Source organism: Euphorbia lathyris, chromosome 1 (assembly GCF_963576675.1).
Source record: "Euphorbia lathyris chromosome 1, ddEupLath1.1, whole genome shotgun sequence".
Classification (NCBI taxonomy): domain Eukaryota; kingdom Viridiplantae; phylum Streptophyta; class Magnoliopsida; order Malpighiales; family Euphorbiaceae; genus Euphorbia; species Euphorbia lathyris.
In genome coordinates, this window is record NC_088910.1 from 17,226,759 (window position 1) to 17,296,378 (window position 69,620).

The window sequence follows — 69,620 nt, forward strand, 5'->3', positions numbered from 1 at the left end:
AAAAAATAAAAGACTTACGTAAAGTTCAAAGGTTTTACGTAAAACTCTATTTTTCAAAAGGTTTGTGGATTTTTCTAATAAAGTAAAAGGTTACGTAAATTTAGTCAAACTTTACGTAAATTATATATAAAATCAAGTTTGCTTGTGTATATGAAATCAAGTTTCTTCTCACTAGAAAAGCAAGCAGACGACAAATTACTAATTCTTAAAAATTAATTTAAGACTGTTGAACTAGGACTAATCACAAGATTTTATGAAAAGAAAGAGAAGAATTTATCTTTGTGATTAGAGCTCGGTTGAGTCGTACCTTTATTATGAATTACAGGCTTAAACATATTTGGTCATCAATTTATCAAAAATCTTGTCATTTGGTGCTCGATATTCAAAATATTATTATTTCGCTATTGAACTATGTAATTGGTGAAATTTCACCCGATTTGAATTGAAACTTAATAGAACTATTGACATTTGACGATATTTTGACAATTAGACTTGATAAATTTTATTTTATGGGGGTTGTTTTTCTTGTTTTAATCTAATTGATTATTTTTCTGCATAAAAAAATGTGGCAAATAAACTTTAAAGCGTACGGCGTGTCAAGTCCATATATCAAAATATCACCATATATCAAAGGGATAACGATTTTGTCAAGGCTTCATCAAAATTGAGCGAAATTTCATCAATTTGTATAGTTTAGTGACCAAATGTAACCAAATAATAAATTAGTGGTCAAAAAGCAAAATTTTAAATAAATTAGAGGTGAATAACATTTTAAACCAAATGAGAAATTGTAATTTATAAATGAATTTACGTCTTATAATTTATAAAAGTTCAAGAATTTGTAAATTACTACAGTAACAAAAGAATAGGTTCTACATTATCCTTTCCAAAGTGTTAGTTTTTTTTTAGTAGAGATGATGCATGAATACAAGTGTAAGAAAAATGTGAATATCAATACAAATGTGTTGTAAAAAAAGAAAGGCAGGTTTAGAGAAGAGCAAGTGTAGGAAAAAAAAGAAGAGAAAAGCAAGACAGGTTCAGAGAATTTCTTAATTATAAAACAGTATAAGAAAAATAATGAGGCCTCACTAGGTTTCATAAGTGTAGCAGTGATAAAATTTCTGCTTAAGAAAAACATTCAGGATATCTTAAGAAACTTATGCAAATATTCAGCATTTGCAGAAGAGTGCATCTGCCTCTTAACCTCTTCATTTCTGCAATCTATATCAGAACTTCAATTTCTCTCTCTATGCAACTTGAGAAACTACAATGATAAAAGCTTCACTTCAGTTCTCAAAAAAGAAAATTTAATTGTGTTTGTGATAGAAATCGGATACAGAATTGAAGTAAAATACTGATATATTGAAATATAGAAGAAGGAATACAAGATCAACAAAGCTAACAAAGATAAATGGATAGAACTAATGTTCTAATCCCCCAAGAGAAAACCTCCATTTGCTAAAGCAGCCACAAAACAATCAATAAACTATCCCTTGACTTCCTAAACTATTTCCTCTTAAATACTAATGCTTATACCTAAAATGCCCTTTGCCCTATACAGGGCACTCCTTCTAGAACCTTCCTGCCACTAGGCTATACCATTCTCTATCATTACCTCCCCCCATCAAACAATCTTGTCCTCAAGACTGAATCAGGAAATCCACTCTTGAATCGTAACTTCATAGTGTTGAATACCTTTCGACCCTGTAGACCTCCACAGAATTAACCATTGGAAAGTTATGTACCTTGACATGCATCCCACAATACATACCCTTACAACAATAGCACCACATATGTTTTCAGAACTAACCCTTACAGGTTGCAACCCAAACACTAAGCAGACTCCCAACCAACAACACAAATATGGCATTACTATTACAGCTACTTCATGTATACTATAGGTAGTCCACTTTTGAATGCAAATTTCAAACAGCCTATCATATTTCGTAACTTTATTCTTTCAGTTAGGCACAATAGCATATGCCCAATTAGTGTTGGTCTCCCCCAATTTTGGATCTTGGTCACCTCTATATAAGGATTCAATTCCCCTCATCAGAATAGACAATGGTCCCTGCTGCCTTTTTGCATCCTGTAACAGTTCTTCAAATTCCCAAGCTTCAGCCGTCTCTTTGGCTACATTATGCGTTAAACTATCACACATGCTAATTGTCTGTGACTCATATCCCACCCGAAAGTTGAAGATATGTAAGAGACCTTTCGCATAAGCACGATCAACTTCTAGTTTAGTGTCACTACGCCAAAACCCTCTTCAAACGATGGTTAAAACCCGTCGTCCTGCGAGATATAAATCTGTCATGGGGCTCACTGCCGTCTGTTGCACCTTCAGATGGCGGTCAGGTTCTGTCATGTTTTGTCATCACACATGACATTAGCCTATTTCCTTATTGTCATATTACCCTTGTTACGATGCAGCTTATTTATTACTGTTGTCACCTTTAATGTCATCACATGACATTCTAATAATTAAAACCGTCAGGTTAACGTGTGGAAAATTGGCATATTGAATTTGAGATGACAGTTTGTATAATAATTTCTGTCGTTATAGCCTGTTTAGATGACATAGGTCTTAATCAATCATGCCAAAGGATTTTTTTTCAGATGACAAATATGTTTATTTTAATGTCTTTTTATTGTTGTTTAGATGACATTTTTAAAAATTAAAATGTCACTTTTTGCCTTCTTCTTCATTTGAATTTCTGGATTTTACTTGAATACTGAAACATTAATATTACACACAACCCTAAACTCAGTAATTACAGACCCTTCCCCTTTCACAGCCTTTCACTTACCACAATCATATCACTATAAATATATGCATCATACGCGTTCAGAATCCATACCTTCAATGACCCAGAAAACTTACGTTGTAACAATGGATCCCCTTGTTGAAACACCACAAGAGATAATTGCTGACTTGGAGAAATTGTACATGGAGAACCCAGAGTGGCTTCTGGCCATCGATGATACGTATGTCAATCCATAGTTGTTCTGTAACTCTTCCTGGTTTCTTCTGTGTATTTCTAATGAATCTTCTTGGATGATAACGTACAGGTCCTCTCAATGGTAACTTCTTCACATGGTCGATCAGAATGAAAGGCCCCCAATACACCCCATATAAAAGGGGTGTATTTGAAATCAGAATCAGCTACCCTCTGGATTTCCCAAACAGTCCTGCAAGAGTAATATTAACTCAGATCAGTAAGATATAATCACCTACATGACATATAAACATACACTAATAAATGTCTCCTCTTATTCTCAGTTTCGCTTCTGGAATAGGATATATCATCCTAACGTGGCTCCTCAGGGGTTGATTTTTCTTCCCCGTATCATTAATACCCATCACTTATCCACTGCCACGGTATAATGCAACCATTTATCTATTTCATTTGATAAACATACAACATCATATTTTTTTTATCTAATTATTGTATGCATTTTGTAGTGTCTGTGGCACCTATATGATCTACTTCTACAGCCCCACAGTGAGGAGCCATATCCTGGGCAAGAAGAAGTTGCTGAGCAATACCGCAGCAACATGGAAGAGTATGAGGGGCTCGCCCGGATATGGACTGAGTATGCAAAGTGGATATGAGGGTGTCCAAATCTCCTAAACTATCTTGAGTAAGAGAAAGGAGAATCGAAAGGCAATGTGAGCTCCAAATGTGGTTCTCATTCCAATTCCAAATTTCATTTCTCTAGTCAAAATAGTTAAGGAGTTTTGGACCTTCAATTCCAACCGAAAGGCAACACTCATCCCCCCTTTTTGTAATATAACGTAGAGTTTTGCTATTCAGTTCGTATGTATATACAAGTAGACTAAACTGACCATTTTACAATGTTTCTTCCACTTGGGTTGTACTCATTGTACAATGAACTTGGTAATGAGGTTTATGATGCTGTCACCACAATGGACTCTGTTTGTGCTGAATATGAGGATGTCCAAATCTCCTAAACTATCTTGGCTAAGAGAAAGGAGAATCGAAAGGCAATGTGAGCTCCAAATATGGTTCTCATTCCAATTCCAAATTTCCTTTCTCTAGTCAAAATAATTAAGGAGCTTTGGACCTTCAATTACAATCAAAAGGCAACACTCATCCCCCCCTTTTGTAATATAACATAGAGCTTTGTTATTCGGTTCGTATGTATATTCAAGTAGACTAAACTGACCATTTTACAATATTCCTTCCACTTGGGTTGTACTCGTTGTACAATGAACTTGGTAATGAGGTTTATGATGCTGTCACCACAAGGGACTCTGTTTGTGCTGAATGCATCATAAACCTATCACCATGTTGAATGTTGTTGTTATGATATCAAGATGAGTGAAAAGGAACATAGTAAGAGTATGGCCAATGCACATACATAAACTTTTACGTTGAGCTTGCTATTCAGTTCGTATGTATATGTATATTCTATCTAATCAAAATATATCTTATCATTTGCAAGCCATATCAGTACATGCAATTAGCCTAAATTTACCCTTTAATACATGCTTCATACATGCTTAATGACCCTTTTACAATGTTCCTTTAATACTTGATGCATGATTAAGGTATATTGTAAACGAATTGCATTCAGAATCCTTACTTATCAGCCTAACTCATGTTCAAATAAAAAGGAGTCAGTTGAGTTCATAACATTTTCAGCTTTAAGAGTATGTCTAATATGCTATAACAAGTAGACAACTTATTCAAGTGGACATATGTATATTCAAGTGAATATGCTATAACAAGTAGACAACTTATTTGTGCATGTCTATTCCTTACTTATTCAAGACAACTTATTCCTTACTTATCAGCATAACTCATGTTCAAATAAAAAGGAGTCAGTTGAGTTCATAACATTTTCAGCTTTAAGAGTATGCCTAACATGCTATAACAAGTAGACAACTTATTCAAGTAGACATATGTATATTCAAGTGAACATGTTATAACAAGTAGACAACTTATTCGTGCATGTCTATTCCTTACTTATTCAAGACAACTTATTCTTTACCTATCAGCATAGCTCATGTTCAAATAAAAAGGAGTATGGTGGTAAAGTGTATGATATAACTATGATTCACAAACCATATGTTGTAGGCATGAACATTATTTCACTCAATGAACATTCATAGCATAAGAGTATGGCCAATCACAACAACATCATACATGTAACTAATCAGCTACATGCCCAAATGAACATTCGTACACATACTCAATCAGTCTAGCTTCCTAAACAGAACATCAAACATAAACATGTTTCATACACATACATATACTCAATCACTTCTAGCAGTATAACTCATAGGTGTAAGAGTATTGTCAATCACAATGAACATTCAAAGCTTTAGAGTATGCCTAATCAGCCACATGCTTAATGATCATTCATACATAAACTCTATGAGTCCTAACTTCCTAAACAGTTATATCTAACCAATCATTTCATACCAATAATTTCATCATCACCCACAACATCATACATATATGTAATCGTTCAGTTCAAACCCACATAACAATATATATACTAAATCAGGCTAGTTTCCTAAATCAATGAGTTCTAGGTTCCTAAACAGTACATCAAACATACTCAATCACTTCTAAAGGCATGACCAATCATTTCAAACCAACATAACATTAATATATATTCATTACGTTAAAGAAATCTTTCCATATGGTAAAGGCATGAACCGATTGACAATCTCTTCAGTCAGCCTTCCCATGTACTGAAGCATTCTTACTATCCCTGCAAATATTATGTTCAAATAAAAAGGAACCAGATGAGTTCATACCATCTTCAGCATCAGGCACTGTATTGCCCTAGGTTAAAAAAGATAAAGACCCAAGCATTTCAGCAGTGAATCTGAATACAATAAAATCAGTGTAGCTAAGCGAGAGATCTAAACCTTTCAATGATAGGTCTGAAAATCACTAGATCTTTATTCCAGCTGCTGAAATCGACATACACAAAAGTAAATCGGATGAGGAAAAGATAGAGTAAGGAACAATGAAACTCTAATACATCTAAGAATGAAGAAAATATGGCTTACCAGTACCATGTTTCGAGCTCACTCCCAGTGATTGCATGTTGAAATCAACCATGGAGATAGAGAGGGATAAGAAGGATGAAGCCTGCGTAACCTAAACTGGGGTTTGGGATCAGAGAGAGGGTTTATATATCAGCTGAAATTTCAGTCAAATGATAGAGCGCCTAAAATTTGGTATATGGCCGCGTAAGTGAAATTTCATTTGCCGCTTTTTTGTTTTCGGCATACAATGACATTCATTTATTAGAGGTGTCATCTGTTGAGCGCATCAAATTTAAAGAAAACGCGAATTTTCTTTGGATGATAGTAGTGTGTAATCGTAACGTCATATGAGAATCGAGCGCGTTTTTTATTACGCATTCAGATGACATAATGTTAAAATACTGTCACGAAAAATATTCAGGCGACACGAAAACAAATGTCTGTCATGTACATTGTGTCATGTGAAAGGAAAAATGGCATGGTGTGTTCTCAATTTTCATCTTGCTAGTTCCAGCAATCTCACCCTCCAATTCAATGAATTCGTCAACAATATTCTCAGTTAACTCAACCACTAACACATCTTCCAACTTCTTACCATGGTCCTCAACCAGCTAATTCTCGAGACTTTATGGGAATTATTCAAATCAAATGCCCAATATGTGAAATCCATTTTCCAGATTCGCATGACGGGATTAACACAATAACAAGGAACATACCCATCATTAAGAGAAGTCACCAACCTCGGATAAGAGACAACAACTGAAATGTTGATGGATATATCTGCATTTGGTACCATGTGGCACAGCTTACACGACCGTTTGTATCTAATTGCATAAGAATACTCTCGTTGTTTTTGTGCTTCCGAAATCAAAGAACCGAGTCCATTGTACCCGATTAAAAATGCATTGATTTTGGGGCGGTAGGGCTGACTGATGTTTTGAAACTTCCAATGAGTGTACTCGTGACCTTCTACCACCTTATGTGCTTTTGCTTTACGTTCTATTCTCAATCGGTGCTTCCACTCCCGTTTCCATTGGATATTTTGAAAAGAAAAAACCAGCACAAAGAAAAGATGCTTAGGGAAGGAAGTATGAGTAATGAGATATATTTTGGATTGACTTTGATTAGTTGTTATTTTGGGTAGGCTATTTTGATTATTTTGATATGTGTCTATGGGAATCCCATTACAGGTAAAAGAGAATAAAAGAATAGTGGGACCCAATTTGTTTCCTTGCAACACCTGTTTTCCACTATCTCTAATAAGAAGAATCTCAACTCCACTATCTCCAATAAGAAGAATTTGAACGGTTACCTGATAACTCAAAGCTTTACCTTTGGATACTTTCAAACCCTCGCCTCCCATTTTTCCAGATCAATCCTCGTCCCCCGTTGCAATTTTTGCTCTGTTTCTGCAGACCTAAAACAGAGAGAAATTGTTGTATATTACTTTCCTCCTGACCCGTGTCAAGAACAGGTGGATTACACGTTATGGGTCCCTTAGATGGGTTAAATGGTGCGTTTCTTCCTCCCCATGCAACTTTTTTCATGCAACACATGTAAGACAAAATGGGTATTGAATTAGTTCTGTACACATCACTTGTGGTCCCCAATTAACAATATCCCTTTTGTTCCTCTAGGTCACCTTCTTCCTAATACACACTCATCACCGACCGCAGCTGCAATTTCTTCTCCTCTTCTCCTTATCGTGTTAATTTCTCCTCCATTTGTTGTACTTGCGAGATCTCCCTTGAAACATTTTCTTCATATGAACCAAAATCACCATCGATAATGAATTCCTCCCCTTGTTGCTTCACCCCGTCACCTTCATTTTCCCCATTCTTCAAATCTGACTTCATAACTTCCATAGTTTCTGCTTGTCTGTGTGCTATTTCCCCATTAGGAGTTTCAAAACTTCCAAATCTCTCTCCAGAAAAAACTCCTTAAATTCAAACCAAGTTAAATATGGATAGATTTCAGAAATAAGATCGAACCAATATTTGCCGGAAACCTCCAAACACTGTCGAACTATAGAGAGTCGTTGATTCGCCGGTGTTCAGTTGAACTTCAAGTATCTTTAAATGCGCTTTAACCATTCCTCTGGATCCTTGCCAGAAAAAATAGGTGGTTCTGTCAAATCTCGTAGTATCTCAGCCATCTCCCTCAAAGTTTCCGTCATTTTCTCACAACTCCTCACATATCTATCAGTAGCTTCTGTATTTTCCATGGCGTCGGTCTAATACATCCGGCAGGTCGGACCACTGATAGAAACCGGATATAGAACTGAAGTAAAATACTGATATATTGAAATGTAGAAGAAGGGATACAAGATCAACAAAGATAACGAATGGATAGAATTAATGTTCTAATCCCCCAGGAGAAAACCTCCCTCTGCTAAAGCAGCCACAAAACAATCAATAAACTATCCCCTTGGCTTCCTAAACCCTTTCCTCTTAAATACTAATGCTTATACCTAAAATGTCCTTTGCCCTATACAGGGCACCCCTTCTAGAACCTTCCTGCCACTAGGCTATACCATTCTCTATCAGTTTGCGCCTCTGCATATGTGTATTAAGACTTAGTTTCTCTGCATATGTGTATTAAGACTTAGTTTCTCTGCATATGTGTTTGCGTCTCGGCATTTCTCATCCTTGTACCAGCTGCAATAATAACCTCTCCAAATGAGAATTCAGAGAGATCGGGGAGACTCGTTGAAACCCCCAACCCTATTTAATCTGTCTCCGCGGAACGATATGGTTGAAATTGCAAAAAATGGTGGTGGGACATCTGAAAATTTAGAGGACATGACGCTCCAAAATCAAAAAGGAAGAAGAGAATGGCAGGGGGAGAGAAAATTTCAATTTCATTGTAGAAATAATTACAAAAGATGGAGGCCGCCACCGATAATGAAGAGAAAAGCCACAAATTGATAATACATAAAAGATAAAAGAGAATTCAATTGGAACTGGATAATACTTTTAAAATATCAGATTTATTTTGCTTTTATCAACGGTGGAAAATACAAAAACAAAGTATAGGTAGCCTTCACCTTATTTAATTATAACATCAAATGATTTGAAATCATTGGTTCTCACGATGCATCATATTTTTGCATGAAAAAATAATTTCTAATTTTTTGGATATAAAATCTGAATCAACTCTCAGCTCCCTACAATTCTTAATTTATTCATCACTCATTTTATTTATTATAATTTTGATTTTCACAATTTTTAAAGTTAGTAAAATTTTCGAAATTCATGAATAATTAAAGAAAGAAAATTCCTAATAACTCTTTATTATGACATTCACTTTTACTTTAATCCTATCACAATCCAGTTCCAGAGCAGAATCAGAGGGACCTAAAGGGGCTAGGCTCTTTCGGCCGTCTAAATCACCCCATCATGAATGGTTTTGGTCTTTTCGGTCATTGAAACTATCGCTACTATGAGTGGTTTTGATCCCATGTTTATAATAAATAAAGGTTTGGGGGGGTTAATTAATAACTCAATACAAAATTCAACTTGTTTACTATATGATATACTAATAAATTTATCTAACTTTATTCAAAACGACAAAATCTAGCTTAATTCTAGATTACTCAGATGATGATAATACGTATATATATATACAAAAAAAAAAGAGCAAGTTTGATTTAACAATTTTTTTTTACGTATACATGTGTAATATTCAATGTTATCAGAACCGTACAGGACATCAAACCAGATTGATAGTTGGCTCACGGGTCAGTTGATTGGACCAGATGGCTCGGATTGGTCGAGCCGGATGATGTAGTAAATAAATAAATAATATTTATATATATATTGAATATATAAAATTAATTTAATATTATTTTTATAAATTATATATATCTCCAAAACAAATTATAAACAACTTTTAGTTTGTTATTTTTTGTCAACTTGAGATTTAAATATATAACGGATAAATGAAGTTTAGAATAAATTGAAATATATCAACGTATTCTATGTCATGAGAGCTTTTAACGATATATTATAAGCTCAAAACGGACAAGTATGAATGAGAAATTGATGCTCAAAGTAAACCATTTGAAATGGTTTTGAAGAAGATAAAAGGAAATTAAGTATCATTGGGTTAGGAGCGCACGATGTGGGCGACGCGAATACCACAACGAGATAAGGTCCCTTAGACCGACCATTTTTTACTCTTTTTTTTAATTATTTAAAAGTTATAATGTGTTTAGCTCTTATTTTAAAAAATTAGCTCTTGACCCATTACAAAAATTTGTTCCCCGCCTAATTAAAATAAATAAATTTCCCTTCCCCGTCTAATTAAAAAAAACTTAGCTTTTGTCCCATTACAAAAAAAAAATCCCCGCCTAAGGTGTACTATTCACGTATTTTTTATTTCAAAAAAATAAAAAAAAGTAATTGTTAAAGACCCGGGTTATACCGGTTCCCAACATTCAACAAACCGAAGAAATTCGGATCAATTTCCTGGCCAGTTTCCGGTTTAACTAGTCAAACCGGCCAGTCTGGTCCAAACCTATATTTTCCATTTGCACATACTTTAATTTATAATTTATTATTTAACACTCTTAATTTAATATATAAATTATAATAATATTTTGTACATGCTATGTACAATGTTGTTGCAGTTCTTTATAACTTGCTATTGTATCCGGTGGCGATGTAGGTGGGGTCAAAGGGGCATTTGCCCCCCTTCATCCCTAAGAAAAAAATAGTTTAAAAAGAAGGGAAATGTATAAAAATAAACCTTGTGGTTACACCTGTTTTCGAACAACATCCATGTGGTTTAAAAGTTTGCAAAATGGTACTTTGAGATTCATTCCGTTAGCAAACACATACCAAATTGACTAACGGTGTTAAAAGTCAATGGGAAAAGAGTTACTTTAGTCCTTATATTTATTTATTTTATAAATTAACCCCTTTATTGTCTAATTATCACAAACAAATCCCAAAATAAAAAATAAAAATCAAATATATCCTCTTCTCCACCTCTCTAATTTCTTATTTTTCTTCTTCCTTTCTCTTTCCTTTTTGTTAATTTCTCTCTCTAAAATCAATTGAGTCTTTTTAAATCTAATATTTAATTAGCTTAAAACAACACCCATATTCAACAAAAACACACCAATTAAACATAAATATCAAATGAAATTAAGTCCTTAAGCCTTCTAAAAACGACCACAAACTACTTGCATGTAAAGAAACTTGAATTGAGTTCCCAATTAACAAAAACACATTGGAGCATAGCATAGCACAAGCAAATAGCAAAAAAAATATGAACAAGGGAAGGAATAGAACAGAACTTGGCATACTGAAGAGACCAGTATTTTTACTGGCAAATTTTCTCTAAAATGGTAGTGCTGATCTCCGGAAATGTAACTTCTCCATGCTGCGTCTCAGCAAAACTCCTTGTCGCATAATTGCAAAGCACAACCCCAATTATAAAGACAAAATCACAATACTTCACAGAATCGTAAAACAACAAATATGTAATAATGTAGAATCCTTGCCTTTCCATTCATTGATAATGTGATATATATACACAAGATATATGTGTGAACATGATAATTACAAATCAATTATATTCCTAAATTACAGCAGAAATATCCATATCTAATACACCCCCGTAGTCGAAACGGGAGGTGGTCGAACGTTGAGACTAGAGCGGAAGTCGTCGAAAAGAATTTGTGGTAGACCTTTGGTGAAAATATCTGCAATTTGATGACGAGAAGGAACATGAAGTACCCTAACCTCTCCTTTAGCAACCTTTTCTCGAACAAAATGTATATCCATCTCAATATGCTTGGTACGTTGGTGTTGTACAGGATTACCAGTGAGGTAAACTGCACTCACATTGTCACAATATACCAAGGTGGATTTACTAATAGGGCAATGAAGTTCAAGAAGAAGATTTCTAATCCAGCAAGTTTCAGATACGACATTAGCAACACCACGATACTCTGCTTCAGCACTAGAACGAGATAAAGTGGGTTGCCGCTTAGCAGACCAAGATAGAAGATTGTCACCAAGGAAAACACAATATCCTGAAGTAGAACGTCGAGTGTCAGGACATCCCCCCCAATCTGCATCTGTATAGGAGACCAAGGAATCTAGTGAAGAGGTTGTGAATGTAAGTCCGAACTCCAGGGTTCCTTTAACATATCGAAGAATCCGCTTGATAGCTGCCATATGAGACGTTTTGGGATCGTGCATGAATAAACAGACTTGCTGAACAGCATAACTGATGTCTGGGCGAGTGAGAGTCAAATACTGTAATGCACCAGCTAAACTTCGATACTCAGATGGATCATGATAAGCAGAACCAGATGAAGCACTCAGTTTTTGCTTAGTGTCAACAGGTGTTGTACATGAATTTGCTGAAGAAAGACCGGCTTTAGAAATGATCTCAGTAGCATACTTCTTTTGAGACAGAAAAAGAGAGCCGGCGCTCCGAGTGACAGATATCCCTAAAAAATAACTCAATGGGCCAAGATCTTTCATAGCAAATTCGGAACTCAATTTGTTGATAATTGACTCTCGTAGAGCAGTGGAAGAAGTAGCTAGAACGATGTCATCCACATATAAGAGTAGATATGCCATCTCTGCTCCCCGACGAAAGACAAACAGTGAATGATCAGATTTACTGTGAGAAAAACCCATGGTAGACAAGAAAGAGGCAAACCGTTGGTACCACGCCCGTGGTGCCTGTTTGAGACCATAAAGAGACTTTTGAAGAAGGCATACATGATCTGGATAGTTGGGATCCCGAAATCCCAGTGGTTGATGCATATAAACAGTCTCATGAAGATCCCCATGAAGAAAAGCATTTTTTACATCCAGCTGATGTAGTGGCCAACCTTTAGAAAGTGCAATACTTAATACAGCTCGAATTGTTGCTGGCTTAACAACTGGACTGAAAGTATCACCACAGTCTACCCCAACAAGTTGATTCGCCCCATTTCCAACAAGTCTTGCTTTGTATCTTTCAAAAGATCCATCTGCATTAAATTTGTGCCTGAGAATCCACCAACTACGAAGAACATTAGCATTAGAAGGACGGGGTACGAGGACCCACGTCTTATTTTCAATAAGAGCCTTATATTCTTCAGTCATGGCTTGTTTCCAATTAGGGTCTTGTAAAGCAAGTGAGGGATTAGAAGGAATAGGAGAAATAGTGGTGGTGTGTAAGTTGAGCTTTCTTTGGGGTTTGAAAATTCCAAGTTTAGCTCGGGTTGTCATAGGGTGAGTCGGTTGGGTTGGGTTGGCGTGTATAGGATCGGGAGAAGGCGGGGAAGTGGGCTGTTGTGGGGAGGTGAGCTGTTGTGGGGAATTTGTGTTTGGGCCGTGTTGAATTGGAGAAGGAAAGGGACTGTCGAGAGGAGAAGGGGGAAGTGCTGGGCTGTTTTGGGAAGATGGGTTGGGACTGTTGGGCCGTGGTGAAACTGGGCTTTGGTTAGGAGTGGACGCATTAGTGGGGAAGGGAATAATGGGTTGGGTTGTTTGTGTAGGTGAGTTGGAAATAGAAGAAATGGGAGGGGAGGCCGAGACATGTTGAGTGGAAAATGGAAATTTGCTTTCATTGAAAATAACGTGACGAGATATAATTATTTTCCGCGCGGAGATGTCGTAACACTTATAGCCTCGATGATTGGATGGATATCCAAGAAACACACATGGAGAGGACCTAGGTTGAAGTTTATTTCTAGAGGAAGAAGGGACAAGTGGGTAACAAAGACAACCGAAAGTGCGTAAGTGAGTATAAGAAGGAGTACGATTGTAGAGAATTTGAGTCGGTGAAAGAAGACTAAGATTTTTGTGAGGGAGAATATTTAAAAGATAGGTCGCATGAGCAAGAGCATGAGGCCAGAAAGAATGAGAGCAAGAAGCATGTGTTAGAAGAGTGCGAATTATATTATTGATTGTTCGAATCGTTCGTTCAGATTTACCGTTTTGGGAGGAAGTATGTGGACATGAAAAACGGAATTGCATACCATTATTGTTAAAAAAATCATGAAAATGACTATTGTTATACTCACCACCATTATCACACTGAAAAGTTTTGATATCTTTTTCAAATTGAGTACGTACGTAATTTCGGAATGTGAGGAACACAGAAAAAACTTGAGATTTATTTGCTAAGGGAAAAGTCCACAGAAAATTAGAATAATCATCTAGGAAAAGAACATAATATCTATAGCCACTAGAACTTAGAACAGGAGATGTCCATATATCACTATGAATAATATCAAACGGCATTGATGACATATTTTTAGAAGCATAAAAAGGCAATTTAATATGTTTCCCAAGCACACAAGAATTGCAAATAGAAAAATCAACATTTTTAGGACAAGAAATAAAATTATTAGTTCGAAGATTGTCTAAAATTTGAGGACCAGGATGGCCCAATCTATTGTGCCAAACTGAAGGAGATAAAACAGAAGCATTTAAAGCATAAGAAGACTCTGAAGAGGAGGATGTGACTGGATATAAATCACCGGTGCTATTACATCTCATAATAGGGATCCCCGTGCGCAAGTCCTTCACAGAGAAACCAACAGGATCAAATTCAACGGACACATTATTATCAATAGCAAATTTCCGCACAGATATAAGGTTTTTGATTAATCTAGGGGCATGTAAAACATTGTTCAATTCTAGGGTTTTGTTGTTTGTTTTTAAGGATGCATTACCAAGACCGATAACAGGAATACAAGTGCCATTACCTACTACGATACTCGTGTTAGGACTCTTATTTAAATAAGATGTGAGTTTACCTCCATCCCCGCTCATGTGAGAAGTGGCGCCGGTGTCCATATGCCAAGGTTCTGCAGGTGGTGTGATTGTCAAGGTGTGCATAGCCGCCTCAATGTTTGTTGGAGTGTAATACTGGGCCAGATGGGCCTGCGGATGGGCTCCCAATATGCCTGGCTGGACTGCAGAAGAATTGTTATTAAAAACAGGCCCGCGAGTTGCACCATGTGAAGAATTGGGCCAAGAAGGATAAGGACATGGGGGATAGGCCCATTGGGGCGCCTGTCCAGTCCATGGCCCGTACCCCCATGGCTGTTGTAAAGAAACAGCCCCTGACCAGCGAGGATCGCTATTTTGCTGCCATCGTCCGCCTCTGCCCCGTCCGCCTCTGCCACGGCGATAATAACCCCGGCCACCGCGAGCAGCGCCAGAATTTTGAGGGAAAGAAGGCCGAACGTGATTTGAATATGGAGGAGCTTGATTCGACGGGGACTGTTGGGCGATAGTAACGGCGGCAATTTCAGATCCGACGGTGGCGGCTGTGCGTTTTTTACGGGCAGATTCTTCCAATAATAACATGGACCTTGCCTTTGTGAAATTGGGCAGAATGTCATTGTGGCGAATTTGTGTTCCGATTGTCTCGTAGGCGTCAGTGAGCCCCGAAATTAATTGAAGAACGAGACGATCGTTGGATACGGCAGCCCCGACGTTGCTTAATTGGTCCGAGAGGGACTTCAAATGTTGGCAGTAGGCAGAGATATCATCAAAATTTTCAAGTCTAGCATTGGACAGTTCTTGTTGTAAATAAAGGGCTCTTGAATTTTTATTATCGGAGAATTGTTGTTCTAGGAGTTTCCAAGCGTCGGCGGCTGTTAAATTTGGTCCGATGATACTGTTGAGAAGGTTTGAAGATATGGTTCCATAAATCCATTGCAACACGATGGCATCAACACGAGACCATAAACCTGGATTCTTTGCTTTCATAACCGAAGAAGAGGTTTCCGATTTATCGTCGGTTTCAGGAAGGATATGATCAAGAACTTGAAAAGCACGGGCATGTGTTTTAAAAAGTTCAGCCCAAGTGGTATAGAGGCCTTTGCCGGATTCGAGAGGATCACGAATAAAGGAGGTAATGTTGATAATGGAGAGGGCCGGATGAGTTGGTGCGGCGGCGGCACCATTGTTTTGTTCATTGTTTGGCATGGTGGCAGTAGAGTTTTTAGGGATGAAGAACGGCAGAATGAGGAAGAGAGAAAGAAGAGATTTGGGTGGGATTAGGGAGAGAAATTTTAGGAGAGAGTTTTTAGGAAAGAAATTAGGCTCATGATACCATAATAATGTAGAATCCTTGCCTTTCCATTCATTGATAATGTGATATATATACACAAGATATATGTGTGAACATGATAATTACAAATCAATTATATTCCTAAATTACAGCAGAAATATCCATATCTAATAATATGCTCCTAAATTTCAGCAATTCTCAAACCTGTAAACTGAAACCCCAGCAAGGATTGCCAAATTACACAAACTTTTAACAGCTAACTTTGATAAACAGATCAACCATACACAATTAGCCAAAGCATACAATTAAATTAGCCAACTCCAGGAAAATTAAGCAAAATTGAATCAATGATCGAAACAGAAACGTATTAAAATGAGAAAAACGGAGAGAAAAGTGCCAGGAGAAGTAAGCATATTGCGAATTGTCTGTGAAACCATAGCGGCTTCCTTGTGGATCACGAACTCAAAACCCTCGGCGCTAATCAGCTTCACAGTATCTTCTTTTCTCATCTTTTTTCTTTCTTTGAGAGGCTGTAATTTTGAAGCCTCTAGGTCGACCTGAGAAAATTGAAATCGAACGAACTTTGGAACTTTTGGTGGTATTTCTGATTCAGTTGGCCGTTTATATTCAGCGGCTGTCCAACATGCATTTGGTCCGCACTCCCAATGCATGTTGCTGTATTAAATTGTGTTGTTTTAAGCTTACATTTAGAAACGGATGGAAAATTAATTGATTTTAGAGAGAAATTAGTAAATAGGTGAAAAAAGAAAAGAAAAAAAATTAAAAATTAAAAAGAGATGGAGAAGAGTGTATATTTGATTTGTGTTTTTTATTTTGGGGTTTGTTTGTAATGATTAGGTAATAAATTGGGTTAATTTATAAAATAAATAAATATAAGAACTAAATTAACTATTTTTCTTTTGACTTTTAACACCGTTAGTTAATTTGGTATGCGTTTGCTAACGGAATGAACCTCAAGGTACCATTTTGCAAACTTTTAAACCACATGAGTGTTGTTCGAAAACAGGTGTAACCACGGGGTTTATTTTTGTACTTTTCCCTAAAAAGAAGGGTTAAGGTGCAAAAAATACCTCTAACGTTTTGGATCATGAGCAATTTTACCCCTAACGTTTAAAATGGTGTAATTTTATCCCTAATGTTGGAAGCCAAAAGCAGTTCCCCTAAAGTTGATAAATTGGGTCAATTTGATAAATAATTCATCAAACTGTCTTTTCGGTCATGAATCTTGCCATCTACACTTCACACATGCATTATTTTATCAGTAACAAATCACAAACATATGTTGGGATGTGAAAAAAATAAGAAAAAAAATATTAAAAATATAATATCTTTTGTACGAATTAGATAAAAAAATTCAAAAAATTCACCGAATTTATAAATATTAATCTCCAATTTTATTATTAAATTACAAAAAACATTATATTTTTTTTTAGAACAAATTGATATGCAATTGGTGCAAAATAAAAAAAAAATGATTGTATGTTATAATAGTGTCTGAAATTGATCCAATTTATCAACGTTAGGGTAAAATTGCTCTTGGCTACAAACATTAGGGGTAAAATTACACCATTTTAGACGTTAGAAGTAAAATTGCTCATGACCCAAAACGTTAAGGGTATTTTTACTCTTGGCTACAAACATTAGTCTAAAAAAATTTTATATAGAGTTTTGTCCCCCTCCCTCAAATCCTGTATCAGCCACTGATTATATCAATTTCATTCTATTATGTCGTTAATGACTTGCATTTACTTGTGTTTCCTGTAAGCTATTTATGCTTCTGCTAGTTCTAAAATGTCATGTACAAATTATTGAGTTAGTACCTAATATTTTCCAAAGTTGAAGCTTGAAGCCGTCATGTTTGTGTTTTCTCACTTTGATACTTTCCAATTTCAGGTACACTCTTACCTTTTTTTTTTTTTTTTTTGCTTATTTTATTTTTCCAGTTTCAGTTTCAACTGGTTTTTTTTGTTTAGTAATAATAACAAATTGCAACATTAATTAACAACATACCATAAACAGATAATTTCTTCTATCCATCACTCCTTCTCAGTGTATTTCTATATCCGTCATTACACATAATTAACTCTATCAGGTTTCTTTTTATATTAACCATCTAATAACAACAATATAAAATTCAAACCCAATTAATCAAAACAAGACAGTAATTAACAAAGATTAAAAAAAAAAACACATTATAGTCGGGAAAATATATTAATCACAATTGATAGCAATTAATAATAGCAATAGCAAATAATCATAAAACGAAAAGTCCTCTAATCAAATCCAAATAAAAAATTCTAAAGCAAAAAAGTTTATCTTATAGCTAATTAATCAGTATTAAAATCTATATAGCTAGGACTCATCATCATTGGGGTATTCCACCATAGTCCAGTCTCCATTTGGAAATTGCAAATCAAAAGCAGTATTTCCAAGCATAGGATCAGAATGCAGATTCATCGAAGTATATCCTGTAGCTATGTCGTGCATAGGATTAGAATGCGGACTCATAGAAGCATATTCCGCAGCTACGTCAACATAAGGATCAAAGCTGCACGATGATAACGGTAGTTGTTGTTGCTGTTGCAGATAGCTGTATTCAGGAAAGTAATTGGCATTATGAATATAGCCAAAAGATTGGTCAAACTCAGCTCCGCCGTTATGATTGAATTGTTGATAATTAGGATCTATCTCCATCTGAACATGAGCTGCAACTTCATAAACATGAGCTGCATCTTCATGACTAGCAATCGGGTTGGGGATTTCTTCTGTAATTTGTGGATTTCTCGATGCAGACTTTCCAGATTTATCTTCTTTGTGATAAATTTTGCAGAGAACCCAGTCGTCAAGCTGCAATAAATTACGATAAACAATTAGAACGTGTCAAGAGTTGCAAATGAGGCGGGATGGGAGTGGGTATCGCTGCCCCCCATTCTCGTCTCCATCTATAAAATGGAGAAAATTTGTCCCTATTGGGGATTTTCATTCCTTATCACTCAAACTGTCTCTATCGGAACTGTCTCCATTTATAAAATATCTTTGTTGTACGGATATAGACACGGAAACATGGACACGGAAACGCACGAAAACGTGATTTCTAAAACATAACCCTAATAAAATAGCCTAGAAAGGAAAATGTACACTTCTAAAACATAACCTTAATAAAATAGCTTAGAAAGGAAACTGGATACTGACACAAAATGGACTCAAAACGCTACTAACATATACATAGGTATATCAATTGTAAATAATACATGAATCTAGTAAAGCAATAATACATGAATCTACTAACACGAAACGCTACTAACACGTATACGGACAGGTATAGCAATAATTTACGATAACAATTAGAACGTGTCTAGAGTTGCAAATGGCGATTGATTGCTGCCCCCATCCTCGTCCCCATCTATAAAACTGGGGAAAGTTTGTCCCTACTCCTTATCACTCTCCATTTATAAAAAATATCTAGGTTGCACGGATATAGACACGAAAACCGACATGGACACTGAAACGCGGGAAACATTATTTATAAAACATAGCCCTAATAAAATAATGGATACTTCTAAAACAAAACCTTAATAAAACAGCCTTTATGGACACGTATACAGACACGAAACGCTACTAACACGTATACGGAAACGAAATAATAGATCAATCTAGTAAAGATTTAGTACCTTCATATCATCTTTATGGGTTCTTTTCGGAACAGCAGCATCAAGAACCCTAAATTCATGCATAATCCAGTTGGTTTTCTGACCCCTTGGATGTTTCCCGATGTAGAACACAAGTGACCTTCTCCTTCCAACAACTTCACCTTCATACTCAACAGATTTATCTTTGCTGGTCGCCTTCCAGAATCCTTCTCCGGCAGCCCGATCCGGCCTGCTTCCGTTTCGGTACTTCTTGTTCCTTGGCGTGAAGAAATACCACTCCTTCTCACCACACTTCTTAAATTCCTCTATCAAAATCCCCAATCCATTCAACAAATATTAATCAGTGTAATTACGATTGAAAAACAAGTTAAAATCTACTAAAGCCATCGGAAACAACTAATCTTTATCAGAAAACCTAACCCGAATCAAAGATTTCTAGACAAAAATTCAATTGATTATCACAAATAATATGCAGAAAAATCACCTGCAAGCTTCTCAGGATTGTATTCATAGAGATTAACATCCATGATTTTGCTCTTGGGCAAGGTCTGGCCCTTAATCTTTCTCTTCAAATAACAAAGAATAAGCTCAACTTCCGTGGGACAAAATCTATATCCCGGTGGAAAGGAATCGAAGAATGCAATATCAATTCCATTCTTGCTGTTCTCATCAGCCGGAACCGGAAACATGCTTGAAGACATGGTGGCCGGAGAAGAAGCAGAAGCGGAGACAGTAGAATAATTAGGTTGAAGAAGAAGAGAAGAAAATTGATTGTTCCGAGAAGCCATTAGAGTGAAAGAAAATCAATATTAGTTTTTCTTGATTATTATATTCTATTGAATTAAAACTCTTTCATAGAAAGAAAAAAAAAATAAAAGTTGGTTATGATAAGACAATGGTAATTTCAATAATTTATATATAAAAAAAATGTTGGATATGATACGCAGGTGATAATTTCAATAAATTTTATCAAAAAAAAAGGTTAGTTATGATATGAATGTGGTAATTTCAATAATTTTTATACTGATTTTTCGTACAAACTTAATAACCTATGTACGGATATTATTCTTATACTGATTATTTGTTAAGCCGCGGAATATCGTCTTAGCAATTAAAAATAAAATAAAAAATTAGATGTAATTTAACATTTTAATGGTGCAACTATATTGGTAAATTTTACTTTTAATACTGGTAAATTGAGTTAATTTCAAATATTATTATAAAATATATATATATATCTGTTTCCAATTCTGCACCAATTACATATCAGTTTATTTTAAAAAAACAATCTAATATTTTTTGTGATTTAATAATATAATTGGAGATTAATTTTTATAAATTAGGTGAAATTTTTTGAAATTTTTTTATTTAACTCGTATAAAAACAGTTAATTTTTAATTTTTTTTAATTTTTTTTTACGTCTAATCATATGATTTGGGATTAGTGGGTGAAAAAAAGATTTACATGTGAAATATCGATGTCAAGATTCATGACCAAAAATACAATTTGATGAATTATTTTCAAATTGATCACACTTGACAACATTAGGAGTAAAATTGAACCATTTTAGACGTTAATGGTAAAATTGCTTCTGACAGTAAATATTAGAGATATTTTTCCACCTTATCTCTTAAAAAAAACTACTTCCTTCATTTCAAAATAATTTCTATGACCTATTTTAAAATAATAACATATTTGACCAAATTATATATTGTAAAAATTGATTAATTTGCATTAGATATATAGAAAATGGATTAAAATACCAGAAAAATTACAAAAATGGGTCAAATGGGAGGCTCATTTACATATTTAATTCATTTATTCAACCTACTACATATCTAGACTGATTTTGTGTGACTTTCCCATAATACCCCTAACCTTCCCACTTTCCCTTACGCGAACGTTCTCTCTCCTCTTCTCCTTGGGTGCGCGAACGGCTGTTGGCTCCTCCATTAATGATTCGAAGACTTTTGATCTTCCTATCTTCCTTTAAATTGCACGAAATCTCCATCATTTCTCCAAATCACAATGAATTTCTCTTTTTCCTCTCTTCATCTCTTGATTCTGCAACTTCCTAATCCTAGAAAATGAAGCCATGGTTCTTCATCTTCCTGTTCCTGCTCGTTACTTGGTTTCTTTCTTCTTGTTACCATCAAAGAAATGGTTATTCTACATTATTTCCATCGTTTTTCCCAGTTTATCATATTGTTATTGTCGCTTTTAAGGGTGAAAGGCGCGAAAAATATAAGTATCTGTTGTTTTTCTGCGTTTTTTCATGAATACACTTCGCGTAGTCGATGATTTCGCGAAGATATGCGAAGGGAAAGAGCCTGAAACGTGACGATCTACTTCGTGAATCGATTAGTTCGCGAAGTCTGCGAGTAGAGAAGTTCATGATTTCCCTCGCAGACTTCGCGAAATCATCGATATGCGACGTAGATCGTCACGTTTCAGACCTCGCATACCTCACGAAAACATCGATTAGCGAAGTAAAATCATCTCTTTCCCTGCACATTTACATTCGCATGCTTCACTAATCCTAATTTCGCGAAGCCAAAATCGTCTTTTTCCCTGCCTAATACAATTAATTTTTCCTGAAGGTGGTTGATTACATAACATCCCTTTCTAGAAGGCGGCGTCCTCGGATGCAGGGGAGATGACTTTCCTTCCTGTATAGGGAGAATTTTCCCTCAAGATTGGCAAATTCACTTTAAAATGATTGGTTAAGAGAGATTGTGTCAATCTTGGTGTGCATCATGGGACACGTCCATCCCAAAAGGTCTGGACTTCCATTTCTCATCCCAAAAGGTCTGGACTTCCTGTAAAGAGAGAAATTTCCGTCCAGATTAGTCAGGTTCACTTTGAAGTGATTTATTAGGAGTTTATTGTGGCAATCTTGTTGTAACTTTTGATAATGTTATGATTCTAATGTTAGAATCCGTTGTTGTTTGGCATTTTTTGTTATATACCACTTCGCGAATTAGCTTCAAAACACATTCAGGCTTCGCATATGCTATTAGGTGAATTGGATTTCCCATCTAGTTATTCTTTTTAGTTTATTTAATCCTTATAAAAGAAAAGAATTGATTTAATAATTTGTTTCATGAAAATTGATTCTTTTCCAAAAGAAATCTTGTGTTACACTGTTTTGCATATTGATTAATGCGGTAGCTTTTTTTTTCTAAAATGTTTGTCGATTTTAAATCGATGATTTTTAGATTAATATTGTCAAGTTTGGCCATTAACAAGCTCAAAGTGAAAATTTTAAGAAATTTAATGATATTTTAAACAATTTTAAATCTTTCATTTTTTAGTTTTGAAGTTATTTAGGTGATGTTTGGTGAGGTGAGACAAAATTAATATTTAGAGTGGAAAAAAAGATTTTGAAAAATAAAAAATGTGGTTTCATAGTAAATGTGATTTACTAAACAACTTTAATTCTTGAAATTTTTTATTTTCAGATCGTTAACTGCTAAATTTGGCAATGTCAACCTAAAAATCTTCGAGTTGCAAATGTCAACAAGCACAAACAAAAAATACTACAGTCTTCCGTCTGCAAAACAGTGTAACCACATGAGTTTTTTTTAAACAAGAAATGTATATCATTTTAAATAAATTTAGAAAACCAAATAAATATGATAGAGATTATCACGTTAATTCATCTATCTTGATTCATTCTAGTAATAGGTTTAAAGTGTGAAAAGAGCTAAAAGTTTAGGGTGGATTGTGCTTTACATTCCAAGTTAAAAGACATTAATGATATTTTGGATTATTGACTTTGATTATTTTTAATAAAAATGTGGACACAATTACGATGAAAAATGTTAATAAAGGTCAGTCAAACCATAAATAATATAATTATCTTCCACCATGCCAAAAACATCACAACCAAAAGAGCATAATTGAATATAGCTCGGTTAGTACTACACGCGGTAAAATGATACACGATCCGATTATGGCACGAACACGATATATAATTTTAGTGTTAATGTTAGGCTTTGTAGGTAATGGGTCCTTTTAATGTCCACCCAAAAATGACACTAAAAAATTTGGATCGTATCGGGTCAACACGAAAACATAAAACTACAAAATTACCTTTAAGGTTCATATTTAGTATACAGCCTAATTCTTAAGGATTTAGTATTAGTAGCCAGCCGACATCCTTTCTCACCCATTTTCTTTCGCACGCAACCAAAGTGAGACTGAGTTCGAAATCCACCAAATGAGTTGATCTATTGTGTGAGTTCGAAATCACCACGTTTGAGTTCGAAATCACCACCGTCTGAATTTTAGATTTGATGGATGTTTTAGACTTTATTTGTTAGTTTGATTATGTAATTTCATGGTCAAATTTGTGTATATCTTAATATATTAGTATTAATTTAATAGTTTGAGTGGTTTGGAATTTTTATATTCTTCATATAGGTCAGGTTGTATTAGCAAGCCAGATTGTATCGAGTTAACATGTTTGGTCATGTCGGGTCGGGTCGTGTTTTTCGTGTCAGCATGTCAATCGTGTCAAATTAACATGTTTATCTATTTCTATACAAAACTCGTGATGTGCCGTATTATTCGTGTCAAGAGCAGGTCGTGTTTTGCTTTGAGCTTTTGACACAAAAATGTTTTTGTGCCATGTTATTCGTGTCAAGAGCAGGTCGTGTTTGGCTTTGAGCTTTTGACACGAAAATGTTTTCCTATCATGTTCGTATTTGGGTTTTTGATACTAATCCGAAATTTGACACGACACGAACACAAATTGCAACCTCTAGTTAGTACACCTCTGAAATCAGAAATGGAAATTGTGAGTTCTAACTCGTTCTTTTTAAAAAAACATCAAAGAGAAAAAAAAAATGCTTTTAACAGAGTATGAAACGAAACCACAACAAAATTGTTAATGGACAACCAATTCTCAAAGACTCGATAATTTTGAGTATAATTACCTCGATATTTTTATGGATAATTCGTTTTATTAAAGTTCTTTAGGTACACTAAAAATTCGAACTCGATATCTCTAGCTTAAGCGAATTGATACACCTTAACCACTCAAGTAGATAATAATTAACTTAGATTTTAATCACAAAGTAAATTAGCCCAAATCTTCTTAATCTTTTCTAATAATTAAGGTAAACCATGAGATCTGAAAGTCCAAATTTTACATGCTTACAAAATTCAAATTATTGATGTAGAACACAGATGACTGAACATCCCTTTTATTGAAGAAAGATGATATGATAGTGGAGGGAAGTTCAGAGATGGAGAAAGCTCAAAAACTGATAAACCCTTTCTCCTTCAAACTTTCAACTGTTTCCTTCAAGCTCACCTTCAATGAAATGAATTCAATACCCAAACTTTTCGCTTTTTCTTTCGATACTTGATATGTTGGCACGTAAGGCTTATCATCGCCGCACCTGCAAAGTATAGTTTGGTTAGAAACACGTAAACTGATATGGACGCCTTTATTGGAAGGCATTACCAAAGAAAGAAGAAATCATCAGCCTAATTACTTTCCTATTACTTTCCTATTATTTACTTTCCTATTGCAGAATTTAAATTTATTTCCTTTTGTTATTTCAAGATAATTATTTTGTTTCCTTTAATTGTTAGTCTTGATTCCTATAATTTAAGGGTGATATGATTATCCCTATAATTTAGGATTTAGAATTATTTTGTATTTACAGCCTATAAATAAAGGCTTGTCTATTCAATAAAAAAAAAAAAGAACTTTTATTCTCTCAAAATTGAGAATTAGAAAAGGGCTCTGTCCAGGACGAGTCTGCTTTTGTCAATTCAATATAGATTCAGAGAAGAGTGTTGTGTCCAGACCTGTGACTAGATCCTACACCAAGGTTCATAACAACTTGGTATCAGAGCTTGGCGTCATGGGTGACACACAAAATTTGGCGTCGAAGCTGGATGCTTTTATGGAACAAACGTCGTCTCATCAAAGTGCACTGGAGAAACAAATTGCAAAATTATCGGTTTCAATTCGGGAAAAAGAGAAGGGATCTAGCGGCAATAATATAGAGGGACAAAACAATGGAATTCCTTGCAGCAGCAGAACCTCGAGTTTAGGTTGCAGACCTGAACCACCGATGGGAAGATCTATGGAACCTCATTATTCCAAGATGGAATTTTTGACCTATGACGGCACTAATGACCTTAGGCCAGCTATGAGTAATAATCCCTTGGGAGAATTAGCCAAACTCAAGCAATCTGGTTCAGTCGAAGAGTATCAACAACAATTCCAATCATTATTGGCTCAGACTTCAGGACTTCTTCCTCGCCAACAAGTGGATCTTTTTACCGCTGGGTTGAAAGAAGAACTCCGGATTGATGTTGAGTTCCAACAACCAGGTAACCTCGGAATTGCTATCCATATGGCTCGGACATTAGAACATAAACAAAGAATCTCACAATCAATCTTAGCCTCGCGATCCAACACAAACTGGTCCATCCCCAAATCTAACAGAAGCGAAATTGTTATCTCCACTAGCAAGAACATGGTTGCAAAAGGTGGGGAAAATTTATCAAATCAATAGGAGGTGGTAGTATATTGAACTCTTCCACGCCATTTTTCAAGAAGCTGACACGAGTACAAGTGTCTGAAAAGAGGGCCAATGGACTGTGCTATAATTGTGATGAATCTTATACACAGGAACATAAATGCAAATGGTTATTTTGGATTGAGGTAGTAGATTCAGATAATGAAGAGGAAGAGACGACAGGAGATCTTGAGCTTTCTCTAAATACCATTAGCGGAACCTGCAATTCTCCTACCATGGAGATACTAGCAAAGATATCGGGTGTTAGTGTTTCAGTGTTGGTCGATTGGGGCAGCACATGCAACTTTCTTCGTGAGGGCTTGCTTTCAAGTTTGGGACTAAAGTTTGGGAAACGACCAGGGCTGCAAGTCCTAGTGGCAAATGGAGAGCATGTTTCAAGCATGGGAATATGCAAATTAGTATCTCTTCATGTTGCAGACGATATTTTTAAAGCTGATTTTTATACTATACCATTAGAGGGATTCGACGTGGGTTTGGGAGTCAAATGGTTGTATACCCTTGAACATATCCTGTGGGACTTTAGCTCCTTGACTATGAAACCTAACCTTAAACGAAATAAGATTTTATGGCGAGGACAACCTCCTATGGCAAAACCCCGACTCAGTTTGATGCAAACCCAAAAGTCAGCCATGACTCATAAAAATCAAAACTTGCAACCTACAGGACTACTTCAACCTCTTGAGATCCCGCAACAAATTTGGGTGGATATCATTATAGACTTTGTGGAGGGCTTACCTAAAGATCGAGGGAAGTCCGTGTTATTGTTGGTAGTAGATCGGTTTACGAAGTCTTCTCATTTTATACCCTTGGCCCATCCATGTACTGCTTTCTCCATGGCTGGTATATTCTTTGCTGAGGTATTTCATCTCCATGGATTGCCTCAATCGATAGTCTATCGCGACAAGGTTTTCCTTAGCATGTTTTGGAAAGAGCTATTTCGCCTTAGTGGTTCTAAGTTGGCTTTCTCTTGTGCTTACCATCCTCAATCTGATGGTCAAATGGAGGTGGTTAATCGAATAATTGAGATGTACTTGCAATGTCTCATTAGCGACCAACCACAACGATGGGTGTATTGGATACCTTGGGTTGAGTATTGCTATAATACATCTTATCACACTTGTTTTGACACTACCCCTTTCCAGATGGTATATGGTAGAGAACCCCCTCGATTTCTTTCTTATTCAATGGGGCATGCCCAACAACGGAAGAAGGACTCTTATGATTCTAATCATAGAGAGTTGGCTTTTGTAATTGGGGATTGGGTCTGGTTGCGACTTCAACCTTACTGCCATTAGAATACTTTCAAGAAGCTTATCCAGGGTTTGAGCTTGAGGACAAGCTCAAAATCGAGTTGGGGAGTGATGATATGGACGCCTTTATTGGAAGGCATTACCAAAGAAAGAAGAAATCATCAGCCTAATTACTTTCCTATTAAAATACTTTCCTATTACTTTCCTATTATTTACTTTCCTATTGCAGAATTTAAATTTATTTCCTTTTGTTATTTCAAGACAATTATTTTGTTTCCTTTAATTGTTAGTCTTGATTCCTATAATTTAGGGGTGATATGATTATCCCTATAATTTAGGATTTAGAATTATTTTGTATTTACAGCCTATAAATAAAGGCTTGTCTATTCAATAAAAAAAAAGAACTTTTATTCTCTCAAAATTGAGAATTAGAAAAGGGCTCTGTCCAGGACGAGTCTGCTTTTGTCAATTCAATATAGATTCAGAGAAGAGTGTTGTGTCTAGACCTGTGACTAGATCCTACACCAAGGTTCATAACATAAACAAAGGACTAACTCACCTCAAAATATGAGGATTAACAACTATCTAGCATAGGAACATAATGACCACCTATATATATGCTGGAAAGCAGCACAACTATGGGAGCTAGCTAAATTCATGTAACTCTTAATCTGTATCATGTTTGATAATATGTGTAACAGTGAGGAAAATCATTGAAGAAAAAAGGTCTATGTGATGCAGATCTATGTTGCACGGAAACTCTTCTTCATTAGTGTTTCCACATTCCGTTACCGTTTCCTAGCTATATTTTTTAGAAATAACATTTTCAGGTGTCCGTTTCTGTTTCTGTTTCAGATTCCATTTCTGTTTCTGTTTCTGTTTCAGATTCCATTTCAGTTTTCGCACAACATAGATGCAGATATCATAAACGGAAAAGATATATAGTGCAGGAAAATACTTGTCTGGAAGCTGGAAATCAGGGTAAAGCTCGCGCAAGATGTTGACTACGTCTGAGTAGTGGCTAACTGACTCAACTGTTTCCTAGCTATATTTTTTTAGAAATACCATTTTCAGGTGTCCGTTTCCATTTCTGTTTCTGTTTCAGATTCCATTTCCATTTTTGTGCAACATAGATGCAGATATCATAAATGGAGAAGATATATAGTGCAGGAAAATACTTGTCTGGAAGCTGGAAATCAGGGTAAAGCTCGCGCAAGATGTTGACTACGTCTGAGTAGTGGCTAACTGACTCAACCGTTTCCTAGCTATATTTTTTTAGAAATAACATTTTCAGGTGTCCGTTTCTGTTTCTGTTTCAGATTCCATTTCCATTTTTCGTGCAACATAGATGCAGATATCACAAATGGAGAAGATATATAGTGCAGGAAAGTACTTGTCTGGAAGCTGGAAATCAGGGTAAAGCTCGCGCAAGATGTTGACTACGTCTGAGTAGTGGCTAACTGACTCAACCAAACAATATCTTCCATTTGCGGATGGAACCTCAAATGCTCGAATATGTGCATCTGCAACGTCTTTCACATTTATCCACCCGAAGGTTGTGTTGGGGAAACTTTGTGCTCCTGCAATCAATCAATCAAAATCAAATCTCAGTTATTAAGAGTAGTGTTCTATGTTGCATAGAAATGGAAAACGGACACTCAGAAACGTTTTCAAAAAAAAAAAAATATAGCTAGGAAACCGTAATGAAACGGAAACGCTAATGAAAAGAGTTCCCGTGCAATATAGGTTATGATAGAAGAAGGTAAGGAAAATGAGCAGATGCTTCAGCAGAAAGGAATGATTCTGACAGATGTATGTCCTATACATAGGATATATAGAAATCAAAGGGGTGTAAAGGGGAGAAATTTTATAGTACTCCTCGAGTATTACTCAATGAAAATCGTTTTGAATACCACTACATGACATGATTGGTGAAAAGAAAAAATATATATACATGTATTGGTCGGGAGTATTACTCAAGGAGTACCCTAAAATTTTCCGTGTAAAGGGTCAATCTTGACAAAATCCATTAAATAAACGGGTGTGACGACATAAAATTGAAACGGGTTGACATGATTAATTGTACACTGAATATGGGTAAAAAATAGCACGGTCGTTTTGACACAATCAACCTATTACTTACAACACTTGTAGTCCAACCCATTTAACCTAATATAAGATTTATTAATAAATTATAATTTCCAAGGAGAAGAATATATATACATTAGGGTAAAATAACTTATAAACCCATAAAAATTTATATTTTTATATCTTTACAATTATATTTGAGGTTAAATGGGTTAAACGGATGTAGTTAACACAACCTATCAACTCATGAAAAATTATATATATCATTTCAAGTTGATGAGTCAACCACGACAAGACTCGCTTATTTTGAAGGTTAAACATGTCAATAGATTTACCACCGTAGCCGTTAAACACTAACACTAATTTGTGGGTTACACGAATTGTGTTGTAGTGTTATATGACCCGTTTTGAAACCCCCTAGAAATCATTTTACCATTTACTCTTCTTGAAATGAGACAGACACATTTTTCAAACACCTAATACAAGCAAATACTCCCTCCAGTTTTTAATATATTTTTCACCAAGACCAATAAAATATTAATTAGACTATTAAAATGATTAATTTACCCTTAATACTTATCTCCTAAAACTCTACTTTCTATGCAAAATTTCTTTTTCTTCTTCTTCGTAATTATTATGGTCAATTTGAATTGTTTGCATAAATTACTAAATCTATCTCTATTTAGTAAATTTGAGAAAAGCTTGTCAAGAGTGTATTGATAATACCGAACCGCATATAAAAATGAACAAAATCAAAATCCTAAAACAACATCTAATTGAGACAGAATGAGTACCTTTTATCAAGCTTAAAACTGCAGCTGCACTTGTATTTAGTGTAGGCTGCAAGAGGGGACCAATCACCATTGATGGATTTATTGCAACTAGGTCCATACCCTTATCCTTTGCAAATTGCCATGCAGCCTCCTCAGCCATGGTCTTTGAGACCACATACCATAGCTAAAAGCAAAAGGAAAAAAAAAAAAAAAAAGATTACATGACCAAATTATATATGTATATAATTTCGGGGATCCCTGCAGAGCCGGGAAGGTATTCCCCATCTCCATCAGAACTTCGGGGATAAAAATTATCTATTCCCGCCTCAAGGGGAACTTTTTCGGGATTCGCATCCCCGTTGAGGTGGCGTCCTGGCAAGGACAGAGAATCCCAATTCCGTTGACAATCCTAAGAGCATGCAATGGAAATTAAGCCTCCATTCTCAGTCAGTTTTGGATCAACACTTTTATGCTACACCTATTAACACTTTGAACTGACATCAAGAAACTAGCCATCCGTAGGACATTGACATGCTTCAATTTTCATTTCCTCAGAGGTCCAAAAAAAAAAATTAGAGCATAAGAATGGGCCAATTCTGTACATTACAGCAAATATATGCTTCAAATTGGTTTTTGGGTGACATGGGAGGGAGTAAGTACCTTAGATGCCCTACAGAAATCTGGATCAGAAACCCAAGTTTCATCCACTACTACTTCTGGCGTTCGAGGTTTTCCATTGTAAGCAACTGCAGCAATTGACGATGTCAAAACAACTCGTTTGACTGATGGGACTTTTGCACATGAGTTTAGAACATTGAGTGTTCCCTTCACTGCAGGATCAATTAATTCTGCCTGTCACATGAAGATAAACCATTCACTAAAAGTAGAAGCCATGCTTGTGCATCAAATTAAACAGACACAATACAGCACAGCTCTTGATCGAAAAGATCTTGTTCCGGTTATACATAGAATGCTCCCATCATTTAGAAAATATTAAGGCTTTACGGAATATGTGATAGTATGGATCTACTTCTGAAACCACATAACATCCTAGAAAATGAGTTTCCAGTTTTTTTAAATTACGGAAATGTGTCTCGAAACGTTCCATACAAGTTTCCAAGAGAGTTTTGGTTTCCGAAATGGATACGGAAACGTGAAATGCTTTAAGATCAAAGTTTCCGTGCAACCTTGTTGTTAACCTTAATAGCTGAACAATGTACATACAGGAAAGATGACAGTCCTAATATCCTATGAAGCAACTGAGATAACACTGTTGTAAGAAAGTTATATCTAAAAGACAACCATAATAAAATACTTTCAAAATTAAGACTATGAGAGGTCAAAAGAAGCAAGAAACTGAGTTTGAGAGGAAAAATAAAACTAACCTGCGGGTCATTTACATCATGATAAAAAGGAGATGCAGTATGGAAAACACCATCACACCCTTCAACAGCAGAATCAAAGGAACCTTCCACCAGTAAGTTTGCTTTGAACAGCTTAAGTCTCTCCGCAGCTCCATCAAGGGCGCGTAAATGTTCTGTCTTCCTGGGATCATCTAAACAGTTTTGCAAGAAAAACAGTCACAATTTATCAAACAGTTTTGCACAGTCTTCAATTACCATAATTTGTGAGAATCTAAATTAATAAGGAAGCAAGAAAAGAAACAGAGGTTGCTGACATTTTGATTAAAGATAGGCTTAATGTATTAAGGTACTACTCTGTATTTGGTCAAAGGTCAAACAGTCTGATGAGCTATTAAACTTGCTTAAAGTGACTTAATGGTTCCTTTAACTTGCTTAAAGGTGGCCTAGTGGCTTTAGCTCTAACATATTAGCTCCTAGAATTTACTTTCAACTTGTCCAATTTACCACTTTGCTTCTAAAACTTAAAGAGTCAATCATGTCACTCTAAACAAGCTCAGCAGGGTATTAAAACCCCATAATTGGCCACATAATTCGATTCGTTCCTTGCATTTTGGAGATATTTCGTTAACTTTGCCGAACTTGCTTAAAATGCATGCGTAGATGAGCAATTTTGGACAAGTTGAAAGAAAATCTAGAATCTAATAGCCGTGGAGACATGGAATGATCTGAATGGTCTGGGACCATTTTAGAACTTTTGCCAAAGGGAATAAGCCTTAAATATATGAGGTTCAGGTTTTCTGTGGACCCACTCCGTAGATGAAGATGCTATGCGAGATTATCCTTTCTCTCCCAAGATTATATTAATTAAATGCTTCAGCATAATAATTAATTAAGAAATGTAATTTTTAACTTAAAAAAACTTTGTTAAACTTTTATTAATTACATTTACTAACTAATAATGTTAACTTATTTTTGTTAAAGATTGATTAATGTATATGAACTGAATCAAAAGAGCAAGTGCTAATCTATAAACTAGCACAGAGACGCAATGATAAATTGATGCCTACATTTCCTTCACTTTCGGTGATTGAAAAATCAAAATCCTCCCAATTATTAGGAGGATCGGAGTAGATCTTCACAAAAAAAGTCGTGATTATGAATCAAAATTATGCATAAAATTAGAGTGATAGAAAGAAATGCGGAACCTGGATCACGAACGGAGGCCTTGACGGTGTAGCCACGTTGGAGGAGAAACTTGACAAGCCAAGAAGCAATGTAACCGGAGGCACCAGTGACGCAGACGGTTTTCCCTTCTCCGCTGCTCATTTCAGCAGTGAATTGGATCTGAGTTTTTGCCGGAAGGAAGGATAGAGCTCAGGCTCAGCTGGAAAAAGACCACTTATACTCTTATGGGTGAGTTGGTTCATCAATTATTGATGCCTCCTTCTCTCACAACTGATGCGGCTATTGCGTATGCACGGACGTAGGCGATCAACTTTTCTTTCATAAAATAATCAGGTGAAAAATTATTATAATTGTAAAAGCCAAAAGTTATTATAATTTTGATTCGCCTCATGTTTTTCTAGCCCCTTTAACTTATCCAAATTGGTAATTTTATCTCTCTAATTTATCATCGAATTTCCTATTTACTCTCTTTAACTCTATAAAAATGATATTTCTCACTCCCTTAGCTTGTTTAAATTGGTCATTTTACCCCTCGTCAACTCATCGAATGTCTTATTTATCCTCTTAACTCATAAAAGTGATATTTCTCACCCTTTATGATCTTATTTACCCCTTAACTCCATAAAATGGTATTTCTTACCCTTTTATAGTGCAAAATTTACAGGACTTGTTCAAATGAGTTTGAAAATATTTTTTCATATCAACTTTTTATTTTGTTTTAATTTGATAATTATATTGATCCTTCATGTGTTTATTACAATAATATTGTATTACAATAATTAGATAATCAAAATTTAACTAGCGAAAAAAGTTGAAAAGAGAAAGAATGAATAAAAGATATAAAATAACAAAAACATTAATATAAACAAGTTAAAGATGTTATATGTAGAAATAAGGTATCAAAATATGTCTATAGTTTTTGGAGAAGTATCAATTTAGGTTTCACGTAAAAAATCTTATAAATATAGGTTTAACGTTTAAAAAATTTTAATTAATCTCAATTGATCCCTTGGTATGTTATCAATTTAGGCCTCGATAACGGATTGTAATTGGTGAAAAATACAATTTTTATGGAGTTAGAAGGGTAAATAGGACATTCTATGAGTTGAGGGAGTAAATAGACAAGTTGATGGGGTAAGAAATACCACTTTTATGGAGTTAATGAGGTAAATAGAACATTCGATAAGTTGAGAAGGTAAAATGATCAATTTGAACAAGTTAAAGAGGTTGGGGGAACATTGGGACATTTTGATTTGTTTTGATTAAAAAGCCCATGATCTATTATTTGAAGGGAAATTTATAAAATTGGTTTCAATGAGGATGTGTATTTACATTTTTAGACACATTTAGATATATTATATCAAACTAGACTTTTCATCTCAAGAATACCCATAACACATACTTTTCTCTCCAATATTTCTCATTCTCTTTTCTCTTCTGGCGACCTGCGAATACACCAACAGTCGACAAACGATGGGGAAATTGGGAAAGATGAAGGACTAGGATAAAACGAAATCAAAAGTATATCTTTTGCACATTTGTGTTTGTTTTCTTCTTGTTTATTTCAGATAGGTTTTAGGGTTTATGTATGGATTGAATGTGATATGTTTGGTTATGCATAGGGTTTAGTGTTTAATAGCTACATTGATGATTTTCGAACTAATTTGAGTTGTATATGTGTGATGTATGATGAATAACGTGTGATTTCTGGTGAACAAAATGTTTTGCGACTATTCTCATTTTATGAGTTTGCGTTGCATTTCATAAAATGGATAAACCCATAAACCTGAACTAGGTAGTCACATATCTCCAAATACAATTACTATGCTGATATGTGAATCTTTTTTCATCAAATATGGTTCACATATACCCAACTGTGAATACTTTGATGATATGCGATAAGGTTGTTATCAACAATGTAGTTGCATATCTCCAAATGTGGTGAGTAAATTATATCAAAGGTACGTGAATTATATCTCAATTCACACTTTGGTACCTAGATTACATTTTGTCTCAAAAATATACCTCAAATATAGATGATCGGACAATTTAATAATTTTAACCTACAATAGGCAGTCAATTCGAATTTTACCATTTATTTGACCATCTTTTAAAGTTTGACTATTTCATTTATATTATTTAATTAAAAAATAAGAAGACCCACATTTTCGCTTCTGTTTCTCTCTCCTTAATTTAGTTTCTCTCTCTTTCTTTCCATCTCTTTCTTTTTCCTCAGATCGATCTACTAATTTTCATGGGTTTTTTGAGTTTCATACATTATTTCTAGATCTGTTCTTCTTTCTTTAGCATACTGAGGTTTTTATAGAGTAAAATTAAGATACAGAGAAAGCCAAGAAGAAGAAGATGGGTGAAAACATGGGTTTTTTTGTTTAGGAGAAAAAATGAAATTTAGAGAGATAAAGGTAAACTCAATCCCAGCTACAAACTAGCCATGTTCCTCTTTCTATAATTTTCATTATTTTCTATTGGGTTTTCTTCGTGGGCTTCATAAATATTTCAAGAATTTGATATCAGGTATTTGTTAAATTAACCAGTAGAAAAGTTTACAATCAACAACTATTCAAGCGATTAAAGGGGTAGGCGAAATCTGGATCACTCGATTGAAGAATTAAAGGGCCGATGAAATCTGGCGATTCGACTGAAGAATTTTGACGAGTGGAATTCTTCATTCTTCATTCTTCATTCGATTGAAGAAAATCAACTAGTGTTTCCTCTGCAGCAGCAGCACCATTTAATTCTTGTCTGTCTTTGATTCTCCCTTCTAATTTTTTCCCTCTTTCTTTCTGCAGCAACACGAGGTTCTTCTCAGTTTTTTTTTATTATCTCTCTTTTAATTTTCCTCTCTTTCTCTCTCTTAACAACAATATATGAAACGTTAGGTTCCAGAAACAGATTCACTATGATGGCTAGAAAAGAAAGAAAATTGGAAGAGAGAAACTAATGGGCTGAAACAAAGGAAAATTGGAAGAGAGAGAAACTAATTTGAAGAGAGAGAAATGAAATGGGAGAGAGAAAACAAAGGAAAAAATGAAGAAGAACTATTTTTCATGTTCATAATCAAAGAGAGAGTGTGCCTAAGAAAAATTTAATTAAAAATTTAATCCAAAAAGTGGTCAAACCTCGCATTGACCGTTAGTGACTGGCTAAACGTATTAAATTGTCCAGTCATCCATACTTGAGGTACATTTTTGAGACAAAATGTAATTTAGGTACCAAAGTGTGAACTGTAGTATAATTCAGGTACCAGTGATGTAATTTACCCCAAATGTGGTACCCAATATATCGAATGTGAAGTGCATTTAGGTTTTTGTATCGCATTTTTATATAAATGCAAAAAAATCTCTTTCAGATTTAGTGAAATATGACGTCATTTGTTAAATGCGAATAGTTATGTTTTGTCTGAAATACAATTACATTGTCTGAAATGCAATGACATTGTATGAAATGCAATTATATTCATTGAAATGCAAAATATTTTTATTGTTACAGGGTCTAGTTATCAAGATAAAAGCGGTAAAAGTGGATAATGGTGTAAAATTTAGGTACCCTAGGAGCTTGGGTTCAAAAGGCACGATAATTATAAGAGGTGATATTGAAGTGATGATTGAGTTGCAAAATATATTGACGCCTTCACATATAAAGGCTTTCAAAAGCAGATGTTTCAGACATCTTATGGGTTTGGATAATATCACCTTTTATGCTGTCTTTTTCCATACGTTGCTAACTAGGGAGATTAACCATGTTGTATCCCTCCCTAGAGAAATGTGGTTTTCTATTGGAGGAGTTCAATTGAGATTTAGTGATTGAGAGTACGGACTAGTATTTGGCTTGCGATTTTGTGGTTTAGAGGAGTTTACAAAGAATAAATAAGCTAAAGAAAAGGGAAATAATGAAAAAGTACTTCAAAGGGGTAGAACCCATAACTCACAGTGACCTATTTCGAGTGTTCAGAGAAACTGATTGGAGCTAGGAGGATGACGGTGAATCTGTTAGTTTAGCGATGTTGTTTTTCATACATCGTGGTTTGATCACCACCGAGAAATCACGGTTGGTGAATACAGATTGGATAGTGTTTGCTGATTGTCCAATATTGTTTGGTGTGTTCCCTTGGGGAGAGGTGGCTTGGTCTGAGACGCACAAGACGATGATGAGTTATCTCCAAAAGAAAGGATGCAATTCTGTCTTAAAGAAAAGATGGTTCTTGCTAAATATCAGCTACTTAGGTTTGCACGCGTAGTCCAGGTATGAATTGTAAATATTCTTTACGTAGGAATTATACAAATATAGTTTACATACTTGTTTATATCCTTTGTATATGTTTGGTTGTTTGAGCTTTGGAAGGCATCAGAGACATTCTACGTGAAGAAACCAAATTGTCTTCCACTCCATGTGTTTAGATGGAAGAATGGTAAAGCCCCAACATTTGATCAAGTCATTCATCTTATCAAGGTGAGCATCTCTAAATCGTCATAATCGATTTTATATCATATAGTTTATCACTTGATCATCTATCGATTTGTAGGATGATGCTCCTCCACGACCTGAAATTGTTCTTGAAGATGTCGACAAGAATAAGGCTTGGTGTAAGTTTCTTGTTGATCATATTAAGGTTCGCGAGGTTGATTATGACAATTTATTTAAGGGCTTCATTGATGCTAAGGATGAGGTTAAGGATCAAGATGATGGTGATTATGAGAGAAATGATCAATATGATGGGCATGATGGGCGGGGATAATCTCCCCGATGATACTCCTTGACCATCTCGGGCATCTCTAGCATCCCCTGATGTGATTTTTAAGATCCATAGGTTATTTCTCGAACACCAAGAGTGGTGTCAAAGTCAATTAGAGGTGATGGATACCAAAGTGTCGATATTGGACACCACCGTGTTGGAGTTGGTAAAAGATATGCATATCTTATAGGATTCTGATATAGGTTATCGTGTGGAGAAATTAGAGGATTACAATCTCGGATCTCGTGTTAACGTACTAGAGGATAAGGTGTGCACCTTACAAGGTTCAAGCCGGGATGATGTTGAGGTAATAATAATAATAGTGTTATTGATGTTTCTATTTTTTATTTTTTGAATTGTAATAGTAATATGTTATGTAACCTTATTAACAACGAGATGATGAAAACGTAAGTCGAGATGACAAAGACGAACAATAAGTTGAATAGTCATTACTCTTATCAGATAGTCCTGACATGGCTATCATCAATTAACAATGTCAGATAAGGAAATGATGCCCACAATTATGTTCCTCATACACTGCGTATGATGCTATAAAGTAAGAAAAAAACAAGACAAGGAAAATGGTTAAGGTTCATACTAGTTTAGGACCGGCAATATAATTGATCTGAAGCTACAAGAGGAGTACACATAGTGGAAAGCAAGTGCAAATGCCCAAAGTACTAGGGTTGTGAATGGAATTATATTTGATGAGATGCTCTATTGAAAAGAGAAAAATACTTTATCAAATTCCTATAAGAATCATATCATAAACATAGAAAAGGTAGTTCAAAATTGAGTGAAACTGAGTGAAATTCAGTTTCACATCTAGTATGTAAGTTCACATTTAAGGAGATGTGATTTGCAAGTTATGATCAGTATCACATTTTTAGCAATGTGATGCGAAATAAGTTCGCATTTCAACAGATAAGGTTCACATTTTGTTGTTTGTGAACATAGATACAGTTAAACCTCGATAAATGAATATTCGATAAAGTAATAACCTCGATTATATAATAAATTCTTCCGGTCCCGACTTGGACCAATGGACTAAAGTAATAATCTCGCTAAATGCATTAAGTAATAAAAAATATTTAAATCCTTAAGGGCCCAATAAAAATATAAAGTAATAATTATTAAATTATATACAAAATATATATATATATTGATCAATATAAATACCCAAGAATTTACAAAAAACAAGACCTATAATTGTGCCTATAATTATTTCTATAATTATTTGATTGATTTGTAATTATGCTAATGTGATAATTACAAATCAATCAAATAATATATTTCCTAAACAAGATAATTACATATCTAATGAATATTTATCGATAAATGAATAATTTATTAATTTATCGATAAATGAATAATTTATTCATTTATCGATAAATAAATAATCTCGCTTAATGAATTTTTTTTCCGGTCCCAACGATATGCATTTATAGAGGTTTTACTGTACTGATAGTACGTTCGCAATCCGATCGCATTTTACACTAAATACAAATGATAAAAGAGTGTGCACAATTTAATAAGGAGGTTCGCATTTAGCGATTTGCAAACATCAAACTCTCTAGAGAAATATATATAACTGCATAAAACATTACGTATAACTTTTCTAACATTGCAATTGATTATTATGTGTTTAAAATCAAAAATAACTTACATGATGTTTGGAGATGAAGATATTGAAAGTGATTTGGAGATGAAATGAAAATGATTCTTGAAAGTGTTTGTTATATATGGTAAGTGTATTTTTTAAAAATATGTAATGGAAGAATCTAATTTGGTAGCATGTATCTAAATGAGTCTAAATATGTAAAAAGGCTTACTTATTGGGTCAGTTTTATAAATTTCCCTTGTTTGAATACATTGAATCTCTAATCTTTTATTTTCTATCACATGGTCATCAAAGAGGCTTAATGTGATAGAAAATAAAATACAATAGGTTTACGACGTCCAAATAAAAGATCAAGGGCTTAATGCATCAGAAGATGAAAGATCAGGATCTCATGATGCTTTTTTTTTCCTTTCTTTTGTTGAAGTAATTTTTTTGTTGATCTACTATAGTTTCTTCTTTATTTGTAGTTTTTTATTTCTTCTCCCTTACGGGTAGTTGTAGTATGTCTCCCTATATAGGTGGTTGTCATGTTTTTTTATGGAAAACCCGAAGAGTTTTGTCCATCATCACATAGATTTTATTTATTGAAAGATTATGAAACCATTTCTGGAGAAAAAAACTATAAAGTCGATTATGGGTGAAGGGTCTGTTTAGTTCACATGTTCCTGTTTGTTGTTGATGTTAGTTGTTGTTGCCGATTAGTGGTAGGTAGGTATTAGTTGATTTTTCTACTAAAAATCGTTATTTTGAAATTTTACCAAATACTTGTTATTTAGTGTTTAGAAATTAAAAAGTAAAAAGTAGTTCTGAGAAATGGAACCATATAGGCACAAAGTGTGTTTCTCGTCATTGTATCTAAAACGGTTTCAACCAATTTATATTATTGTTTTATCACGATCTATGATTTTGAAGATGCAAATTGAAGCTTCTCTGATGTACTTATTAATTGTAATTAATTAATTACTTACGTCAAAAGTAACTATTTTTTCTATGACATTTTATCTTCAAATCAGACATAAAAATCCTTATGAAAATAATCAACCTTAAAATAATTGTGGACGAACAAAATAAATAAATAAAAAGTTCAATAGTTTAAATTTTTTAAAACCATATTTTCTATGAAATTATGTTTTCGATTTTCCAAAATTAACATTTCCGAAGCTTTCTCGTTTAAGACGGTCAATTTTTTTTTTCTAACCGAATAATATGACCTCAAAACTAATAAATTCAAGAATTAAAGTTGTTTAGAATATCATTTTCACCAGTTCTATAATGAAAGTTTATCTATTATTCGAGTGGTAATTTTTAATACAAAGGTGAATATGTTAGTAAAACGTAAAATTTAAAAATTATAATATCCAATTTTGAAGTTCAGTGGTTATTATAAGTGCATAATTTCCAGTTTTAAAATTTAAAATTTCTATATGATAATTTAAAATTTTATAAATGACTGTGTGATTTTATCTATTTGTATTTGTATTTCGTGTAAAAATATCTTAAAACAAGAAAAGGATCATAAAATATTTTGATTCAAAAAACAAAAAAAGAAAAGGATCATAAAATTACTATATTTCTCTTATTTATTAACGATCTTAGGGAGAATTTTTTTTTTCTTTCTTTCATATCATATGCATAAAACCTCAGTTTCCTGTTGCAAATTTTTAGACTATGGCTACGTTTTTATAGATGCACAAAAATATATAATTTTTTTTTTTAACCTGGAAATGATTTTCATATATAAATAGAATTGGCATCCTCAACAATAACGTTTGAGAGCCAATCAGGCACTACAGTTGATAAAAAATCGCTAGCATTGGAACAGGCCTGCCTAGCTACCAGATGTGCAGCCCTATTCGCTAAACGATGAATAAAAGATAATTTAAAAGAAGGATTGGATAAAATATATAATTTATTTTGTATTTTTTACGTCTAATTTTAGTTCAATCCCAAATACTACCATTTAGATAAAAGAAATATGAATTTGGGTTCTAACGTGAGAAAAAAGAATTAATCTAATTTCTAAATCAATACTCTGTATTTTATGATTAAGTAAATAAGTTAAATAATTAAATTAATATTTCATAATTGCGTTATCAATTAATCATCAAATGGAGTTTAGATTTTGTACCTACCAAATAGGTGATTTGATTTATTTAACATGGAAAAGAGTCAATGGCAGCCGATGTCTTTTGAAAATATGGATTGTAGCCAAATTTCATTTGGATTTTGCTAACAACATTATTGGGTTTAAGTCGATACACAATTATTTTAAAATATAAATATTAATAAATAAATTATTTATTTAGTCATTTGTTTTAATAAGATATAGTATAACTAAAACTATATATAAAAACATTAATCTTTAATAAAGAAAGTAATTCTAAATTTATTTAAGTAGTTATAAAGTGTTTATACAAGCATAAAGTGAGACTATACTTTATAATAAACCAATAAAGTTAAAATCAACCCAAGTAATGTGTTATAGAGGTTGGCATATTACTGTTGAGACTTGCATGTAACAGTGTTTTCTGTCGAGACAGATAGCTGATCTCACAAGCTTTAGATATATAGATATCTAAACAGTTACATGGATCTGGTGAAGGAGTTCATTAGGATTGGGACCCGACATGAGATAACAATATGGATTGATTTATCTAAGTGTCAACTGTTCATCTCATTGGTATTAGTAGGTATAACTAATCCTCAGACTCAAACATTCATTAATTAGTGATTTTGAATTATGGAGTGTGGTGCTTTGATTCTGTGCGAGCACGATCCACTACAGGGGAGGCCCTGGGGTGTGTGAGAGCAGGGTTGCGTATCACATAAAGTAATTGCAGAATAGTTAATGTTAGATTGAGCCTTCGTCACTCCTGATAAATGGGAGATATATCCATATGGCCGCTTGTGGTGAATTGACTAAAATCCTTGCAAGGTGATACAGTTAAGAGTAGAAATAGAAATTTCACTTAACTTATCTTTCAGAGTAAATTCAACTTGTACAAGTAAAAACGGACTCTTCGTTATATGTAACCTGGACACTTTCCATGGTTATAAGGAATTGACCAAAAGGATATAGTTGATGAAGAATCGTATTATACTGTACCTAATGCGGAAAGGTTAACGTCAGACTGTCAGTTTTCAACCTGACTTCGTATTTGCTCTGGGGGAATGTCATAGGTTCTGCTAGTAACAACTCGCGACGACATTCAATTATATACATGTTGAAATTAATCAGGATGAATTAAATTTCAAATGCTATATACGGCTAGTAGCAATAAGGACCTAATGGGTCGTACATTGGACTTGGAACCAGAGGACGGAAGAGTAATTTAAGTGGGACTATGTATGGGCCGAAATTTAGTGTGTAATTAGGGATAATTAATTTGATTAATAATTATAATTAGATTATAGTTGTGAATTAAATTAAAAGATTATCTGATAATATTAATTAGAGGTTTTAATGTGATTATAACTCTAATTAATTATCTCTAACATAAACTAAATAACTAAGTAGATGAGTGATATTATCTAAATATAATTAGTTATTATTTAAATAATAATAAGTATTTATTTAATTATCTAATTAGTAATTATATTCCGAATTGAATTCTATTTGATTAATTAAATAATACAACTAGGGTTAGGGTTTGAGAAGTCTATAAATAGACCTCTCTCTGCAGAATTTCGGCCAAGACAATAAGGGTGGCTAGAGAAACCGTTCCGAAATCATCCCGGCTTAATTACTATCTTTCTTACTCTCTCTTTAATCTCTTGTCGATTCCTTTAGAGGCAGTCATTGTGATTGCTATTATTAATGTTGATTACTAACAGTTCTTCTTTTCTGTGTTAATCAAAGTGTTCGTGGCTCACGGATTAAATCTAAGAAGTTGTGCGCACTTTGTTTGCAACTGTATATAGTTCGTCAGACAAGGTATTTCATTCTATCCCTCCTTGTATGAAATAACAATTAACAGATCTTGGGAAAGGGAAATAGATAAGATTTTATTATTCCGTTGCGCCTAGACTTGTCTATTTTCCTTCATCTCATGCAAAATAAAATGATCACGTAATTTCACCCTTCTTTGAGATAAAGGTCACGTGCGGAAATAGGCCGCCTAAGACTACACCAGAGGTCCAAGTTCAATAATAAGTGGTCCAGTGATGTTTAACAATGTCCAAGATCAGCACACAAAGCTTTAGCCTTAATCGCAAGAAACACTTTTGGAATTCTACGAGATAAAGGATTCCTTCCAGGATTCAGATTTCGTAAGAGAATAGGAATCCTAAACTTATAAGGATTCCTAAAGAGATGACAACTTTAACCTAATCAAACACTATATATATAGGCAGGTATGAGCACAAGATTCGGTACGTTAACTACTATCTCTAAACTAGTTCTTACCCTTCAATCTAGAGATGGCAACGGGTACTCTACCCGCGGGTACCCGGCACTACCCGACCCTAATGGGACTACCCGTACCCTGTATAAAAGGGTATGGGACGGGTATGGGATCAAAATCATTACCCGTTAGGGTAATGGAACGGGTATGGGAAGACCCCTTAGGGTACCCGGTACCCGTTACCCGTCATAATTTTTTAAAATATTAAAAAATATTATTGTGTTTTAGATGTAAGATGTGAGATTTGAGCACCAACATTTTGTTCTTCAATCATTAAGTGATACCACTAAGCTATTTTATTTTTATTGATTAAGATTCAATTTGTTCAATTTTTAGATGGACGATTTATTAAATTTATAGTTTGTTAAATTTGAATATTTTTTATTTTATTTATTGATTTTTAACGGGTAAGGGTACCCGCGGGTACCCGTGAATTAAATGGGACGGGTATGAGATGCAAAACATATACCCGTTAGGGTAATGGGAAGGGTAAGGGTAATTAAAAAATAAACGGGTAAGGGTTTGGGATTGGCACTACCCGCGGGTACCCTACCCGTTGCCATCCCTACTTCAATCTGATCCAATCATAAATCGGAACGGGCTCACTGATAGGGGTAAAAAAAACCCTTATATTTTAGTACGGTTTTAGGGATTATTTTGTATCTTTTATTATCTTTTTATTTGCTTTAATAGTAATTTATCATTGTTTTGTCAATTTTAGATTTTTAAATTACTTTTTATAATTTTATTAAATATTCATAACTTTTGTCAAGTATTTTGTCACTTTTAACGAATTAATCTCTATATTTTATTTTGAGCTTTATCTGTACCCAAAATTAAGAACTTAACCTACCAAAAATAAATCAAATTTGACTTCGTAATTAAAAAGGATTTTTGGTAGGATAATTAATTAATTTTGGGTGAATTATCTAAATAATATGTTATGAGATTATGTGCAGATTTTCAGAGATAAATGTGGAGATTTTTAAGGATCAGAATCAGGACTCACTCAAGAGTTCAAATTCAAATAAAAATCATGTAGAATATTTTGGCAAATTTTTAGAGATTATCTTTTGGCTTTTTATATTTAAATAATTAGATTTTTTTATCCCCAAAGATAAATTAGTTTTTATTAGATAATGTTAGAGTTAGTTTTTCATTAGAATAACTTTTTATTAATTAGTCTTTCATTAGAAATAGATTTTAGTTTTTCATTATATTTGTTAGGAATAATTAGTTCAGTTTTTGTAATCAGATTTCAATTTTTAGTTTTAGTTTTTCCATCTTTCTCTTTTTGTAAAAACCCTAGCTTCCCCCTTGAAGAATCCTCTTCATCTCCTCCATCTTCTCCATCCTCCATTGAAGAACATTCGAAGCTCCGCTCATCGAGGATTATTCAAGGTTCCTCCTTAAGTCCTAGGAAGACGCCTGCAGCGGTAGACAGGTTCCCTGAAAGGGATTTTCTTACTATATTACAACTTGTTTATCTCTTGATCCAGTCTATGAATCCTAGGCTCATTTTATCTCCGTGACAATCTTCTTCATCTTTAATGATAATTTAGTTCTTGTTTTGTTCAATTGATTAATATATTTAATCTTTGTCTTACGCTTTGTTTGATTGGTTTAACTCATTCATAAATCCAAATATTAAGTTGGCACATATTGCGAGCTGAATCTGACCTAGTCAGAGCCTATAAGATTGACGACCTTATAGATGATTAAGCCCAAATTGTTGAGCCTTAGAGCTAGTTTCGGCCTTACAAGGGAATCACGAACTAGGAACCACAGAAGGATAAGTAGGGTTAATCGCCTCGAACACAAGTGACTTAGATTAGGTTTTTAATCAGTTGTCTAAACAACCTATATTCATCATTATCGTACCATTCCATATTCCTTCGGGTAATTACATTATTGAAAGATCACCTAGGAGTAGAGTAACTTAATTAGGAGTAGCTTAATTTAACCAAACTCAATCTCAAACCCCCCCAAAGCCTATAAAACACTAGAAACCGAGTAGCTTGATACTTGCAGGAATAAATCCTGTGGATTCGATACCTGGACTTGTCCAGATTTTATTACTTGATAACGACGGGGTACACTTATCCCTTAGTGAGCCTCATCCGAGGCGCATCACTCACCGGACTTCCGCCCCATCTCACCTCCGTCCTATTTTGCAGATTCATTATGATGTCGGATTGATCCAGTGGTCAGGACACGTAATCAAGTTCATGTAACAAGTTATCATTGGTGCGGTGATGTGGAACTCAAATCCTCCATAATCGTTCATAATATCTATTGATGGCTACATCCCAACGATCGAAATAACAATCAAGAAGTTCAACATTGGACGATGCTAAAGCGGCCCATGAGTGGGAGATGGTCATCCTCCAACAGCAACTACAAAAGGCAAGGGTATACCTCCAAAATAAGACCGTCCAGGTAGTAGAATACAGACGAAAATCCACCAAAACTCTAAAGGCCCATTCCCAAAGTGTATCATCCACAAGGAGATATTCTCGGTCAAGGAGTCCTCCTTATAGATATGAAAAACCAAAAGAGACGGATTAGTCCCGAGGCTATAGTAGAAACCGTACCCCATCAAAGCCTTCAAGTAACCGGCATAGCCGTCTAGAGGCAGATAAACCAAAACTGAATGCGGCCATGCCACTTAGCAAAGGAATATATTAGAACTCCTCAGGAAAGATACGCTGAAGAGAAACCACACACGTGATGGATATTCGAGCTTGTCCGATACATGCACACCTCCATCCAAGGAAATTCAAAGCTAGCCAATGCCTCGAGGTTTTCGACTCCCAACTTTTGGTCAATATGGAGGAATGAGTGATCCAGTTACACATGTCAAGAATTATGAAGGCAACCACTGCTGCAATGCGGTGTTTTGTCATCTCTTCCCTACAACCCTAAAGGAATCTATAGCCTTTTTGTACGAGCACCTCATGCCTGAATCGATCTACGACTTCAACCAAATGGTTGAGTCATTCGTAGATCATTTTGTCACATCAATACCTCAAGGGAAAATGATGCAACATCTCAATCGTACAGTTTAGGCCGAAGGAGAGACATTGGCCCAATTCATTGAAAAATTTCAGGCGATGGCCATTCAAATTAAGGAATTTAGCGTTGGAGGATCAATTGACGCTATGGCAAGTAATTGTTGAAGCAGAGCTCTGCAACAAAGCATCAACATGGTGAGGCCAATGGACTTCCAAAACCTCATGAAAAGGGCCCGAAGCTATACACAGTGGGACAAGCACAAGTTAAACCTATTATTAAGGAAAGATTCCACATCCGGAGGTGATAAGCCTTCCCGAGACAAAGAAAGAAGAAACCAAAGCACTAACAGGCCTTAGGAGCAAATAGATAAACCATAACATCTTTTAACGCTCCCCGAAAGGAGTTGCTCTTTTGGGTAGATGATAATAAGATGTTGATCAAATACCCACCGAAGCTCAAGAAGGTCGAAGTAATGGAAAGTATTGGCACTTCCACAAGAGTGAGGGACATAAGGCAGAAGACTGCAAACAACTAATCTTAGAGCTGGAGAAATTGGCAGAGAGTGGTAAGCTCGATCGATTCCTCAAGAAATATGGAGAGGAAAGCAAAAGAGAGAAGGAGAAAAAGTAGGAGGGTCGAACCCCTCGGGGAGTGATCAACGTGATTGTTGGAGGCTCATAAACCAAGAGAAAGCAATAAGAAACTTCCACTGTAGAGAGGGTAAAGGAACAATGTTCAAACTTTTACTTCAGCAGCCTCAAGAATAAGCCAGACAAATGGCACGATGTGCACTGGTAATTGAAATGTTGGTGAAGCAATACTAAGTTTCTCGTGATGGACACTGCCCTCCCTTACAATGCAATTGTGGGCTGACCTCTCTTATCAAGTTCGGTAGGAGCTCTATCCATTAGGCACCTGGCGTGGCAGATTCCCATAGATGAAGGCATGGCAATCGCTCAGGACAACCAACTGGTAGCCCATTAAACATACATAGCATCCTTGAGGATGAAGCCATGTCTGGAAGATAAAAAGGAAGAAGAGAGGAAAAGGACAGAGCCTGTTGCATACTTAGGAACAGTTTGGTTGGCCGAGGGCAAACTTGTTCAGGTGGCCGAAAGGTTAGCAGAACCCATTAAGGCATACATTACAAAGTGCCTCCGAGATAACATCGATATGTTTGCATGGTTTCCTTCAGGCGTCACAGGCATTTCACCAGATGTAATGATGCACTCCCTAAACATTGATAAAATTATAGAAGGGATCTGTCAAAAAAGGAGGAATCATGGTCCGGAAAGACAAAAGATAATAAGTGAAGAAGTAAAAAAGTAAAAAAAGATGTTGGACTATGGCCACATTGGAATCATTCAATATCTAAAGTGGACGACCAATGTTGTGCTGGTGAAAAAATCCAACAGAAAATGGCGATTGTGTGTAGATTTCACGAACCTGAATAAGGTGACCCCCAAGGATTCACAGTCGTTCCCATGTATAAACACTCTCCTTGATTCTACGATTGGTTATGCAATCTATTCCTTCACATATGCAACATAAGAGATAATTAGGGGAAGTGGAACAGTGATCTGGATCCTCGTCGGGAAGGTCTGGCTTCCTCGGGGGTCGTCTCTGCGCGGGGACCGATCCCTGCGGATACTCCGAGACAGTTAGTAGTTCGAGAGTGTATTCTAATCAAATGAGAGTGAGGTAGAAGATAGTTACCCGATCCCTTTTCCTTCCTTTATTGGTATATTTATAGAGAATTGTCTTGGGCCTGTGGGCCTTCTGTTACCCTGGCCCTTTCGCTGGTCGGGCTCCGTTGGGCCTCTTGGGCCTAAGTGATATTCCGAATCATGTAGTCCCCCCCGGCTAGATTAGCCGAGTATTGTATGCGAGGAGACGAGAATTTCAGTAGTTTATGTTCTTCCCAACGAGTGGTGGACAGCTATATGAAAGGTGCCCGATTTTCTCATAGAGACCCTTCAGATCTCTGCATGCACTTTTGGGTTCTAGCGCGCAATTGATTGCCCCTTCATTAATGCTCCTGCACGCGCCGTAAAAAGACATTGAATGTCGTGCGTTGCCGGCGCCTCCATTTTTTGTTTGATATAAAATGCGGGGGGAGGCTCCCTTTCTGTCTTATTTCGCCAAATTTCTTCTCCTGGTGCGATTTGACCATCTCCTTTTCCCTTTGGAGCCGCTATTTTCTATCGATCTTTCCGTCGGTGTCGTTAGCTCGCGCTTGCTGGGCACCAGGCATATTGATTGACGGCGTTCTGGTGAAGATTCCCTACGACACTTGTCGTAACATTTGCGAGGCCAGTCGTACCTCTTATTTCTCCTGTCTTTAGTTCTTTTGTTTAGTTTTTTCCTGGGGAGGGGGAGTATGTCAGAGGGTTCTTCACGGGGAGCCCTAAGAAGACTGCCGCCAGTGACACCGGGTGACTTTACATTTCGCGATGCTTTACGAACGCGGAACGTAAAACGAAAAAGGCGAGCGAAGACGGAAGGGGAGAGTGTTGCTGCTGCGAGAAAGAAAAAGAAAATCGTAGAGCGTGCGCCGCCTAGTGTCAAGCGGCCGGTAGGAGGAGTTGCTGCCGGTGTGCTTGAGGTAGCGGTTGTAGTACCAGAGGGTTTGATTACCGAAGAGCGTCCCCTAGCCTCGATTTACGAGGAAATGTGCCAGAGGGTATGGACGCGGTCCGCGGGGGTCTCTAGTGTTGATGGCAGGCGGTTTGAGGGAGCAGAGCGGCCAAAAAGACCAGAATCTTTTTCGATGGATGACGAGCACAGTATCATTATCTCCGCGGATTTAGCTGCTATCTCCGCGGTATATCGACTTGGGAAGCCATATGAGCTAGTTGCACTTGGAGAAGAAATCCGTGCTCATCATGTGGGTGGTGCGAACGAGCTCATGGTTTACGAGGAGCAGTTGGAATCGGGGATGCGGTTGCCCCTGCTTCCCTTTTTTGTGGAGGTTTTAAAGGAGTATGACATGTGCCCTGGTCAGATCCATCCGAATGGATGGAGGATGATGGTGGCATTCTACTCGTTATGTCGGTAAGCCAGATACCGGGCAACTGGGTTGGTATTTTGTGAGTTCTTCCGGCCAAACAAAGGACCCCGATCGCAAGATGTGACCTTCTCGCATCAAAAGTTCAAGGTGATTGGCGGGTTGAAAGACAAGGTTCATGAATATAGGCATCGTTACTTCTTGGTGCGAAAGCTAGATGGCGACTTCCCTTTTCGAGTAGTGTGGAACGAGGAGCCCATGGATTCCAGTCGCTGGCTAAAACCGCGAAAAATGCTTCCTTTTGAGGAGAAGCTCGTGAAGTATTTAAAGGGGCTTCCGACAGATAAAGAACGTAAGCAAGATGTGGATGAGCTTGTGCATCACTTCCTGGCCGTCGGGTACTATATCTGGAACCAATGGCGGATGGCTCAGCTATCCGACTGGACGGCAGCGGACTTCGAGAAATGGAAACGTGGGTACAACTTCAAAGCCGGAGAGTTGGCGGAACTAGAGGCGATCTCTGTGAACGTCGCTGTTGTAGGTGAGGGGTCGGGGTTGTAGGTTTTATTTATTTCGTCCTATGTGATGTTGTTACTATATATTTTATGCGTGGTTTAAATTTTCCGCTCTTTCTTGCTTTGCAGGTCCAGGAGATCCCCGTGTCAGCATGGATTTTGATCCTAATGAGTTTGGTGTTGGCCTAGATACTGTGGATGAGGCATTTGGTGGTGCTTCGGGTTCCTTAGCTTCGTTCTCCTCTCTCGAGGATGCGAACCAAGTGGTTCAGAGCATGGGCGGGGTGCTCGCTACACAGGAAGGCGTTGAGGCGAGTGCCGCTATATCGCAAGGTGTGCCTGTGAGCGAACATAAGGGGAAGGAGACTGAGGAGGATGTGGAGGTGGTCGCAATTGAAGAAGATGAGATCGAGAACCAAAATCAGGGGGTGCTCACCCGAAAGCGTAAAAAAGATAAAGGGAAGTCAGTTGCTGGAGCTGAGGGTGGGGAAATGACTGCCGGTGACGATGTCGCCGGGGCAGGAGAGGGTTCCAAACGGGCGTGTACTGATGGCGGGGCCGAGCTGTCTGCCGATATGATGGATCGGGTAGGCGATCATCTAGAGATGATGAAGAGAATGGATATCAAGATAGCCAAATTCCGGGAATATGTGGTGGGGTTGTCGGTGCACTTAGACATGGCGACGTCGGACCTTGCACGGGCGATGGCTCGTGTTGCCAATGTGCCCGGAGAAGTTATCCGAATGGACGGTGTGTCCAAAATGAACCTTGGTGTGGAAACTTTGTCGGTGCTTGGTATGGTAAATTCTCTTGTCATGCTCATTCAGTTTTGCTTCTAAGGATTGTGTCCTGACTCGTGTATTCTGATGTAGGCCATTCAAAATGCTAACACGGTGTTCGACATGTGTGTTAATGATGAGAACTTGTTTCGGGACATAGAGCAAGGGTTACGGAATGCGGTGAAGGAGCTGGAAGTGGCGACAAGGAAGTTAACTACTGCTGGAGAGTTGTTGGAGCGTCGTGAGGGCGAGATCGTCGTGCTGACCGAGCAGCTGAAAGTGGAGACAGGAGGCCGAGTGGAGCTGTCGCGGAAGGTGGCACGTGATGCCGAGGAGATTCGTTCTCACAAAGCTCTGCTTAAAATGGCTGTCCTGTGGACTCGTCGGGTGAAGGAGAAACTGAATGAAAAATCCAGGCAAGCCGACCTGCTGTCCGCAGAGACCGAGAAGCTCAGACGAGAGTTGGAGGTGGCTCGGAAGGAGGCTGCCGACCTTCGAGCCTTTGCGGGACAACGCGAGGAGAAGCTGGTAAAAATGGATCACATGATGCTCATCGCTTCTGTTTACTCTGCCGGTTATGAGGTTCCTCTGGAGGTCATATTCTCTCTGGATGTGTACGACAAAGCTGCACAAGCGAAAGCTGTTGAGTTCTGTGGTCGTTTCAAGAAGAAGCAGTAGTTGATAGGAATGGCCTTTGCTTATCTTGTTTTGTTATTTTCAAAGATGTAATGATTGTTCGTACAATTTGGATTTTCCTTGTGATCTTTTGGCAATTAATTATTTTCCTTCCATGCTGATCTGACCTGATTGTTTGTGATGTGTGTGTCTTGTCTTGTCTTCTTCCGCTATAAATAGGAACCGGTTTCCCAATCTTTTTACCTTGATTTATTGAGTTATACCTTCCTTTTGTTTCAACTATTCTGCTTCTTAGATGTCTCTTTGGGACATCGTTGATCCGGCCCGGGTGTTGGAGGTACATAAAGCAATATCGGCGATTCCACATCCGTATGTGTACTATCCGCTGAGCGAGGAGCACGATCTTGAGCGGAAGGTTCGATACTCTTCCCCGGTGTGGATGAGGCGGGGCTCAAGTTCTCAAAAAATAACTGTAGAGAGTGAGAACTTCGTTCCCTATACTGGATCTGTGACCGATTCCTACGAAGTGGCTGTTAGTGCGCTTTCTTCGACTGAGAAGAAAATCTGGTCTCATGAAGGTATCGGCTACCTTTAACCTGACGAGACAGTTGCTCCCGTACTGAATCCTCATCCTTCATGGATCAAAAGGCTGCTAGCCGATGAGCTGGAGAGAGTGATGAACTTGCCTCATAAGATGGAGTATCGACGAGTGGGGCGCCATGCCTCCCCGACACGTCCGTATGGTCCGACGTTTGTCGACCCTGCCAAACCTCGAAGCTTAGTATTTTTTGATTTTGCTAGACAAGGTAGCCTTGGTCCCGTTCCGGCTAACCCGAATCATCGTGTCACCCACGTGGGGAAAGCATGCTTGTACCATAGGCAGAACAGTCATAATACCGATGAGTGTGTTGACTGGAGAGCTATGCATCAAGACTTGATAGATGCGGAGGCTATTCCGAATCCTGACTGTGTCCATATGTTTGCTTAAGTGAGTTCGATTGTGGTGTGTTTGATGTGTACTTGTAATGGTCGTACTATTTGTGGATCTCTTTCTGTAATGGAATTGTGTATGCTATTTTCGTTTTGCCGTCATAATAGCGATGTGTCTATGCAGCTTTCTTATTAGTTTTTTTACTGTAAATTGCGTGCGAGGGATTCTTCCGGGGACTTAATAATCTCAGCCCTGGGTAATAGTATATGAGTCATTATGTGACTGTTTGGGGAGCGTTCGAGATGCTCTAGGAGTAACATTTAGTGTTGCTCCGTGGAGAACGTATTGGGATGTTTGCTGATAAATAATTGGTAACAATATGGGATTGTTAGGCGATTACGAAGACATTCGAGATGGTCGAGAAGCCTTTGGATAACATGTTGATGTTATTTTAGCGGAGAACACATCTTGGTGTCCGCTTTGTAAAAAATCGGTAACAATATGGGATTGTTAGGCGATTACGAAGGCATTCGAGATGTTCGAGAAGCCTTTGGATAACATGTTGATGTTATTTTAGCGGAGAACGCATCTTGGTGTCCGCTTTGTAAAAAATCGGTAACAATATGGGATTGTTAGGCGATTAAGAAGGCATTCGAGATGTTCGAGAAGCCTTTGGATAAGATGTTGATGTTATTTTAGCGGAGAACGCATCTTGGTGTCCGCTTTGTAAAAAATCGGTAACAATATGGGATTGTTAGGCGATTACGAAGGCAGTCGAGATGTTCGAGAAGCCTTTGGATAACATGTTGATGTTATTTTAGCGGAGAACGTATCTTGGTGTCCGCTTGTAAATAATCGGTAACAATATGGGATTGTTAGGCGATTACGAAGGCGTTCAAGAAAATAAAAAAATAATAAATGGGCATTCAATTAATCGTAATTGTGTATACAAGCTACTGATAGTATTTCTTCAAAGTCTGGATGTTCCAACTGTTGTCGAAGACCAAACCATCTAAGGAGGCGATCTTGTAGGTGCCGTTGTGGAGGATAGTATCGATCTTGTACGGCCCCTCCCATGATTGTCCGAGCTTGCCCTGAGCTAGTGGAGATTGAGCCGTAGCGGCGTCTCGGAGCACGAGGTCCCCGACTTGGAAAGTGCGGGGCCAGACCCGTCTATTGTGGTATCGCGCTATGCTTTGCTTATGGGTCGTGATGTGAAGTAAGACATTAAGGCGTTCTTCCTCTAACCGCTCACTTGCTTCGGCAAGTTCCGCATTGTTATCGGCCTCCTCAAAGGTGATCTGCCGAGGAGAGCGAAGGATGATTTCGGATGGCGCCATGGCTTCTGCCCCATAGGTGAGGAAGAAAGGAGTGCGCCCGGTGCCGGAGTGTGGGGTCGTGCGATATGACCATAATATCGCTGGGATATGGTCAGGCCATGCTCGACCCTGGTCGGACAGGCGCGCTTTAATCCCTCACAGGACTGTCCGGTTTCTTACTTCAGTGAGCCCGTTGCTTTGAGGATGCGCTACTGAGGTGTAACGCCCTTTGATGCCCCACTCCGTGCAGAACTCACGGAATTTACTGCAGTCCAATTGCCTCCCGTTATCGGTGATGAAAGAGTGAGGGATGCCGAATCGGTATATGACTGTTCGTTTGAGGAAACCAATTACGTTGTCGGCGGTTATTTTTGCGATTGCTTCTGCCTCGATCCATTTGGCAAAGTGGTCGACTGCTACCACTATGAATCGTTTCTGTGCTAAGGCCATCGAAAACGGGCCGAGCAGATCAATGCCCCATACTGCAAATGGCCAAGGTGTGACAATGCCTTTGAGCGGAGCCGCCGGCGCGTGATGAATATTGGCATGTAGTTGACATGCCTGACAGCTACGAACCAGACGCATTGCGTCGGAGTCCATGGTTTGCCAATAAAGTCCCTGTAACCGAGCCTTCTTCGCAATTGCCCGAACGGCCTGATGCGAGCTGCAAACGCCCTGGTGTATTTCCTTTAGACAGTGATCCCCTTCCTCCTCGGATATACAATGCAACCAAGGGTGTACGGAGGACTTCCGATAGAGCAAGCTGTCATGCATTGCATATCGCCAGGAACGTCAAACCACGAGGGATGCCGTCGTTCGATCTTCTGGCAGTGTTCCATCCTGTAGGTACCTGATTATCGGACTCCTCCACCCGCTCTCTACTACGTCTGCCGTGTCGATCTGTAACGAACACTCTTTGTGAATGGCTGGGGCAGCAGTAGTTTCTATAAGGGTTTGCAGATCACTGGACTGCTCTCCTGCTGCGAGAGCGGCAATGGCATCCGCTTCTTCATTCTCCTCTCGTGGGACAAGCGTGAGGTCAACGGTTACTCCTTTGTCTTTCAGATCATCGAGCAAGGATTTGGCGAGCGCCAAATATTGACCCATCGTCGGATCTTTCACTTTATAAGTACCGCTGACATGGCTAACGACGAGCTTGGAGTCCGAGTACACCATCAGATGTCCGTTCACCATCGTTTTGGATAACCGAAGAGCTGCGATTAGGGCCTCATATTCTGCCTGATTGTTTGTGGTCGGTAAGTCGAGCCGGATGGCGTACCGTATCTGGAGATTATTAGGTCCCTGAATGGCCACGCCTGCGCCTGCCCGCCCTAGGCTGCAGGACCCATCAACACTCATGGTCCAGACGTCGCTGTTGTAAGCTTTTGTCGGTGTGGAGTTGTTAGTTGATGATCCGGTAAATTCTACAATAAAATCGGACAGCACTTGAGATTTGATTGCCGTGCGGGGTTCAAAACGTATGTCAAACTGTGATAGCCAAACTGACCAGTTGGTGATCCGTCCGGAGACTTCTGGTTTCTGGACGGCCTTCTTGAGAGGGTAATTGGTCCTGACCACAACTGTGTGTGCTTGGAAATATGGTCGAAGACGCTCGGATGCCTGAGTTATGGCAAACAGGGCCTTCTCGACCTCGGAGTATCGGATTTCAGCACCTTTCAGGACCCTGCTCAAAAAGTAAATCGGGTAGAGCTCCGTCCCCTCTTCTTGAGTTAAAACGACTCCCACCGTTTCATCGGCGATGGTGAAGTATAAGTGAATGTCCCGTCCTGGCCTTGGTACCGACAGTAGCGGGGGCATGGCGAGGAAAGTTTTGATGGCGTTGAATGCGGTCTGGCAGTCCGTAGACCACTTGAAGGGATGCTCCTTCTTGATTGCTTTGTAAAAAGGTAAACACCGCTGTGCCGAGTAGGAAATGAACCGTCCTAAGGCGATAATCCTTCCGTTGAGCCTCTGAACTCCCTATAAATTACGCGGTGCTTCCATCCCTAAGACTGCCTCGATCTTTATGGGATTAGGCTCGATACCTTTCTCTGAAACCACGCATTCGAGGAACTTGCCGCTACGAATACCGAAGAAACATTTCTCCAGGTTCAGGTTGAGGTTGTAATTTCTAAAAATTTTGAACACTTCCGCCAAGTCACGAGGATGGTCGTCTTCAACAGTGCTCAGGACGACCATATCATCGATGTACACTTGTACCGTTTTTCCGATGAGGTGAGCGAACATCTTATCTACCAGTCGCTGGTATGTGGCTCCCGCATTCTTCAAGCCGAAGGGCATTACGTTGTAGCAATAAGTGCCTTCATGTGTAATGAAGGAGGTTTTCTCGGCATCGGCCGGGTCTAGAGCGATCTGCTGAAAACCAGCGATTGCATCAAACTGGGATAAGATTTTGCGACCAGCTGTCTGGTCGAGAAGCTGATCTATGTTAGGCAGCAGGTAGGAATCCTTGGGGCACGCTTTATTAACATTCGTAAAATCTACACACATGCGGTACTTTCCGCTGGCTTTCTTTACAAGTACAACATTAGAAAGCCAATCCGGATAGTGGACCTCGCGAATAAATTTTACAGCTAGTAGCTTCTCGATCTCTACCTTGACTGCAGCTTGCTTGTCTTTCGCCTGCACCCTCATCTTCTGCTTCAGGGGCTCAACAGAGGGGTCGATGTCCAATTTGTGAGTTGCTCGTTCGGGTGAGACTCCCGTGATGTCTTCGGTACACCAGGCGAACACGTCAGAATGCTCCATTAGCATGGCCTTTATCTCGCTGGCCAGAGGAGGCGGAAGCTTGGTGCCAATTTTCAGTGTCTTGGACTCCCCGATGGCACAGTCGCTGATAGGCTCAATTGGTGTGGGATTGTATCCCCTCATATCCATCAGACCATCCTCCAGGTAAAGCGCTGTCCGAGGTTGAGTCGCCTCCCATTGCAGTCTTTTGGCCAGGATGCGATCTCCTTGGATGGTGATTTTGTCGTGTTGAAGCGGCAAAGTCAAGCATAGGTCGGAGATATCAATGGTGGCATTTAGGCTAGCCAGCAGAGGTCTCCCGATGATGGCGTTGTAGGCCAAAGGGATATCGACCACCACCCATTCTGCGGAGTGCTCTACTTCTTTGTCGCCCTCGGCAAAGATTGTTGACAAAGAGATGACTCCCTTTACGGGGACTTCAATTTCTGATAGGCCAACCAGGGGAACAGTCCCGGCTCGAAGGGCCGTGTGAGTATTCCTCATTGCTCGGAGCGCTTTCCAGGTGAGCAAGTTCACCGAGCTTCCTGTGTCCACCAGCACCCGATGTGTCTTAAAGCCGGCGATGTTGATGGTGACAATGAGGGCTTTCGAATGGCTGGTCCGGAGTGGTGGCTGCAATGTCAGGGTTTGATCAACTGCTTTTCTCTTTCGGGATCTCTCTGGAGGCGGACAGAGTGCCGGTGCTCCCTCCCTTATGACGTGGATTTCCCCATGGTACCTTGTTCGCTTTGGCTCCTCTGCTCGACCGGCGTCCCGTAGCTTCGGGCTCTGTTCCCTCTGTCTAACTGCCTTCGGTGGCGCACCCTGCTCCGTGATCCGCTCAATTTCTTTCTATAGTTGATAGCAGTTCTCTGTGGACTGTTCGGAGGATTTGTGATACTTGCAGTACTCCTTCTTGACACGGGTCTTGCCTTTGTCGGCCGGTGGAGTCAGGTGTGCGAATCGGCGAGGCTGGCTCTGAGCAACATAATGCACCTCCTTCCCGCGGGATCGTTCTCCCCTGTGCTCAAGGTTTGCTCGCTCGGCCCGAGCCGGAAAAGGCATCGGGGCCTCCTTGCGTGCCCGGCCCTCGTCACGTGCGTCTGCAGTTGGTCTATTCTTCCCCTGCTTGAGTGTGTCTCCTCTGGCCTTATCTCTCTCCGATTCCTCGTACCCAGCTGGCCGGTCGCAGTCGTCATACCGGACGAAGGTTTGTGCCATGGTCATGAGCTCTTCGAAGGATCGAGGCATCTTTCTGAAGCACTTCTGCTTTAGGGGCTCACACGAGGTCCCTTTTGCTAAGGCATCATGAGCCACTTCGAGGTTGAGGCCTTTGACTTGAGAGGCCATATGGTGAAACCTGGAAAGAAAGTTGCGCAGTGGCTCAGTTGCTCGCTGTTTGAGCCCGTTGAGGTCCGAGCGGATCTTTCTTACCTTCGCTGCCGCGGCGAATTGGGAGAGGACAAAGTCCTTTAGGAGGTCGAATGAGTCAATCGATTTGGGAGCTAGTCCACGATACCATTCTTGTGCACTAGAGGAGAGCGTGGTGGGAAAAACTTTGCACATGATGTACTCGTCTTTTGAATACAAGTTGATGGTACTCATGAAAGATGCCACGTGATCGTTTGGGTCTTCGGTTCCCGAATATTGCGATAGGAGAGGAGCCTTCCAGTCCCGTGGGAACCTTGTCTCGATGATCCTTTGTACCAGCGGTGTCTTACTGGATGTGATGCTTCCTCCCATGACGCCTCCGAGAGCTCTCTTGTCTAGAAAACGCTGGATCTTTAGTTCCAACATGTCTTCGCTGCTCGCGGCCGCCGTCTTCTCGCGTCGCGCACCGCCTTCTCCTGCCGCGGTGGCACTGGACCCTCTCCCTGCGGGTAGCCCGGGTCCCAAGGACTCCCCCGGGGGCGCGCCTTCTCTCTGTATCTCCGCAGCTTCTTTGAGGTACTGCCAGATTTTGGCGTTTTCCTCCTGCAAACTTCGTTGTTGGTCTATGATCTTCATCTGAGCCGCCGTATGAATAGCTTGAGTAGTCTGAAAGCCTTATATTGCACTGAGGAGCTGCGTGGTATTGTAAGTTCTTCTTCTTCCGGGCTCACCTCCTCCATAAATGGCCCCAGATTTCTAGGGGAAATTGGAATGGTCGGTCCGAAACGTTCGACGTTAGTCATGGAGCTGGTTGCTCCCACTTCTGGCGCTTGCGTCGGAGCGGACTTAGTTGGCGTTTGCATCTTGCTGGAGGTTCCGAGGTCACTTATAGTCCACAATCACCGCACCAAATAATTAGGGGAAGCGGAACAGTGATTTGGATCCTTGTCGGGAAGGTCTGGCTTCCTCGGGGGTCGTCTCTGCGCGGGGACCAGTCCCTGCGGATACTCTGACGGTCAAGACAGTTAGTAGTTCAAGAGTGTATTCTAATCAAATGAGAGTGAGGTAGAAGATAGTTACCCGATCCCTTTTCCTTCCTTTATTGGTATATTTATAGAGAATTGTCTTGGGCCTGTGGGCCTTCTGTTACCCTGGCCCTTTCGCTGGTCGGGCTCTGTTGGGCCTCTTGGGCCTAAGTGATATTCCGAATCAAGAGATATCACCAAATCCCTATGAATCTTGTGGACAAGGAGAAGACAAGCTTTATCACTCGCGAAGGTACTTATTGCTATAATGTAATGTCTTTTTGGTTTAAACAATGCAGGGGAAACGTACCAAAGGCTTGTGAATGAAATCTGCAAGGACCTCATTGGAGACAATATGGAGGTGTATATTGATGATATGATCATTAACAGTTGAACCAGGGAGGAACATGCCAAGGATCTCCAGTTTGTCTTTGATACCCTCAAGCAATACAACTTAAAGTTGAACCTTGAAAAATGCACGTTCGACGTGGAATCAGGAAAATTCTTGGGATTCATAATCTCTCAAAGGAGGATAGAGGCCAACCGTGACAAGATTCAGGCCATCAACAATATGGAGCCTCCAAAAAATCTCAATGACGTACATAAACTAAATGGCAAGATCAACGCGCTAAGAAGATTTATCTCATGTTCAGAAGAAAAAAAAATATGTTTGTCGTTCTATAAGAGTTTGAAGGGGGATAAAAAGTCCAATGGACACCTGAATGACAAGCATCTAGGCGAATCAATTGGAACTGTCCTGATTAGGGAAAAGGGGGAGAACGATTCCCAGTTTACTATGTCAGCAGAGTCCTAAGGAATGCTGAGACTCGATATCCTAAGATGGAGAAGCTAGCCTTCGTTGTAGTAATCACAACCCAAAAACTTCGACACTATTTTCAAAGCCACCGCATCATAGTGAGGATGAATTTACCGTTGCGCAAAATCCTTCAACGTCCTAAAACTATTGGAGACTGACATAGTGGGCCTTGAAGCTGGAAGAATTTGAAATCACTTTTGAACCAAGAAAAGCATTCAAGGCCCAGGCTTTAGTAAATTTCTTGATCGAAATTCCAAACCAAAGATTAAGACATATCTCAAGAGATTTGAGAAGTTTGTGTGGACCAAAAAGGTCTTTGATACTATGTTAAGCAATTAGGGATAATATAAATTGTATTAAGTGATTTTCGATCTATTAAAGTTATGATAATACACAAGTATATATAAAATACAAGACAGATTCCTATTATAACTATGCAGGAAGGGGATTAATATGATATTATAAGACAATTATCATTACGATAATTGTCTTATAATTATCCCTAACAGATCATATCCTATATTTGAATTTGTATTACTTCCAAACACATCGTATATGGAATATATTCATAAATCAAAACCTTAAATTCCCTATAAGAAGAATATTTTAATTAAGATAACAAATAAGCTTATATATAAACAAACATGAATCCAAACAGTACCACAGTCCTAATTTACATAAACTGCTATTTCTACAAGCAAATAGAAAAGAAAGAGGAATGTGACCGGGAACATATAATAAACATATGATATACGAATTTACAATATTTCATCTCTTTAGAGTTAGGTTCATGACTTAAACGGTTTGAGAGTCTGATTAATGAACACGTAGACTTGTCTTTCATTAAAATATCATTTATAATCTAAGTCAAATTCCATTTAAATTATCGTTTTACGAAAGAAAACGATAAATAAATACGGAAAAATAAGAATAGATTACATCAATCAAATGACACAAATAGCCCTAATACATCATTTCTAGTCCTAAATAAATTATGACACCAGACTCTATCAAATAGGACTCAAAGCCTAATCAATCTAGCACAACAACATGCAATTATATCAACAACCTAGTTTATAGTTCAAATTGGTTTAATATTACTAAAAAAGACCAATATATCCCTTATAACTCTGAGATTGATTTTATTCCATACAATTATACATTAAAACATAAATACAGACATAACATAAATTTATCAAAATAAACCTAATTCTATTCTACCAGAACTAAACTAGGATTCTGTTGTTCTACCTCTGTCGCCGATCGACCACGTAGGTAGCCGATCAGCAACAGGACATAGCAGATCGGCGATAATGTCACCAATCGGCTTTCTGTGACAGACAGCAGAACTCTGCTTCAGTGAATTTTGACAATGGCAAAGGAAAAAACCCGAAACACAAATAAAATAGAGTAAACCAGTTGCAAATTAAAAGGAAGGCTTTTAAAACCCTCCAGAATATATCTTTAGAGATATTATCCAGTTTGTTGAGTATGGTAGACTCATGAATACGAAACTCCAGAAACCCGAGCAGCAACCCGAACTCGTGTGTTTATGATAAAAAAGACTCCAGAAAGTTAGAAAGATGATTCTTAATATGTTTACAATCAATCTGTAATAGAAATAGTTGAATTTGGAACCCAAACAATTTCTGGAAGTTTATAGTGACTTCAGAAATTCGAGGTACAGAGAACGAATTGTACTGAATTCAATTATGTTGTAATTCACCCGTGTTTATGTGTTTGGTGTTGTGTTTAAATCGCTTAAAACAAGAATTCGAAGCCAAAATCTTCTTCTTCCTTTTCTTTTCTCTATTTTCTCCTCAAAACCCTTATCTTCTCTTAAAAAAAATTGATCTCCCCTTAACTGTGGCAGTTTCTGTCTTTTTGTTTGAAATTTGGTTGAAAATTGTTACAATTTCAAATTAACAACTGCTGAAAACCGTCCATCGTAGTCGAACGGCTACGAGATCACTGATCAACGATCTAGCATGGCAGAAACAATGTTTTGTCTTTTGAAAACAATAAAGTTTAATAAAATTGATTTCATAAGCTTGAAGATAAAGTTCGCGTCCTGACTCGAGTTCCCGTACAATGTGACATAGAGTCCACCTACATAAACCGTACATATGTAATATAGTCTTATCATTAGGGTCGGAAAAAGTCTGTACTCACGTATGGATATTTATGTTAAGAGGAAAATTGAAAAATTGAAATGAAAATACTCACTTTCTTGCAAGAAATCACTAACTATTTCAAAAATTAAAATAAAAATTCTCACTTTGCAGGCTTCCATAGAGTTAAATGCTTGCTGATGGATTTATCTTGAACCATCTAATATGAAATTGAAACTTGGTTTTTATATTTTATAGGATTAAACCTATATTGTGCCCTCTAGTCTCCAAAATTTTATTGTTTGACGATTAACCTATTTTAGATCAAAAAATTGATCGGTTTACATAATTTTGCCACACGATATAATTTTTTACATATGACACGTAAATATAATATTTTTTAATTTTTTTCTATATAGATTTAATATATGGATAAATAAGAAAAAATTAATTTTTTATTTATATACGTATTAAATCTATATGATAAATAAAATTAAATTAATTATCACATATATATATCACGTGTTAAAAATTGTGTCATATGACAAAAAATTTAATAAATCGGTTAGTTTTTTTTATATAAAAAATGGATTAAATATCATCTATAAAAATACTTAAAGAGAAAAATATTATTAAATGATATCACAATAGGCAAATGATAAAATTTTAGCATCCTATTTTATAAATTCATCCTATTCTATATTACGTTTGAATTAGATGGTCTTTCGTGTTACAAATTGAAGCTTGTGGTCATTCTAGCCAAACAATATAAAATATTTTTGAGTGTTGTACATAAAAAAAATAATTTATTTTTCTACAATATTTTTTATAACATAATATCTTTTGGCAACTTTTGCATTGACTAAGGTAGGGGTTAACATCGGTTTGGTTCGGTTACTAATCGAACCAAAGTATATGTTAACTGAATCGAAATTTGTCTTATTTTCATAACTGAACCGAATTGAATAAGATTGATAACCAAATATTATTAAACCAAAAAATTTCGGTGTGATTCGGTTACCGACTAAATAACCAGAAACTCATAATATTTAATTTGTATATTTTTATTTCATTGGTTTTCAAATAATGCCTTGTATAAAAAAAAGTTATAATTGAAGAAATTAAAGGTTATTAAACAAGAATTTATATATATAAAGATAAAAGTATATTTTTTAGGGATTGAGTTTTATATTGTATAAGTTATTTATATATGTAAAGATAAAATTATATTTTTCATATTTATATATTAAGTTCGGTTCGGTTATCAGTTACATCAATATTTTTTCCAGTAACCGAACTGATAATTGATTGCCAAATTAAGCCAAAAGTAAAACCCAACCGAACCAAAATAAGATTTTTGTTCGGTAATCGATTACTGATTATTTTGCTCACTCCTAAACTAGGGGATGTATGTTTCATCTTTTCGAAGCAGCATGTAGCGCTTCACTCTATACCGTGGAAAATATGGTGTTTGGTTAGGTTTATATAACATCAGGTTTTAGCCTTTCTAATAGAAACCGTATCGTTTTAGAAATTTTCACGAAATGCTCCTTTTTTGAGCTTTTCATTAACAAGTGTTGGTTGTTCTGAATTGGGTTAAGATATTAGTTTGGCGGATCTGTCGAGATTTCTTACCAATTAAGAATGTGTTGCATAATAGAGGCAGTATGAATGATAATATTTGTGGTTTGTGTAAGAGAATCGGTGAACATGCAATGCATTTATTCATGGATTGTGACTACGCCACTCGATTATGGCATGGTTTGGGACTGGATCATTATATCCCATAAATTGATTTCTTCATTGATTGGTTTGAGGGTTTCATGACGTTCCGCACTATCAAAGAATGTCAGATGCTTTGTATGAGAATGTGGGAAATTTGGTGACAGTGCAATACTTGCTATTAGGAAGGTTTCTTTCTTCCTCCGTCCACTGCCGCTAAACTAAGCAAAGATTGCTTTCAACATTTCGCTAAGTGTACGACGTTGTCTTCCGAAGTGTCCACAATTCAACGGCAAGAAAGATGGGTGGCACCGATGGTGAATTCTTTAAAGCTAAAATATTGATGTAATTTGCTATATTCCTAACAATTCTCACGGTTTGGGTGCTACTTTCATCATTACGGGTCTTTGTCCAACCTTTCGAGATTCTGAGACGGTGACTCCTTCCTCCAAGACTAGCAGAGGTGTTAGGCTTCCACAGAACACTATTATTTATCACTGAGCACGACTTTTCTAACGTGGTGATCGAAATGGATGTGGTAAAAGTAGACCAAGCGATTCATTTCTAAATTACCTTTGTCATTAGTTCTTATCAGCTCCTTCTCTATGTGTTCCAATGTGTCTGTCACTTTTATTAAAAAGACTGCCAACACGGTAGCTCACGCATTTGCTGATACAGCTGTATTCTTGATCAAGTTTTTTTTTTCTTTTTTTTTTTTGCATTTTGAATTTTGGACTCTAATACATGCTAATCAATATTCTTTAAGTTAATAAAGTTCGTTGGTTAAAACTTGGAATGACTTTTGTGAAGCAAATTACAAGGACTTGTTAACTATCTTAAACATAAGAAATTGATTAATTAGTTTCATAGAAGTGGCCAGCCAAAATATTGGAATTGTAGAAGTTACACACGCTTGACAAAATATGTAGATGCAATCTAAGCTTTCAATAGAATAATTTTGTCAATATATTTATTATTTATTATTATTATTATATTAAAAAATAATATTGCCTTTAATTAAATATCAATTTGCTTCAAGAAGTGAAACATGAGGAAGTTATACAGTAAAACCTCTATATAGGAATACTCTATATAAGAATAACCTCCAATTTGTTATAAAAAATTTCGGTCCCAACTTGGGCCGGTTATAAATAAGAATAACCTTCCAAATGTTAATTGTTATACATAATCCAAGTCCCACCTTTAGAAACTATACCTCTATATAGGAATAATTATGTAAATAATGTATATATGTATTAAGGATTTAAACAAAATTTATTAAAAAATTTAAAAATTATTGAGATTAAATATGAGTTGGCACACAAATTCCAACTTTAACTATAAATTCTTACCATTTTCCCATAAAACTCTTTTCTTTATGTATTGGAAACTAAACTCAAAACTCTTCCAATTCTTTAGGTATTGGAAATAAAACTCGTAGACTTGATATGTTAAACATTAAATTTATAAACTTTAAGTGTTGATTTTTTTTTTTTGGGTACCAAACTCTATATAAGAATAACCTCCCAATTGTTATACAAATTGTCCGGTCCCAAACGTATTCCTATATAGAGGTTTTACTGTAGCAAGAACCGGGTCTTTAGGGGGACTATATATTTTGTAAAATGTGTCGTTTTTGGGGTCTCCAAATGATCGGGTTTTTCTAATAAAAATCTCTATACATATCTCACCAAAAAAACAAACTGACTATTCAATATTAAAATGTCACGTAGAGATAATATTTCAAATCGATGAGGATCTTCGTCATGTGTAGAAAATAAAAGGAGAAATTCTCTATTTCTATACAGATATCGTCATGTGTAGAAAATAAAAGGAGAAATTCTTTATTTCTATATAGATATCGTCATTAAAAATGGAAAATTGGATTTTTTTTCTTGAAACAATATTGTATTTTAGGATTAAAAACAATTCTAATTGCTAGAGGATATAGGAAATCGATGTTCAAAACTAGCATATAGAATTAAAGTTTTACAATTTACAATTTTGTGAGTTATAATAGCATCTGATATTGAATACGATGCTCCAATCATCAAATTTTTACATTTGAAATCAATATTTTAACATTGATTTTGTTTGCCATTTAACCATCAAATTTTTTTTAACGGAACCTTAGGATTAATACATCGTCATGTTTCGTTACCTTTATGAACTTATTTAAAATGATCTATTAGCCACTTAAATTTGTTTGAATTGTTTTATTAATTCTCTAAATTTGTTTACAGTAATCTATTAGCGTACTAAACTTGCTTAATATGATATATACGTTTATATTTTCTTTTACTCTATCATGTAAATTTAAAAAGTTAATTATGTTATTTTAAATAAATTCAGAAGTTAACGATAAACTTTATAAGAAAAAGTTAATTATGTTATTTTAAATAAATTCAGAAGTTAACGACAAATTTTATAAGAAAACATTATTTTTAAGAAAAAGTATGTCATTATTTATGGCCCATTTGCAATGATAGGTGGAGAAATGATAAATGGGCTTAAGCCTAATTTGACGGTCCATTCAAAGTTGATAATTGTGAAACAAACAACTACTGCTTCAAATAGATTCGACTGCACTTCCAAACTTGTTGGAACTACTTCAATTCCAAGTGCCATTTCATCGTACAATTATTATTTTTATTTTTATTCAACTGCCACCAACCCAACAATAAATAATTAAATACTGTACTATTACTATATATTATATTACTAATAAGTCCATGACATTATTTTTTATCGCCATTCATTTTTCCAATATTTTAATTTAAATAAATAACTGATGTATTAGTGTTGAAGAGTACCTTGAATTCAAAATTATTCTATTGGATTCTTAAATTATAGAAAAAAAAAATATGTATCTTTTATTTGCATTTGTAGTTGTGCAAATATGTTACTTTTAAGTGCAAAAAAAAATAAAATAATAATACATATGTTATAGTTTAAATAAAAAATATATTATGTGCCACAGGTCAACCCGACTAAATCGTTAAAACCGGACAGTATGTCTTTATTATTTTATCAATAGTACTTAGATGTAATAGAGAAAGAGATCATCTCTTTTGTACTAAACGCTCTTAACTCAGGGATAGTGCCTGATAAATTAAACCATACTTTTATTGCCTTGATACCAATGACCAAAAGCCCAGTTGAAATGAAGGAGTTGAGAACGATTGCTTTGTGTAATGTATTGTACAAGTTGATTTCTAAGGTACTTGCTAATAGACTGAAAGTTGATTTGGCTGCTGTTATCCATGAAACTTAGTCTGCTTTTGTCTTTGAGAGATTGATAACTGACAACACTATTATAGCCTTCGAATCTTTCCATAGTATGAAGGCAAGATTAAAAGGAAAGTGGGGCAATTTTGCATTGAAACTGGACATGAGCAAAGCTAGATCTGTCCATGGGTCGGGCTGGACGGGGTTCGAATCGGGCCTAGCGGGCTTTTATATAAAAATACTCGTCCCAAGCCCAGCCCAGTATTAATTCAGGCGGGCTCGGGCCGGGCTGGGCTGGGCTCGGGTTTAAAAATCAAATCTCAAACCCAACCCATATAAGCTCACCTAAAAAAATATAAATAATTTTTAATTATAAAAAATCAAATTTATACTTAAAATAAATATTTAATTATAAATATATAAATTTCCTAATTAATATTAATAAGGCAGGCCGGACTGGGCCGGCCCGTGATATTTTCATATGTCCCAACCTGCCCAAAAAATAGGTGGGCTTTAGCAGGCCAGTGTCGGGCTGGGCCTAAGAGTAAATTTCATTATCCAAGCCCGACCCAAGGGACACGGGCCTGGGCGGACCGGGCGGGTATCCGGGCCCGTAGACATGTCTAAGCAAGGTATAACGAATAGAATGAGTTTTTTTGAAACAGGTGTTGCAACATATGGATTTTCCTCAGCACTTTACCAAATTGATTTTAATGTGTGTATCAAATGTATTTATGTCCCTTCTGATCAACGACCAGCCGGTAGGGTTCATGCAACCCTCATGAGGGCTCAGACAAGCGGATCCCATCCCCTATACTTATTTCGTCTTTGTGCAAAAGCGTTATCAACAAATATCAGAAAAACAGAAAATACAAGAATGACTCGCGTAATTCAAGTCAGTAGAAATTCTCCAAGCATTTCCCATTTATTTTTTGCGGATGATTCGTTGATATTGGAAAGGGCAACGACAGCTGAGGCAACAACAATAAAAACCATCCTGAAAATTTTTAAAGAAGCATCTAGCCAAATGGTTAATTTCGACAGGTCTCATATTTATTTCAGTTGTGGGGTTCAAATACACCGAAGGAAGAAAAATCGGTTCCTTCATGAATGTTAGAGAAACAGGAGCGTTGTCCAAGTACCTCGGTCTATCGACGATCATCGGTCGTTCCAAAAAGGAGGTGTTTACTTCAGTTAAAGAATGGGTGCAACGTCGGTTAAAAGGGTTGGAAGGAAAGACATTTATCAATAAAAAGATTCTAATAAAATATGTTGTGCAATCCATCCCATAATACGTAATGTCGTGCTTCCAACTGTCAGACTATTTTTGTCAAAAGATTCAGGGCCTTATTAGTCGGTTTTGGTGGGAAAGAAAGGAAGGTAAACAACCTATGCACTGGATATCCTGAGAGGCTCTATGTCATTTAAAGGATTGAGGTGGTATGTGCTTCAGGTGGTTGAAGTCATTCAACTAAGCTCTTATAGCAGACCTCAAGCAAATGAAACAAAGTATAAGGGAAAACCTCAAAAAATAAACCAAAAACAGTAGAGAACTGACCTATCTGTTCGCGTTCGCTCCAAATCATAAACCCAATGAACTTCGATGTAACCACGAGCCTCCAATATCCAACATGTAACACCGAAACAACTAAGGAAAATCTTTTGTAAGCTAGGTAGAATCACTTTTCACAAAGAACAGGAAGTCAACTTTGCTAAAAGTTTTCTACAACTTACCACAAACACTTATTTATAGCAACCAAATGACAAAAACCAAAAGTCACTAGTAAGCAGAATGACAATTTCTGCTAAAACTATGACACATGTCCATAAACAGCCGCCAAAACACAATTTATATTAATGATGAGCACACATGATTCAAAAGAGGCCTCTTCAACATCCAGACAACTAGCAACCACTAACACAAGCATCTGGAGGTTTCAGACAACCCACCTCGACACTTTAATCATTATCTAGGACCTCATCGAGCACCACGCCAGACAGCGAGGCCGCACCCTCACATATAATGGTTCGGAGCCATTAACTGAAGAGGGGGGCTAATTTATGAGACATATGGGTGAACCCATAATCTAGGGAGTGGGTCCCACTGACCAACCAGTCCGTACTCTCTAGGTCAGGCCCACCACAAAAGTCCTATATAAAGCAAATCAACATCATTGGTAAAAGGGGCTCTCACTTTTTGGCTCTGTTTTGATGAAGAATTTTTTATAATAAAATTAGAAGTTTAAGTAGGTTTTGACTAGTAAAACTTCTAATAGTAGTGTTTGGTGAAGAGAGGTTTGAAAGACCTTATTAGGTCTAAAAAACTAATTTTGAAAAGACTGGTTTTAAGATCTTTTTTAATTAGTTTATTGCTCCATCTGTTTTCAAGGATATTTTTTACCTATAATTACTACCTTTTAACCTTAAAATAAAGGCTTTACCATATCCTTATTTATCATTTTATACAACCAGATATTAGCGATCAGCTAAGTTTTACCAAACAAGTTTATACAATCGGCTAGTCAAATTAGCTAACAAAAAAGGTAATCAGCTAACGACTAACATGTACTACTTATTTACCAAACATGGACTTTCTCTCTATATATTTATTATCTCTGACTTGGCCGTTGGAGTATTCTTAGAGACGGTTTCTAAC

General features: G+C 36.9%; 1 protein-coding gene across 1 annotated transcript; it reads right to left on the bottom strand.

The window, feature by feature from the left end:
* Positions 1-24,798: 24,798 nt before the first annotated feature.
* LOC136223247 (phenylacetaldehyde reductase) lies at positions 24,799-33,224 on the bottom strand. Its single transcript, XM_066011150.1, has 6 exons — positions 32,984-33,224; positions 31,800-31,969; positions 31,075-31,266; positions 30,436-30,598; positions 28,947-29,133; positions 24,799-25,148 (listed from the first exon to the last, which is right to left on the bottom strand). Exons 1-6 carry the CDS (start codon positions 33,102-33,104, stop codon positions 25,004-25,006), a joined length of 978 nt encoding a protein of 325 aa, XP_065867222.1. The 5' UTR covers positions 33,105-33,224; the 3' UTR covers positions 24,799-25,003.
* Between the last annotated feature and the right edge of the window lie 36,396 nt (positions 33,225-69,620).

Bases quoted from the DNA above. Each gene is read 5' to 3' on its own strand.
- LOC136223247 (XM_066011150.1), bottom strand. From the start codon at position 33,104: ATGAGCAGCGGAGAAGGGAAAACCGTCTGCGTCACTGGTGCCTCCGGT. The intron at 30,599-31,074 runs GTACTTACTCCC...TTTTGCTTTTAG, and splicing joins ATTTCTGTAGGGCATCTAAG to CTATGGTATGTGGTCTCAAA. The intron at 29,134-30,435 runs GTACTCATTCTG...GATTGATTGCAG, and splicing joins AGTTTTAAGCTTGATAAAAG to GAGCACAAAGTTTCCCCAAC.